Source organism: Lactuca saligna, chromosome 5 (assembly GCF_052625555.1).
Source record: "Lactuca saligna cultivar CGN05327 chromosome 5, ASM5262555v1, whole genome shotgun sequence".
Lineage (NCBI taxonomy): Eukaryota > Viridiplantae > Streptophyta > Magnoliopsida > Asterales > Asteraceae > Lactuca > Lactuca saligna.
In genome coordinates, this window is record NC_136421.1 from 166,201,044 (window position 1) to 166,273,132 (window position 72,089).

Here is a 72,089-nt window from a genome sequence, read left to right on the forward strand (position 1 = left end):
GTCAAAGTCGTCGAAGGATGGGCAGTCCCGACGACACCCACAGAAATTCGCCAATTCTTAGGCCTAGCAAGCTACTATAGGAGGTTCATTCAAAACTTCTCTAAGATCTCCAAGCCACTTACATCGCTTACACAAAAGGGCGTACCATTCAAATGGACGGACAAACAAGAAATTGCATTCCGAACCCTGAAGCAAGCCCTCTGCAGTGCCCCGGTACTATCTCTACCAGAGGGAACGGAAGATTTCGTGGTCTACTAGGACGCGTCAAATCATGGTTTAGGTTGCGTTCTCATGCAGTGTGGAAGAGTGATAGCTTACGCATCCCGCCAACTAAAGACACACGAAGTAAATTATACAACTCACGATCTGGAATTGGGAGCAGTGGTCTTTGCTCTGAAGATTTGGAGGCATTACCTTTATGGTACGAAGTGCACCATCTTCACGGACCACAAAAGTCTCCAACACATCTTGAATCAGAAAGAGCTGAATATGAGGCAACGAATATGGGTTGAACTATTAAACGATTACGAGTGTGAAATCAAATACCACCCAAGCAAGGCCAACGTGGTAGCTGATGCCTTGAGTCGGAAGGAGTACTCTAATCATCGTGTGAAAACTCTCTCAATAACCATCAAATCTCACCTAACCACTCATATCGGGGTATCCCAATCAGATTCCATGAAAACGGAAAACAGAGCAAGCGAAACATTACGCGGAATGGAGAAGAATCTAGAGGTAAAGGAGAACGGAGTATACTATTTCATGAAACATATTTGGGTCCCTAAACTCGGAGGATTTAGGGAGGTAGTCATGAATGAAGCTCAAAAGACGCGATACTCCATCCATCCAGGTTCGGACAAGATGTACTTGGATATTAAACAACATTATTGGTGGCCTAACATGAAGGCAGAAATTGCCACCTATGTCAGCAAATGTCTCACTTGCGCCAAAGTAAAGGTGGAGTACCAGAAGCCCTCGGGGTTATTACAACAACCGGTGATCCCCGAGTGGAAATGGGAAAGGATTTCCATGGACTTTGTGACCAAGCTACCCAAGACATCGGATGGATTAGACACTATATGGGTAATAGTTGACCGACTGACGAAATCCGCCCATTTCCTGCCAATAAAAGAATCCTACAAGATGGAGAGACTAACACGATTATACATTCGAGAAATTGTGAGACTTCATGGAGTACCAGTGTCTATCATCTTAGATAGAGACAGTAGATTTACTTCACATTTTTGGCAATCACTTAAGAAAGCACTTGGAACCCATCTCGACATGAGCACCGCTTATCACCCACAAACGGAAGGTCAAAGCGAGCGAACCATCCAGACACTCGAAGACGTGCTTCGCGCATGTGTGATAGACTTTGGGAAGTCTTGGGATACCCACTTACCCTTAGTTGAATTCTCGTATAACAACAGTTATCATTCGAGAATCAAAGTCGCTCATTTCAAAGCACTATATGGACGTAAGTGTAGATCACCGTTGTGTTGGGCTGAGGTGGGCGACACCCAGCTAGCAAAGAAACTGGCATCGGACAAGGCGTTAACGAGGCTGGAGATCATTCGTGAAACCACGGAAAAGATAGTTCAAATCAGAGCTCGACTACAAGCATCGCGCGACCAACAAAAGAGCTATGCTGATAAACAGCGAAAGCCCTTAGAGTTTCAGGTCGGGGATCGAGTACTGTTAAAAGTTTCACCCTGGAAAGGGGTCATTCATTTCGGAAAATGGGGAAAACTGAACCAACGATACATTGGAGCTTTCGAGATCGTTGCCCGAATAGGTCCAGTGGCGTACAAACTGCAACTACCCGCTGAGCTTAGCAGTGTACACCCCGTGTTCCATGTTTCCAATCTAAAGAAGTGCCTATCAGATGAAAATCTCGTCATTCCCCTTGATGAGATTGAGATCAACGAGAATCTCCTGTTCGTTGAGGAACCAGTCGAAATCATGGACAGGGAGGTGAAGCGTACTAAACAAAGTCGCATCCCGATCATGAAAGTACGGTGGAACGCGAAGCGTGGACCAGAATTCATGTGGGAGCACGAAGACCAAATGAAGCAAAAGTACCCTCACCTGTTCTAGCATTCTCAAATCTAGCTTTCAAAAGAATTTCGGGACGAAATTCCCTCTAACGGGGGGATGATGTCAGAACTAGAAATTTTTGTGCCTTGTAACTACAACACTTAAGTCAAATTGTGAATCAAAGACATAAGAGCATGTATGATGCATACTCTATGACAACAAAATTTCAAACAAACATCCCATGCAAGCATTTCAAGTAGTCAACAAGCAATTGGAAACCCTAGGAGTTCTTGTTTAAGTCCATTTTGGACTAGGACTTCCTTTTTGGGCCCAATGGACCAATAATCTTCCAATTTGACTATCTTGGGTTTAGAACTCTTAAATGGGCTCTAATTGGACCCACTTCCATGTATTTCAATATTTTGGGCCATATTGGGCCTAGAATGAAATAAATTAATTATATGAATCATTTTGGGCCATGATTAACCTAATTTAGCCCTAATAGGTCATAAGACTCACATTTATGATTATTTGGACCAAACATCACTTAACATAACTATAATATAGGCTTAGGGGCAAAAAGCCCAAAAATCTTCTCTTTCCCTCTCCATTCTCTGCCCAAGCCCACAAAGAGGAAGAGTTGACTTTGTATGTGTGCCACCTCACAATTGCCTAAAGGATTTCCATGCATTTCCCATACTTCCATGCAAGCACTCTCTTCTTCTCCTTCTCTCTCCTGCTCTCGGCCGAATCCAAGCACACACACATACATTTCACTCACAATTCTCTCAAGAAACTCTCTCATTTCTCCTCCATATTTTCGAGATCTAAGAAGTGTTCAAGGGACTTCTTCCAGAAAAATCATCATCTAAGGTAAGATATTGCTTAGATCCATAAGCTAGCTACTTTATTTCATTCGAAAATCACCTCTTAATTCATTCAAACTTATGATCTAGCACCTAAGAAGCATCCAAGTTCGAGATCTTCCAAGAAAGGTTGCTAGGATCGAATTCTTCTCATCTTTTCCTTCCAAAAACCGAAACCACACCTAAGGTGAGCTTCATACCCCCGCTTTTTCGGTTTTTATGAGTTTTTATGGGGGAGAATACAAGCAAATGTGTAGATCTATGAGTAAATGTATGCCTTGTGTGATTTTTATGCTTGTATGTATGATTTTATGTGTTTTGTGATGAATATGTTAGCCACAAAGTACCTAAAAACCGAGATCTACAACATGAGGAACGAAATAAACATAACTTATACCATTTTTCACTAATCAAGTCAAGAAAAATAATTTATTTGGTTAGGATGAACATTTTTGGACATAAAACCCATTTTTGGGCTCAAATTGTCAAAAATACAAAAACTAAGGGCCCAAAACGACAAATGAAAATTTCTGGAGGTTGAAAATGGTCCAAACAGTTTCTAATATAATTTTTTTGAATATCAACACTTTTGAGGGGCTTAAAATGTAAAACTTGAACATAATGGGCCAAAAATGGGCTTTTCGGCCCAATAAGCCCCAAATTGCGAGATTTTTGAAATAGAGGGGCTGAAAATGAAAGTTTGTATAAAAAAGGGGATTACAAGTGTATTAAAACTATTTTAAAGGTCAAAAATGCTTTTCAAATTCAAAAGGGATCAAAAATGCAAAAAAAATCCATTTTGGGCTAAAACTGTAAAGATTGCGAAAAATGGGGGTTCCAACCGAGAAAACTTCATTTTTGAAGGACTTAAGCTGTTTATAAAGTAAATCTGGGCTGAAAATGTCTTTCCAATAAGTTTTGATACTAAAGTGTCAAGAAAAATGGTTTAAGGACTAAAGTGGAAATTCTTTTATATAAAGGATTAAAAGTGTAAATTTTATCCAAGGAGGGTCATAAAAAGGTAAACTCTTACTTATAAACAAATAAATCCCATAAGATAAAATACGAGCACTACGACTACCGGCGAAACGTAATAACAAATACACCTTCAACACCAATATCGCTACCAAACGATTTGATTCGGTGTCGGATCAATTACAAAACAAAAATCAATAAACGTTAGTACTTCAATAAGCACGCGAAATTTACGAGAAGTCAATATTCAATCTTTAGGCTTGAAAGTTTCAAATCGTGCTTGTTAGGCCTAGCTAGCCCAATAACATGATCTTTAGGCCCGAAGGGAACGCGCTTACATGTTATTGGGCCTTCTATGACCTAATTCCATGTAAAAGGACTTTCAATAGCTTTATTGTGTTGTTGGGCCCAAGGGTCCATTGGTACTGCTAGCAAAGTCGAGAAGTCAAATGCGAGTCGGGCCAAGTGCCTTTCGCATTCACGATAGCCTTAAACGACTTATGGAAATAACGGGGGGCTTCGTACCCTCCTTTCTCCTCAGTTGTGGGGCTATGAGAAGTCAGGATGGTTGGATTAAGTGAGTAGTATGGACGACGCCCAAGGGATCGTCTGTATTTGGTAGTTATAAACTATTCATTTTCATTGATGCGTGATTATAACGACTCACACCCCATAATTAATCCAATGTCACCTGGGTAATCATAAACAATCGTCGTATCGGTATAACAATAAATAAGACATGTAATTCTATGTATTGGGAAAACATCAGGTTTTCCCGGGAAGTCAACACTCTTACCTATGAAATGTATACAAGGTTTAACAATTATACACGATTACAAAAAAATGGACAAGCAAACTACGGATCTCCACACTATTTCTTATATACAATACTTGTTTCAAAAAATATCGGACTTTCTGGGTTTTCAAACTTCACAAAAATCATTATTTTTCAAACATGACTTATGAACTCACCAACATTTCATATGTTGACGTTTTCCAAAATACTTGTATTCTCAGGTAACAGGTAAATCGAAGAATAGGTATCCAGTGATGTCATGGTGTTTTGTTTAAATTAGTATCGAACGGTTTAAGTTATGGAAATGTAATGTTCAAAACAATGTACTGAATGTAAACAATATATGTTGTAATATTTCAATGCATGGTGATGAATGATGTTATGATTCATGTATAATCATTGTGATGGTATTCAATTGAGTCAAAATAGCCCTCGGATGTTTCCGCCGTCTGGTTCGGGGGTGTGACACAAAAACCTCTCTAACTACGGTATTTATTTATTCTGTCTTCACATGATTAAGAATATGAGGTTTCACTTACCTTCTTGGTGATTGAAGAACTCGTTATTTACCAAAAAAAATACCGAACACCAAAAATAAACGCTCTCTAACCGAAAACACCAATAGTCAACACCCTGTAGACCGAGAACCTTGAAGGTCAAATTGCTTGACTGAAATCCTTGAAAGTCAAAAGATTGACCGAAACCAATTGACCAAGAACTATATGTTTTGGCCGAGAACTCTTCCAAACCGAAAATCCCATGTCTTTTCACCAAAAATGTTACTTAGCTGCCAAAAACGTTGGGACCAAACCAAAATCGTGGTTTCTTATTGAGTTTCCTTACCCAATGAATCCCAAAATTTGGTAAATTACTAAAAACGTTTTCTAATGCAATGTCCTTCAAAATTAGTGAAGAAGACTAAGAAAAATGATGAACACGAAGAACAACAAATCCTTTTTCAATACAACCCAAAAACACCACAAACTAATTAATGTTTCGAAAAGCAATTGATACCAAAACAACCTTAAGTCGGTTTTTAATGCTATGATACCACTGGGAAGTCCCTAAACTTAGATCTTTTCAAGGTGTCAATGCAATTCTTTGAGTTAATGTTGAATCTTAATCAAACAAACATGTGAAACAAAAAATTAGATGAATCAATGAACACGTTTCAGTGAATGCACACAATTCTATTGAACAATTGTCAAGTACATTAAATCTCCTTTCAGCCGTGAGTCACTTGAATACTCCCAAAACGCATTGACATAGAACAGCTAAACACAGACCATATTTATACTAAACCAATAACCTAAATCCCAAACATAACAAGCCCATCGAGAACAGACTAAGCTCACTAGTGATTTCGGTCCAAAACCAAGAACACGTAATAAAAAGCATAAACCACAAAATATAGTCCAACAATTGTATCGCATCCATTGGAGATTTTCACACTTTATTAATTTTATGTTTATACTCTGTTTATTGTTTTGAAACAAATGGGCGTATTTAGATCTTTGGAATCGGAATTGGATCAAAAGCTTATAATATTAAATGAAAAAATTATTGTGAAATTTGGGATGTTACACTATAAAATGCAAATTCTTTCTCCCATTAATATTAACATGTACTAACATATCTAACAACTAGTACACATACATAGGATATTACATCAATATAAACACCATATTTCATATATTTTTTCAATTTTTGGACCAAAATACTCTTTACACCTACAGAGGTCTTATCACATTATATTATACATAATTTCAAGTCGTTACAAATTTGGTATCTTAAGATATTTCAAGATACATGATTTTGTGTTTTACTTATATTTGATGTATGAAGTTTTACACCCCACGTTCATATTATCAAAGCATCTTAAAAAAAGATAAAGAGGTTTTCGAAGCGTCTTCTTCGGTTAGAGGGATAATGGATGTATTGAAGTCTTTAAGAGACATGGGGTTTGATAAAACTTAATCGAATGTATTCTCTTTTTATCAAAAAAAAACATATTATTCATGTTGCAGATATGACCACAAATTATATCACTTCGACAGGTCGTAGGACCAAAGTTACTAATCAATTGCATTTTAAAGTTGAAACTTTTAACATGATTGTCAATATGCAAATTATAGAATTTGGGGACTGATTTAGTGAAACTGTCACCCAATTACTAGAATACATGGGGGATTTGAGTCATTATGATTCATTTGCTAAATTTGACAAAACAAAGTTTTTAAAGTCGAGTGAGTTATAAAAAAAAATTTGATGATTCCGTGTGGATGCAACTTAATGGTGAACTTGATATATACTGTTACTCTGTACATAAAGATGACTGATTCACTAGTTTGAATAGAATTCCCGATCTTTCTCGTTTTATGGTGGAAGTGAGGAAAATCATTATTATTTTATGGTTTTTAGGTGGTTACATTTGGTTTTGGTTTTACCTGTCGCAACTGCAACAGTCGAAAGATGTTTTTTCTGCGGTGAAGCTTTTGAACACTAACTTGCGTAACAGAATAGGTGATGATTTTTTGAACGACATCATGATTTGTATTGTTAAAAAAATAAGCCTTAATGAAAGTGAAGACTGAAGATATAACAGATCTTTTTTTTTAAAATATGTACACTTAGATGTCAAATTTAAAATGTTAGTTCTAGGATTACTAGTTTGTTATTTTGATGTACTCGTACTCTTAAATTTTTTTAAGTTATTATATTTGATCGGAAAAAGAATTGATGTCATTATAGCTGTCGGTTCTAACGTATGTCTCTGATTTTAGACGTTCCGTTTGCAACCTTAAACATGGGCTAATTTCTTTCTTGATTAGTTTTTTTAATGTATTTTGACTATTTTCTATCTATGGTATATGGTGTTCTAGTGGATATATGTATATAACTATTATTTGAGATTTTTTTCAACATTAGGACATGTTTCGATTGAGTTAGGTATGATTTGATTTTACTTTCTTGGTGACAAATATGGGATTTAATTTCACTTGGATATCAGTTAAAGAGGATTAAGTTTTAACTTGAAAAGCGTCATCATTAAGTTGTAGCTAGGACTGTAAACCAACCAAACGAACACGAACAGAGCTTGTTCATGTTTGTTCGTTTAAGTTTGTCGAACAAATAAATGAACAAGAACGGATAAACAAACAAGTTTTTTTGTTCATGTTCGTTCGTTTAACAAATTGCATTGTTTGTGTTCGTTCATTTATATTCATGAAAATACTAAACGAACATAAATGAATAAAGATGGAAAAAAACCGTAATTGAACATATGATATATTAATATAATCAAACACAATTAAGCATATATGAACATAAAAGGAAGTTAGGTAAACGAACATAAACGAAGGTAAACAAAAAACATAAATGAACATTCACGAACATAATTGAACGAATGAGACCATTGTTCATGTTTGTTCGTTTAACTAAACAAACGAGAATTTGTGTTCATGTTCGTTCATTTATTTAATAAACAAATATAAATGAACTTCACGTCGAACGGTTCACGAACAATTTATTAAATGTCCAGTTCATTTACAACCCTAATTGTAGCGAGGATTTTATTAAGAGGATAGAATCCAAGCAAGATTGTTTAAAGGAAAGAGTATATATATATATATATATATATATATATATATATATATATTATCTTATAAAAGAAATCCTACTATTTCTAAAAATAGATTGAATATAATAATATTATTTTTTTTAAAACGTTCAAATCATTAAACTAATAGTACAAGTAGTCATCAATAAAATAATATTAAATTTTAACCTGTGTTTTGAATCCTTATATTTCTCAACAAATTTTATCTCCTTCCGTGAATTTTGGTTAATTCAAAATTTGAAACCATCAGAAATACATGTTAATTTAAATATCCCTCCTGCAGATGACTCTTTCTTAACAAATTTTTATTTTAATCCTTACTTGTAATTGATTTCATCATTTTTAACTTTTTTTATTTTTATCTTATAAATATATTGGGTGAAGGCTTTATTATATCAGATATGTTCCTAAAAAGGTTTTTACTATGTTTATTTAATGTGTTGGCTTTGCAGGCTCAAAGAACTCAACCAAGAGGGCCAGTTAGAGCATTGTATTATCATTAGTTTGTATATTTTGGCATTTTACTTTTGCAATAAAGAACGGTTAAACACAAGATTTGACATGATTAAGGTAGTTTGTATATTTTTCATTTGGTTTAGTCTAAAAATGAAACATTTTTCATCATTGGTCCTTATAATATCAAGTTTCATCACATGGACTTCCTGATTACGGTGATTATTGTCCTTATTATAAGGTTCTATATAGATTTTGTTCAATATTTTAAAATTTCGAGAACTTAAATCAATATGAATCCTTGAATTACATACCATCGTTGAAAATGTTTTAATTTGTGACCAAACTTGGTTTAAAACCACAATAAACAAGTTGACACCTGAGTATTTTGGCCTTCTCAAAGGCCTATTTATCGACTTTTGAATCACAACACCTGATATTCTAAAGGTTTATTTTTATAAACTATTATTTATATACTTTAATATTTTAGAATATTTCACGTATTTTTCAAAAAAAATAGGATTTTTTTTATTTTTTTTAGTTAATTCAAATTCCGAAAATAATATTTAAAAAACGAATTTTTAGATTTTTCCATTTATTTTACATTTTAAAATTATTTTTCAGAATATGTTAGTGTAATATTCTATTTAGAATATTTCACGTATTTTTCAAAAAAAAAAAAAAAAAACGGGACTATTTTTTTGTTTTTTTAATTTTTTTAAAATTTTTTTAGTTAATTCAAGTTCCGAAAATAATATTTAAAAAAAAAAAATTTGGATTTTTCCATTTATTTTGCATTTTAAAATTATTTTTAGATTTGGTCTCACGGTCTCACAAAATTAGCATGGTCTCAAATGAACCTGAACATATATATATATATATATATATATATATATATATATATATATATATATATATATATATATATATATATATATATATATATATATATATATATATATATATATAATGAATTGTTTTAGCCGAGAGACGGTTTTAAGCAAAACTGTATGTACGGATTATGATTATGTTGAATGTTAAATGGTTGGCGGTTTAATATTATATAATTGTATTAAATCTTTATATAGCTTGCATACTCTTCAATATGTTTAGTGGAATTTTAGTTGACGTTACTTGTTATTTTCTTTTAGTATTATGATATGTATTTTTAATAAATTTATAGATATTTCTCTTTAGCCATAAGAATAAATGCATTGTGGTTGTACCAACATCCGGTACAATCATAGGGTATCATAAAACACTTTCATCGTGGACATCAAATACCTTTAGCCCGACGTGATTATGTGTAATGTAGAAAGTGATTATGTGTTATGTAGAAAGTAGTATCTTAGTAGAGCCATAGGTAAACGATTTTAAATACACATACTATAATTTTTATTCAAACAAAGTTATTGAAGGTAAATAATACGAACGAATTTATTCAACACAAGAAACAAAAATCAAACTCTTCGAATATAACTTACAAAGCGTCATTGGAAAACCACCTCATAAGCATCATTAAACATTCATTTGGTTTATAATCCGGAGCAATGTGACCTCCTCCCTTTAAGAACAGAAATATATCAAACATCATGGTCATCATAACATGAAATGGTTCTTTTGCCTCATAAAAATGGCAAACTTTCTTTCTATTTCAAAAAGTTTACAAACATGTCATCAAGATGAAATGGCAAACTTTCTTTCTATTTCAAAAGGTTTACAAACATGTCATCAAGCTGAAATTAAAGTTTAAGTTCACAAGTATTGCTACATTGAAAAAAAAATAGTAAACCTTTTAAAAAATCCAAACATTACCATTTTCACGAGACAATAACACAATGTGGTGGAGAAGTTATAATGGGAGGAAGATTCTGTACCTTTATAGTAGCAAATGTTAAGTTGTAGTCATTATGTAAATATTTCATAGTGTAGCTGCAAGAAAATAAAATAGAAAATTAGATTGAAACTTTAGAAAAATTTATAGAATTTAATTAATCTGACGATAGTAAATCATGTCTCTCCTAATGGAAAACCAACTAACCCAGCTACTTGTCCATCGACAAACCAAGGTCCCCAATCATTATTGACTAATAAATTTAGCGATTCAATCCACTTCAATGTACTCAAATAGGAAACAGACATGTCTAGATCTCCACTGCTCAAACAAAGAAGGAAAAAAAATCCATAATGTAAAGGATGTTAGTTTGATTTCAAGTTCTATAAGTACTAAGTGCATGCATGAATAATTCGAGCAATATTAGTGACTATAGTTCCGTAAGCAATTAGTAACTAAATCAAGATATGTGACAAACACTTGGATAAAAATTAAGAAAGGTAACGAATAAAGGTAATACCTATATACAAGAGATCGGCAGTTTTTATTAGCAAGGTATCGATGATAGGCAACATTACTCAATATATTATGTGTGTATGATATGGGTTCCTTGTCATAATAAAATCTCAAGGTTTCATTGCATCCCACCCACTCAATGTCATTAAATACCTGGTGAATATAAGCTCATCGGATTATTATCTTAAATTAGAATATAAAAAGAAAGATAAGTGAAAATAGTGGTGGAAAGAAAGAGTTATTACAAACAACAAACACTTAATTATATTGAAAAAAAAAAATTGATGGTCGACGTGTCTCTCAACAATTGTTGGATAATCGTGTCAATATTATTAGTAAGCTTCGTGACTTGGAACAAAAAAAAATGTTAGAATTTAAGTCAAAAAGCTAAGGTTAAATAGACAATAAAAGGAGATGAAAACTTAAAATATTATCACATGGGATTATAAATAATAACTTAAAAAAAAAAAAAAAGACTACATCTTGCTATACGTGGAATAAAAAAAAAATATGGAGTTTGGATTCACGAACGTTAAAGATGCGTTTTTTGAGTATTTTAAAGAAAAATTCAAGAAATTTGATGGGGTGTTACACTTCAATACCGAAGCCAAAGGTTTAAAAGCCTGACTTCGGCTCAAGCGTATGCCGTCGAGTTGCCTTTCTCGGTTGAGGAGGTTTGTGAAGCCGTTTGGTCTTGTGGTGGTAATAAGTCACCAGGTCCTAGATAGTTTTTCGTTTCAGTTTGTGAAAAAAATTGGGATATATAGTTTGAAGATTGAAATTATGGATTTTGTAATCGAATTTTATTTGAAGCAAAGATCTCATTTGGATGTAACATTGTAACGTGTCCTTCATCACGTTAATTCCGAAGATTTCAAGCCCGATGGTAATTTCTGATTAACGTCCAATTACTTTAATTGGTTTGCAGTACAAAATAATTGTCAAACTATTAGCAAATCGGATTGCTATGGTGGTGAATAATATTGTTAGTTTGGAGCAATTTACATTGGTTAAAAATAGACAAATCATATGGGAGTGTGGATGGAACGGTTTGGTTCGGTTATTGGTCAAAACCAAAACATAACCATTACAATTGATTAATGTATGTCAATAACCATTGGGTAACGGTTAATATTGGTTTTGGATAATGATTTTAATAGATTAATGGTTATAGTTAACGGTTAATATCGGTTAACCATAATGCTCGGAAAATGACATAAAATAAAAATATGTTTCTATAAAATTGAAAAACATAAATCCATTGTTATAAAAAATGAGTGATTGTGTATATATAACTACATTGATAGTAAGTCTGATAATCGTGTCGTGTTCGGGTTTGCGGGTTTATGTGTGAAAAAGGTTGTATTGTAATCGGAAGCTTAAAAGCTTTCAATCATATGCTTCTTCTAAAATGGAAATTGAGGTTTATGTGTGAAAAAGTCGTGTTATAGTTTCATGTTGTTAAAGCAATCTGTGGGAAGAATGCATATATGGTGGGAGGTGTAAAACCTGGTGGGCAAGGTATTTGGCCGAGGATTATGATGGCTTGGCACAAAATGAATCATAAAGGTATTGTTCTGATGTCTTCTTTGCTTAGAAAAGTAGTTAGTGGCGAAGATATTATTTTTTGGGTAGATGTGTGGATTGGTAGTATTCCTGTAAGGATTCGTTTTGCTACTCTTTCGGTCTTGAGAACAATAAAGGATGCATGTTAAAGATCATTGGGTCGATAATCAGTGGAAATGGGATTGGCATAGGGACCTCCATGAGCAGGTAGAAATTGATCAATTAAATGCATTATTATCTTTGCTAAGTAATATCAAACTAGAAGATGGGTTCAATGCTTGGATTTGGGAATTTAGTAGTAATGGAAACTTTAATGTTAAATATACTAGAAAACAAATAGAAGATATTATTTTGCCGGATAGTGAAAGGGAGACTTCTTGGAACAAATTCATTCCTAGGAAAATTAATAATTATTTTTGGCGTTTATCGATAGATAAATTAATGACTCGTATTATTTTGGCTTATAGAGGTGTTGACATTCCTAATACTTTGTGTTCGTTGTGTAGCATGTTTCCGGAGACGATATCTCATGTTTTTTGGAATGCCAAATCGCTAAGAAGACGTGGAAGGCTTTGTCCAGATGGTTATATCTGGACATTCCATTGAAGTTGGGAATTATGAACTTAATTACGTTGATTGAATAGTTGGAAGTTTCTCAGATAAAGAAATAAATTACCGATGTTATAGTTAGATCTACTTGCTGGCTGATTTGGAATTACAAAAATTAGGTCACATTTACGGATTCTATTCGGAGAAGAGATCCTATATTTGATTCGATTGTTGATTTGTCTTTTTTTTTTTTTTTTTTTTTTTTCGGTTTTCAAATAGATACCATAAGAATTTTATGTCTTGGGTTTCTAGGCTCCAAAACCCATTGAACTTAACGTCATTTCCCTAGCTTTTTGCTAGTTTCTGTTCATATTTCATTTAACTTTTCAAAAAGAAAACATTATTATCCTAAATGGTCAGGATGAACATGAGTATAGTTGATAATAAATTGAACATGAGTATAGTTGATAATAAATTGAACTGCATACAAACCTCACGGATGTGAAGAGCCTCTCGCACATCTCTTCTATTAGCCCACACATAGGCGTACATTGGTTTATCCTGTGACAAATATATATATATATGAAAGATAAAAGTCTTAAAAATTATAATCACTACTTCTTGAACATTTGTTATAACTAAGAAAAGTAAATTGGGTAATTGCATGTAATTTTTATTTTTACATTTTAAAGCTATTTTAATAAAGTAAAAACTTATCTATTGAAATAATAAAGTATATTTTCTAATATTAATAAAAGTAAATAGAATAAAAGTATTTAATTTAATGATATATAATTTTAAATTTGCATAACAATTATACTATACGTAAGAACATCTCTTGAATGCTTTGTATATTAGTAATTAAAATATAAAAAATTCATTAAAAAAATATTTTTAACTTACTATTTTTCGAAGTTCAATATATAATTTGTAAGATATTTAATTCCAACGAGACTATAAAAATAAATTATCATGAAAGGATACATTAAAACACACAATTAACTATCATCTTGGTGACCTAGTGGTAGAAAGGCTTGTGAAATCACACTCCAGTAGCGACCAAGTTCAATCCCTACTTGGTTTAACACAATTATTTTAAATTTTATTTAATTTTTTAATTTAAATATCTATAACTTTGGTGGAGTTATTTTTTAGTCTCACATAAGTCTCACGTATTGACGTAAACCATATTTGATACTTATATATGGTAGAAGTTTTATAACTTTCAATTTTATAATTTTTCATGACCATATTAATTTAAATATTTTTGAAGTACATTATATTTGGAAATTTTAGTTACATCAACACAAGAATTAAAAAAGAGGAATATTATTGATAAACCGAAGGTTTAATAGATATATAATTTTATTATTTATTGTATTTAATGTTTTAATTTGTTAATTTAAATATCATAACTTTAGTGGCGGTATTTGTTAGGTGAGCTGGTGTTTGATTTTTTGCAAAATCTTTTCCTGGCATTTTATGACTGCGTTGTGCAGATGGCATGAAAATATTTGGTCTCTGACTGTTTGTTTTTTAAAAAATGTATGTGTTCTCTTGTTGCCGCAGATATGGACCTATGTCTTGAGGCCTCTTCTAATTTTTTTTTTATTTGCCCCATATTGGATAAAAATAAACACCTTTAATTATGCAGCGAAAAATGCATTTAAAATTTGTTTGCCTCTTAAATTTCCTTGTCTATATTTAATTATGTATGATAAGTAGTCAACGAAATCTATAATAATTATCAATAATGTTACATATCTTTTTCTAAGAATTTCCTATAATGAAAATACACCACCCTTTTTATATTATACTATTTAATTTTCAAACATGTTTGGATAGTTTTTTATATATCTCTTTTTTTAAATAATTTTATATTTATATATTAAAAAAACAGTATTCATGTATTTATAGTATAATTGTATCATTTTAAACTTTATCAATATCACTCTATACTATACTTGATAGAAATTTTAAAAAAAATGTCTGCTCTTGATTTAAGAGTATGATTGTTTTATTGGTTGATAGTTTTATTTAGAAAATCTAAAATTATTAAATTATATATAATTAGTTCTTAGGTCTTTATATGCTTATATTCTTTTGACTATCCTTATTAACCAATTAAATCCCCTAAAATATATATTGTTCGAAAGAATGGTAGTACATCACGTCAGGAATACATGGCTCAACTACGAAATGAAATTGTTGAATGCAAAATATGGAATCAATAATTTACAAAAATTGTTATTATTGTTGTATGAATTATATTTTAGTGTTTTAAAACTAAAATTATATAAATTTCAGTATTGTAAAACTATTATACTTAATTTATTGGTTTTAGAATTATCGATTTACTATAATTAATTTGTTAAACTCAAATTGAATATTGTATTTGACTTTGATGTTTACTCTACAAATATAAGTCATTCAGATAATCTAATCTAATTATAATAGATGTATCTTTTATGACATGATCCATACTAGTTAATATGTTTTATATCAAATTTGTATCAAAATTTATTATTATTCATTAATAAGTGAAAATGACATAAGTAATTTATCTCTCTCTCTCTCTCTCTCTACACACACACACACACACACACACACACACATATATATATATATATATATATATATATATATATATATAAAGATTATAATTAAATATTTGTATTATGTGCAATGTATGAACATTCACCTCATATCTATCACCATATATGTCGAGTTCCACAACTATCTTAAGGAATGTGGAATTGTTTCACAATTAATTCCTCCCATAACACCATAACTGAATGGTGTAGCTATGAGGTGTAATCGAACATTCCAAGATATGGTTTGTTCCATGATGAGTCGACCTTCACTTCATATTCATTTATAGGGGTATGCCTTAGAGACAACCGTCCATATCGTGAATCTTGTTCCAACAAAGAAGGTTGGCAAACTACATCATTAGATGTGGAGAGGAAAAGCTCTCTCACTTGCACATATCAAGGTTTGGGGTTGTAAAGCACTCGTAAGAAGAGAGACACACGACAAACTAGAACCCAGAACCAAGAAGTGTTATTTTATTAGCTACCCACATAAGTCCTTTGGATACTTATTCTACAGACCAAGTGAGAACATGGTCTTTGTAGATACAAGAGAAGTCTTTTGCGAGAGAAAGCTCATATTCAAAGAGAACAGTAGGAGTGCTAGTGATCTTGAAGAAATTCAAGAGTCATCCAATGAAGGAACCTCATACAACTATGGCACTCAACATAAGGATAAGGTTCCAATTGAGCTAGTTAACAACTTATTACTCGTTCTTTGTTCGAGTAGGGTTAGCATGCCACCTGATTTCTATGGTTTCCATATTATTGATGATGGTGACATGTTTGTTAATAGTAGTACATTGGTAAATTTGTATGAACCTGCTAACTACAAGGAAGCTATGGTATTCCTCAAGGTTAGTAAATGGATGGAGGCAATGGACAGTGAGATTCAGTCCATGTATGATAACCAAGTGTGGAACCTAGTTGATCTTGTACCTGGTCGAAAGATAGTCGGGTAATAGATCTTCAAAAATAAGACTAACATGTATGAGAAAGTACACACCTATAAAACTAGGATGGTTGCAAATGGCTTAACTCAAACCTAAGGGATTAACTATGATGAGACCTTTTCAGCAGTAGCTAAGATAAAGTATATCAGGATTATGCTTGTTATAGTTGCATTTTATGATTATGAAATTAGACAGATGGATGTTAAAACTGCTTTCCTTAATGGGAAACTATCTGAGGACGTCTACATGAGTCAGCTAAAGGGTTTTGTATATGCCAGGTTTCCTGATATGACATGTAAGCTTGAGAAATCCATTTACGGATTAAAACAACCATCTCGCAGTTAGAATCTTTTCTTTCGTGAGGAAGTTAACGAGTTTGGGTTCTTTATATGTGACGACGAGTCTTGTGTATATGTCAAATCTAGGTGGAGTATAGTGAATTTCCTAGTCTTGTATGTCGATGACATACTACTTAAAGGAAATGACATTCCAACTATGAAATAAGTTAAGTATTAGCTTGGGATGTGTTTCGCTATGAAATATCTAAGGGGAGCGTCATATATTATAGCAATAAGGATTCATCAGGATAGAAAGAATTGTGGTCCAGAGTACATATTTGGATAAAATACTAAAGTGTTTCAGTATGGAGAATCCATAGAAATGGGAGTTGCCTATTCATAGTACTATCAATTTGAGTAAGACTTAAAGTCCAAGTACTGATGAAGAGATAGCTAACATAAGCCAAGTCTCATGTGCTTCAACTATAGGATAGAGCATGTATGTAATGACTTGTACTCGTCCGGAGGTGTATTATGATTTGAGCATGGTTAGTCGATTTCGGGGAAATCCTGGCAAAGCCCATTAGATTGCGGTGAAGAATATTCTTAAGTATCTACGAAGAACGAAAGACATGATCCTAATTCTTGGCAGTAGTGATACGTTAAGAGTAAGTGGTTACAGTAATGCCAGTTTTCAAACAAACCGAGACAACTTTTTCGCAGTGTGGCTGGGTATTCTTACTGAATGGAGGAGTGATTACTTAAAAATGTTCCAAACAAGAGATAGTTGTTGATTCCACGTGTGAGTCTAAGTACATTGCAACAAGTGAAGCACCAAAGGAAGCGGCTTGGCTAAAGAAATTTATCAAAGTTCTCAAATTCGTTCGAATTATTCAGGAACCCATGGAACTATTATGTGATAATGAAGGCACGGTTTCTTTGACAAAAGAACCAACGGATCATGGTAGATCTAAACATATCGACAGAAAGTACCATAACAATCAACATCGGGTAGAACAAGGACACCTTTTAGTGAATAGAGTATCATCAGAAGATAATGTTGCAGATCCTTTCACAAAGTCTCTAAGCAGGTTCAAACACTACTAGCATGCTAGGTGCATAGGCCTAAGAGACAATATTAGTTTTAGTAGTTAGGTGATATGTTTGAAACTTGTAACAAAATAAATGCAATTGATTTGGTCAATGAATAATAGAGAATTATTTATGAGTATCACACTTCCTTATTCAATTATTTATTCTTGTGTTTCTTTTTTGCATGTTTACACTTCCTAAGTAATTTGAATTATTTAAACTTCCACAGTCGTTCATGCTTTTGGAAGTAAGTAGTTAATTAAGGCTATCGTGAATCGATTATATATTGTCGATTGAGCTTAAGACATTGCAATATGAATTGCAACAATACCATGATTACTTTGAAAATAAGGATTTTATAAGTATTGGATAAACCTACGCTTATAGATTACTTCATGGATATTGTCACAAGTAATTCTAGGATGATGTTATATTCTATTCTTAAAACAAAGATATAAAGTTCATAGTTTAAGGATCAGTTATGCATTGGTTTACTCAAATGCATCTTATAACTAGATGTTATAAAGGGTTATTCCATGTGTAATTTGATGTGTGAATTGCATGAGTATATAGTCAAAGTAATTCATTCCTTTTTCCCTAATAGGAAAAGCAATATCATTAGGCCCCTCGATGATTTAATGCTGACTAAATATAGTGTTAGGCCCAATCAGAACTAATTGATGTGTTCAATTTGAAGTCCTATAAAGTTTTTGTAAATCGGGAAATCAGGAAACAGAATCTTCGACAATGAGATTGATTATGATCTATGAATCGTGTCCATTCAATATTTTGAAGAACAAAGGAATAGGTTATTACTTATCTTAGGGCCAATAGTTTATTTGAATCAGAGTTTGGCAGTGACTTTGGAAAGCACACTTTGGAAGTGACTTTTCAATTGTAGTTACAGACTTATCCAAATAGGAGTCTCTTGGACTAAGGTGTCTAAGCCAATAACTAAATTGGTGTATTCTTTAATTAAAAGCAAAGACCTTTTGGGTTGTCCTCATAACCGATAACTAAATAGAATGATTTTTAGAGAGAGAGATTGATTTTTTAATTGATTATATGATTAATAAATTGTAACAAATGATTTGTTAATATATTAAAAGATTAATATATTAATTATAAATGACAATTATTAATTTTGAATTAATTAGAAATTGATTGGAATTAATTTTGTGATTAATTGAAATACTTGGAGGTACAGGGGTGAGCTGTAATCGTTTAATAGTTGAACAAAATAGTGTTTTTAGAACCTTATAAACGTGAACAAATTTTTGGCTTATCTTTTAGGGTTTTAGTATAACCCTATTAGATAATTATGGATTTGGATAATTACCAATTTGAAATATGTTATTATATTGTTCAAATTAGGGTTTTTAAGGGTTCCTTATCATCTATAAATAGGACCCTTATGGATCCCATTTTCATCCAATTCTATAGACTCACAAGAGCTGAAATTTTTCTCTAGCCTCCCATTTCCTCAAGTCTTCTAGTTATTAGGCTTTTGGGTACAAGGCATTAGAGGCATATATTCCTTTGGTGCTAACTTTCCAAGATCTTGAAGAAGGATTCTTCTCTGATTATTTACTATAATAATCAAAAGGTATGTAACCCTAATGTGATATGAATTTTGATATCATAGCCTCTCTCCTTGGGTTTCTTGATATTCATAGTGAATTGCTATCAATATGGAAAACAAAGATCCTTTCTAGGTTACATATGAACTTAAGGGTTTAAGTGTTTTTGAGCCACATGTAATGTAATGCCCTGTTCTAAAATATTTATTTAGGGGTTTTAGAAGCCAAGGCTAGGGGTGTTCTGGTCATTTATGGGCTTTGATTCTTATTTGAGAAGGTGTCGGTCCAGGGTGTGTTGCTAGAAGCGTAGGGCTTCTCACTACCTTTTCATGGATATAAAGTTCGTCGGAAACGGACTTAGGATGAAGGAGTTATAACACTTTGAAGTTGTTGTCATTTATGGCCCCTCAATGGAAAAGTTGGCAAAGAAGGGCCATGCATTGAAAGTAGGAGGCACGTGGGTACACCCAATGTAAGCTAGGTTACGCCTAGCATATGAAAGGTGGTGGATGCGGGAGCTTTTTGGTGTAGGCCCGCGTATGCTCAGTGTCCAGAAACCCTAATTTTAGGGCATGCCACTATATAAAGAATGTTATACCCTCACATTTCAGCCGTCATCCACCCTAAAGAGCTGCTACAAAACCCTAACCCTCCTTTGAGTGTTTTTGGAGCTTTGGAGGCCTTTGGAGAGTATTTTAGTGTTGTAAATCCATTTCCTCAAGCAAGTGAAGAACAACGAAGGTGGTGGACTGAAGAAGGAGATATAGATTTGGGATATTTGCTTCATTTCGGACCTTTTTAAGGTATAAAGTTTTGAACATGATAATTAATCTCTTAGATCTCTCTTAGTACAAGTTTATGGACTCTTTTGGTCCCAAGAATGGATCTTTGAGACTCAAGCACGTTTCTAAGTCCAGGGTTGCCTCCCTTAGACTCACATGAGTCCCATAAGCAGTAAATTCCCAACCTTTAGGACTTATTTGTGTTCATGCTTGAGATCTAGCCCTTGGAATGAAAGTATGTTGTCACATTTTGAGTTTGGGTTTATTTGGTGGATTACAAGTCACCAAGTTAGTGACTTTATGAATTAGGACATAGAAGAGGACTTGGATCTGAGTTTGTAGCCTTTGGATCGGAGTATTAAGCACTTAATGGAAAAGTGTCTTAACAAGGTTGTACGTTGGGCGTACAATGAGGTACGCACGGCGTACAAGCCATCAGTCAATACGCTTAGTGTACTCTGCCAGTTTGGGTTTTGAGTAATTAGGCCTCGGTGTGGGTTGTGCTTTGGACTTTGGGTCTTTGGGCCTTAGTGGGCCATTAGGAGTCAGTTAATATGAGCCAAGTATATGTGTTTGGGCTTAGGGCTATATTGGGCATAAAAAGGGATTGGGCCCAATATAGCAAATTAGGCCATTAATGGGCTATTAGTGGGCTTGGGAAGCTTAATTAGCTTTAGGAATTGGTTGTGGGCATTAAATATGGACCAAGTTGGACTAGGTGTAGAATGGTCATTTTACCCTAAGATAGATTAATGTATTGGACTAAGTGAGATTTGGTGTTGTTAGGTCGGGAAGCCGAAGGAGCAGCAGTTCGGGAATTGTCACATAGCAACCAAAGGGATATCAGCAAGGGTTCAGCAGTGCAAGGTGAGTCTCCTCATTATGTGAATGGGTCTATGGCCACAATGCCGACCCATGTAGTTTATGAGTAGGAAGATCCGGGGGTTAGCCCTAGGCACTGTATGCTAGTATGAGATTTCGGATTAAGGTTCGATGTCGGGCGGGTGCCCGAGGAATGTTTGCATGATAATTTATACTTGTTGTCTGTGTGATACTTATATATTCCTGGTAGGAAGGTGGGTGTGGGCGAGGTCCCGTACCCCACCATTAACGAGGTGTGGATGAGGTTCCATATCTCATTAGTGGTAGAGCAGGGGCGAGGCCCTAGATAAGCGGAAGGTGAGTGTGGGTGGGAACCCGTATCTCACTAACAACAGGAGCTTGGACAGGGTTCCATAGCTCACTAGTAGCAGGACAGGGGCGAGGCCCAAGACAGGCGAGGCCTTGGGACAATAATGCAGTAGGGTATGTTCAATTTATGTGTTATGTGCTATGGTTATATGTTTCATGCGTTTAGCGGGCGGGGCCCAGAGACAGGCGGGGCCTAAAGTAAAAAAGATATGTATACCGAGCGAGGATCGAAGCCAGACGGGGCTTGGGATCGGGTAGGGCCCGATGTGGCGGGCGACACCCAATGTAGCAGGCGAGGCCCGAAATAGTGGGTGTGGCCCAGTGCTTGTAGTATGTGATTATGCGTGCTATGTGGTAGGTTGGGGAACTCACTAAGCTTCGTGTTTACGGTTTTTAGTTTTGGTTTCATGTACTTCCGGTAGCAGAGGAAAGAGCTCGGGGTGATCATGTGGCACACACCATTGTTTATTCAGCCTGGGATATTTACTCTGATAAAATAAAATAATGTTGTGAGACATGATATTCTGACGTGATATGTTTTGTATGAATGGTTGTCCCTTGTGGTTTGTTTATTAAATTAAAAATGAAATTTTTGGTATGGATTTTTCGGTCGTTACATGTAAAAAAAATTATAACCTAGTAAGCCCATCAGTTATATCCCCGGAAAGGTAAGAAGGGGAACTATAAGAATATAATTTTATCAGAATTTAAGAATCGCTTGAAGTTTAAGTAATCAGATACAAAATAGAACACTACAATTAAAGTGAATATAAAGAAGTATAAATATAAGTATTATAAGAGTAATGCAATAAAGCACATGTTGAGTAATGTTATAATTGTTGTGTATGTTCTCGGAAAGAAAAAGATCCATCTAGATCTAGCTAGGTAACTTTTCAAGTTCAAGGAGGTAAGTAACACTAACTCTCCTATTATATAGGTATTAATTGTTTTATTCTTTTTTCCACGGATTCCCTAATCCGGTAGAGTGAGCAAGCAAAGGTAGAATGCGGTTTGTTCTATAGTGAGAAAAGTTGCACTATTATCTCTTATTTCCCTATTAGGGAGTATAGGGAGGGGTAGTTACGGAAGGGGGGAACAAAGTTATGGTTTGTACCGACAACATGTGCTAGGAATGTTTATGTTTAGGTTATGTTTTATGTGAAATGTGTTATGTGTTATGTGTGCTATGTGTAAGTAAGTGATCTATAAAATGGTAGAGTAATGTGTATGCTCACTAAGCATTTTGCTTGCCCGTTGTTATTTAACATTTTTCAGGATCATCATGTATTTCCCAGGGAAAGAGAACGGTATGATTGCAGGCGACATTCTATTAAAGATTTATGAAGTTACTATATATGTTTTAAACCTGTGATTTTTTTTTGCTTCCGCAATGTTTTTAGAAATATTATTTTATAAAAGTAGTTGAATGTTTTTGAAAACATTTATTATATTTTCTTAAAAGGGTAACATCTGTCTTTACTTTGTGTTTATATATTTAAAAAATGGGTCATTACAAGTTGGTATTGGAGCATGGTTTGAGGGATTTAGAGATGCGCTAGTGTGTTTAAAACCAAAACCAAGGCTTGAAGTTTTTCAAAAAGTTTTACAATAAGAATTTAAAAGTCAAAATGAATGTTTGAAAGTTAATGTTTGAGAAAAGAAAGAGAATGTGAAGCGTGCAGTCATATGGAGCTCAATGGGTAGTGAGTCACTTAGTCACAATATGTCATATATAAAAGTGTTAAGATATATGTAATGTTATGATTTGCATGCTAGAATTGACTATTAGGTTACTTATGTGATTATTATGTGTATTTGCTTATGATACTTATGTGTTTATGATGCTTATGTGCTTATGATGCTTATGTGCTTATGTACTTTATATGTACCTTATATGAAGTGTATTTTTTAGTAGTACTCAGTTGATTCTTATAGGCGGCATGCACCTTGAAAGTTATGATTGTATACATCTAGGATCATATAGGTTTAGAGAACTAATTTGGACTTACTTCTTGTTCCTCGTTTTGTTGTGTTCATAGAGTAGTTACAACTTCTTTAAGTCCTATTCTGGTTCGAGGGTATGCATAGCCATGCATCCATGGTGCACGCTTTCCTATAGGAGAAACGTGCGATAACACGAAATGATAGAGTAGGAATGTATCCTCATGATGAGCTAAGAATAATGAAATGATATATAAGTAGATAACTATCTAACCCATCATGTAGATAGGGAAGTTTCGTGTGATCTCTTCGGACAAATATCTATATTTGTGAAAGATTGTAAGGGACCTTACTATGAGAAATGCAAGATAAGCATTTGAGCCAAAAAGAATCAAGAAAAGGCCTAAAGAACTGATGAGTTAATATAAAAATAATGTATAAATGTCACAACTAACATTTTTGCTAGCAAATTCTACTCTCATGCAATCATTCACCTAGTGTAATAACTTGTACTCTAAGTAAATACTATACTTCATTCTCATTCAAATATATCTCATATGTTCAACTATGGGTTGGAAACCCTAGAAATCTCGGCTCAAGTTCATTATGGACTAGGGTTCTCTTATTGGGTCTAATGGACCAATAAATCTCCTACTTCACTATCTTGGGCCTAGGAACCCTAAATGGGCTCTAGTTGGATCCACCTTCATGAAACTATAGCATTTTGGGCTATTTGGGGCTAGAATGATTCATTCTACCAATGGGCCATGATGGGTCATAAATGATTTAATTAACCTTAATGATGCCATAAACCTATTTCTTTTACCATTTTGGGTCGTGAACCTTCTTAAGGGCCTAATAGGACAAAAAATGATTTTTGGGCTTCATAAATTCGATCAAGACCAAAAATGGGCAAGATCACATCCTCCTCATTTACCTTAGCCCAATCTCGGCCCAAGATCATTCCAAAACAAAAAAATAAATAAATAAATAAAATAAAATGGGAATGAAGAAATATCCAACAAATGACACCTAATTTGTATATGATGGATATCCATGCGAGAGTGCATGTATCCATGCACCTATCACACCACCATAAGTCAAACTCTATTGCTCTTACTCCCTTACTCTATCTCTCAGCCACTCTCTCTCATTTCTCCAACATATCTCTTCCAAACTCAACTAAACTTCTCCAACCATTTTCCTCAAGAAAACCGTGAGCATAAGGAAGAACACCAAGAAACCCATTTCAAATCTTCACAAAGTGGTAAGATCTCAAATACCTAAGTAAGATACTTTCTCTTTAAGCTCATTATCTCCTCTTATCACCTCAAATTCGTGACCATGCTCCCTAGAACTCATCAAGATTCGAAGATCACTTCAAGAAGCTAGCTAGAGTCATAACTTACACCACCTTCTTCTTATCTTCATCAAAACCGAAATCCAAACCCCCAAGGAGAGTTCATACCCCATTGTTTTCTGTTTTTACTTGTTTTTAGGGGGAGAATACAAGTCTTATGTGTAGATCTATGTATATATGCATGATTATGTGTGTTTTCTTGAAACATTTGGTGATTATGTGTTGATTTCTTCACTAATCTAAAAATATGTTAAGAAACGTGAAGTGTATCACTAGGATCTTCATATGAAACATGAGAAAAGTATGTTTCATCTCATATAATACATGTAAACTTGTACATCTGGGATTTGTATACTTGATATAGCAAAAATGACTGTTGGGTTCAAAGATCTATAAACTAAACTCACAAAACAGCCCTTGACAGAATTTTTTTGGTCCAATCTCGGACTATTTTGACCCTCTTAATAGAAGTATTTTTCAGAACTGCCTATCAAATTTGAAATAATTTCGGACCAACCTGTGAAGGTGAGCAATTTTACACTAGTTTGAGGCCATCAAAAATTTTAAGAAAAATTGTGCGACGGACCTTGGATACTATTTGTGTGCCATTTGGGCCTGTAAATACTTTACATGTGAAATGGGCCTTAATTGTCCTTTCATATATATTTCGGGCCCATGTTATATAATCTCATTCCAATTTGGGTCTTGAAATGATTTACATGTTAGCGATGCCTTAGTGGTTCACTTACTTGGATCATTAGGCCTGGAAGGAGTTTATACCTTTTTCTTCGCGTAAATTCGATTAAGGATCTAGCGAGTTTTTGTCGGTTGGCACCTATTAAGTGTACGATCGTAGCCTGTAGTTATAACCAGACTCTCTTGGAGGGAGAACGAAGATTTGTGTATAGATCTATACGGGGATGACACCCCACACATCAGCTGTTCGCTACAGTTAGACTAACTCAGTCTAGGGTGACGAAAACCTTATAATCAAAGTCAAAACCGGCGTCTAACGACGCCAAGATAGGTGAGATTGTCATTATTTAGTATGGTTATGACGGCTCGCTTAGAGGAATTAACGTTATGAAGTTTACGGAAGACCATTTTTTTTACAGGCAACATCGGGTGGTCTGGGAACATCCTCTTTACATGATCTTACATTCTCTCTACATTCTCTTTAATTTTGTAGTCAAATAAACAATAACATACATGCATTAATACAAGATCTAACACAAACACACTAGACAGTTTTCAGAAAATATCGGATTTTCTGGTGGTTTTCAAAGTTATACAAATCATTTTCACAAACATGCTTATGAACTCACCAACATTTTTATGTTGACCGTTTTCAAAATAACTTGTATTCTCAGGAAATCGTTGAAGCGGGATGAACAAAACAAACTAATGGATATTGTGTTATATTTTGTTTCATCATACTCTTACTATTTTGGCATGTAATATTCAAATACAATACTCAATGTAAACAATGAATGTTGTAATATTACATGTGTGATGATGATGATGTTATGTTTCAATTATATTCACTGTAATGATATTTCAAGATGAAGTTACGCACAAGCCCCCAGACGTTTCCGCCGTCTGGTTCAGGGGTGTGACAATAAATGATCAAAGTATTAACGTTATAATACCCATGAATCACATTTTAGAAAATATTGAATACTAGAGGCAAACTATCAAACATATATGGGGTTCTGAGACACCTAATCTTAACGAACTAGTGGTGACTGAGGTTCATAAAGCCATCTAGGAACTTTTTCCTGAGTTTTTTGTACAAATCAAAGCTGGAATATAAGACTTAGTGGATGGAAAGATTGCCTCAGTGATGCAAAATCCAAGGGTTTTAGGTTAGGGAAAATTCAGGGGATGGATTTACCAATACTTCTCGGCCGGCAAACCGCTACTTTTTGACAGGAAGAAAGATCCCTTAGTAATTAGTCAGAGGCTAGTTGATATTGAGGATGCATTTTGCACCAACTTTTGTCCTACTAAGGCAAATATATCTTTAGCTACAATCTTGTGGTGAGATGGAGCAAGAAAGATTGGTGGGGATTGATGAAGATGTCTCGTATCGATGTAGACGTGGAATCCATAATATGGAAATATGACAACACATCACTTTAGAATAACTACATAAATAACTTACACAATACATTAAATGTGAATAAAAAAATGAACACATGTCAATTGATTATTAGTTTTAGCATATGTTACCCTAGTTATTCATTTTCCATAGAACTCATTTCTATATATATATATATATATATATATATATATATATATATATATATATATATATATATATATATATATATATATATATTAATGTGGTTTAAAATAATTATAAATTTTTGATGAAATTACACGAATGATCTGTGTGGTTTTGTAACATACACGTTCTGAAAACGTGTATTGTAAATTAAGAAAGAGAATAATATTATGTGAAATTGAGTGTTGAGTTCTAACGGATAGTTTTTACTAGAAATGAAGTAAAAATATGTTTATAATCACTCATAAAATATTGGAAGTCTTAGAAGATTCCAGTTAAAAGCCAAATAGTGAAATATAGCGAAAATATAAAATTTGAAATAAGTAAAATTTGATTATTTAAAGTTGTAGATAATCTCGTTAGAAACACGTAGACGAAAACCTCGTCAAAATCCGAGTTATAACGAAGAACTTATGACCAATCGAAGATCCGCGACAAAACCGGCACGGCGCCGAATGACGTAAAAAGTGAGTTTTTGATAAACTAATTTTTAGCCTTACTAATCTAAATGAAATTCGTAGTATTTGTTAAACCGAGAAGATCAATAAAAAGAACGCCAAAATCTGACTTCGTATGAGGAAGTTATGATTTTTCGAAGTTTTAGCTTAGCAGTAGACAGCTAAAAACTCAAATTTTAGATCGAGTGATTTTTAGCCAACACAACCTAAACAAGAATTGAAGGCCTCGTCATTTGTAGTACAATGGTAAAAAGTCTAACGAAAACGGATGTCGGATGAAGAAGTTATGAAGTTTTAACGGATTTTCCTGTCCCGATCTGTTAAAAATAATAATATTAAAATTAGAGTCAAAATTAGCCGAGGAAGTCTAAACTAAAGTTGTAGAGCATAATTTTAGCTACACGTGCATATAAAGAACGTCAAAAACGGAGCTCGTATGCGAAAGTTATAGATTTTACAAGATTTGGCTCAAAATCCGAGAATATCGGATAAACTCGCATGGATAAGCCTTATCCGGAACCGACCACGTCACCTGATGCGTTGTGCGTCCGAACGTCCGACGCGTGCTGCTTTCCAATTGGACCAAGGCCGAAGCCTATCCCCGTCCGACGCGCCTCGCTCCGTGTTACGTCCGAGCTCCGAACAGATGGCCCTTCGCATGCGCGCCGCGTGTCCCTCCTCCCTCGCTGCCACCTGCCTCGCTGACTCGCGCCAGCTGTTCCGAACCTCGCATCCGAGCCTCGCCTTTGTGTCGCATGGTCTTCGCTGCTGCTGCCACCTGCCTCTCTGGTCCAAACCTCGGCCCTATAAAAGGGAGGGTTGCGAGATCACTTGGGTAATTTTAGAAAATTGCCATTTTGGCCCCTTTTTCCACATTTTCTTCATTTTGACTTTCCCCGAAGCCCCGGTATCCAATTTAGCACCCGAAACACGTCCCGAAGCTCCTGAGAAGCCCGGAAATTTTATCTTTTCGGTTTTGAAGCTATACCTTCGTAGAGCCTGGTTTTTCAATTAAGCTCTCGGTTTTCAATATAGAAAGTCATATTTAAATCCGAAGTGTTGTCCAAATTACTATTTTAACCCCCGGCTAATTTCAGGTGAGTTCAATATATAGGAACAATTGTATGTTATGTGTTATATGTGCTATGTGCTTCTCAGTGTTTTTATTCCAAGTTTTTTTTTTTTTTTTAATTTTGCTATTTTGATAGCAAAAGTAATACATTTGACCATGTGATCAGTGAAAAGACTTAGATTCACATTCGTAATGGTACAAAGCCTCTGGGCATGTAGAGCATGTTCCGTAAGTGAATGACTTATATTTAAATGGCATTGGCAGAAGATTAAACATGGCGTGAAAACCTGAAATCTACTGAAATGTTAAACAGGGTGTGAAAACTTGAAATCTACTGAAATGTTAAACAGGGTGTGAAAACCTGAAATCTACGGAAATGTTAAACAGGGCGTGAAAACCTGAAATCTACCGAAATGCTAAACAGGGCGTGAAAACCTGAAATCTATCATATTTATAATCAGAAATTATAAGTCTACTGTGCCATTTGGGTCAAAACTTTATTGATGCATATCAAGTATCGAAATTGTTGTCTCATTGATCGTAAATCTTTGAATCAAATCTTGAGTTGATAATGAAAGTGTAACATATGATACGCATATGCTATTGTTGTTCTTGTTCCCTTTTGCTTCTGTCATATTGGTATATATAAGGCATAAGATTATATTGTATCTATTTATTGAATTCACTAAGCGTTATCGCTTATCTGTCTCAATATTTAACAATTGCAGATGATAAGTATCCAATATAGTTTTATATTGCTGAAAGATTTAGAATAGTTAATACTATTTCTCTGTATTTTAATGTTCATGTATGTATATGAATAGTAGATTCCTGTGTAGACATGAAATGTAATAAAACTTAGTCGGTTTGTATCCAATCTTTTGTAATCACTTTATCAATATAAAATATTGTTTTATAAATATGCATGTAGCATGTTTTGAGGAAGTAACTTAAGAATTTTTTTTTAAATAGTATGAAATTTTGGGTCTTTCATAAATACGAAAGTTAGATTCTTTCAATCATGGTATCAGAGCATTGGTTTAAGTGAACTAAATATCACATATTGATATTTAGACTTAAACTGTTGGAAGCTCAATATATGAGCTGATTAAGTATATGGATACAAACCATAGGAAATAATTAAGTGGGGGATTGGGTAGTGATAAACCCTAGTATTCTAAGATATTAAGTTACTTCAGAATTTTAAGAAAATTAGTTGAAGTGAACTAGGAGTTTTGAGAATTTCTAAGCTTAAACAAAAACTGTTAAGTGAAGATGATACGATATGTATCTGATATAATTTAGGTTGAATACCTAATGGAGTCAAGCACTAGAATATTTAGAGGAGATATGCCTTATATTCTAATATGTGCTAAATGATAAATGAATATAGCATGCCTTAGGGTGCTTATCTATAATTGTTATTATTTGAGAAAGCTTAAGGTCTGTTGCCGACCTTGGTTTAGAAAATTTTATGTTCAGAATTCTAAGAATTTTCGTAATAGAATTTTTCAAAGTGATAAAGAGACTTATGATAGTTGACATCGATAAGTTTATAAATAAACGATCGTGAGATATCGTAAAATAATAAATATGAATTGTTATCGTAATAAGTGTATTAATACCAATAGAGTGGTAATATACATTTAAAGTATGTTTGATATATAATAGCATCTTTGGAAGAAAGATGTGCTTTTGAAACACGTTTGGGCAAGATAAATGTGTTGGTACAAATCCAAGAAGTTGTTCTACCGCTATTCAGATTGAAGCAGTGATTGTTTAGAGAGTCGGAAGAACCGAAGATGGTGATCAATACTTCGATAGTATCTCAATTGATGTGGTATAAGATTAGAAGAATTAAATGAAGATCAAAGGAAAGGCTAATGAAGTTTTTCAGACTCAATAGGCCAAGACTTTGTGATGTAGTATGTAGTTCCAGTAGTAACCCTATAAAAGATGTTCAGACTTAGTATTTAATAATACTAAGTGATGATTGACTTCTATCCCATCCTTATAGAAGTTCCAATGTGTGTTAAACCGACTTTAACATACAAGATTGGGATGGTGAATTGAGTCATTTAATGGTAAAAGGCTAAGCAACTTACTTGTTTAAGTAAGGTAGAATGCTTAGTTGAAGAAGCAATACACTCATAATATTGTATGAGAAGAGATTTTGTAGTCAGTGATAACAGAGAACCAAGTTGAATCTAGTAAAGCTTGCTGAGATGTAGCTATGATGCAGACTTTTTAGGATAGACTCCTATGAAGTAGACTTAGACTTACTCAGATACAAGAATAACGATTTCAAGGAAGAATAATGAAATGAACAAATATGCATGATGGTTTTCATGAGTTAGAAGATGATGCAAGTAGTAGAAGACGGTTTGTCTCCATGCTGGTAGAGTAAATTTTGGAATAGTGTGTCTTGTAGAGTAGACACTACTCGAGAAAGAATTTAGATGAAGAAATGGAAGTAAAATTTCTATTGACCTATGGAAAAGTATTAGGATATATTAAAGCAAGCATATGCATGAGAATAATCCTAGAAGGAGAGTACAGGTAATCCAATATATGTTTGATAAAAACGTGAAAACCCTAGTTAAGTCTAGGAGAAAGTGTTGTATGTATTTGTTTAAACACATTCATGTGTGATAAGTTGCTTTATGAAAACTTTTGAATGGTGACTCGGGAACTGCGAGACAATACTTGGGACAAGTATGAGTAGGTGTGAATAATAGTAGAGGCCTATACTACTGGAAGCACAGGACTCACACTTGGATCAGGAAAAGTCACAAGGTTACCAAGAAGCTAGTAAATGATTCCATTTTATTCATGTGTGTTGTTACCTTCGATTCGGTAATAACTAAGAAGATAAGTATTGTTCAACTCTTAATGTCATAAAGAATCGAGTCCGATTAGTATAAATCCGGGAAAGGAGTTGATTGGTTCAGAGAACCATGTCTTATATAGTGATAAAACTTCAGTAGGAATACTGAAGAAGTAAATGGTTGAGGTAGTCGATAGAAATATAATGATCTTCATTAAAGAATTGAGCAATCATTAGCCAGAGATGTGACTTGCTAGGTGGTGTTATTGGCCACATAAAATGTTTCTGCCCTACTCTTACTAGTCAAATGGCGGTGAGTCAAGTTTCCATTCAACAATCAAAGAGTACTCCAACTAAAAAGGAGGAGGTGCCAAAAGCTAAAAGATATGTAGGTCCGAAAGCATGAATTAGAGATACATGGTGGTATTCTTTCTGTTCCAAAGCATCTGCGTGTTGATCAAACTCTTTTCATTTTCTTTATTCCATCAGCTTGATTTATTTGATCTGCTTCTAATACAAGAGTTTGGTTCGTTATGTGTCTTGTGTGTTATAAACACAAATGTCATTGGAATAAAACCATTCGAGTTGTTGTTATAGAAAAAGTAAAGACCTTATCGTGGGTTTAGTCTATAAACCAAGAAGGAGCAGGAGTCTGCAATGAGAATTGAGTTTTAACTCAAAGATTAGGATCGAAAGCCCAATAGAGAATGATGAGCAAGTGCAGGTTTGAGCACCGCTAGTAATTAATAAGTTTGAAGAGTTTGACAATCGTTTGGCAAACTAAAAGTTAAATATCGTACATTTTAGATTACCACAAAGGAAATAAGTTAAAACTCGAATGTTGTGACTAGTAATTTTCTCGTAAACTCTAGATCTACTCACATCTTATTTGATTTCAATGCCTCACATTCTTTCGTGCCTTATAAATTCACACATTCTTTTCAGATTATTTGTTACGCAATTGTCCAATCATTTCATATAAATGACATAGGAAGTATATCATTACTTGCTGATAAAATCTATAGAGATAGTACCATAGGAATTGAAAGTTATAATCTTCTTGCTAACCAAATTCCTATCTCCTTGCCCAAATTTGATATTATTCTCGGAATAGATTGGTTATCAAAGAACCATACATAACTCTTGTGCTATGAAAAGATATTCCAATAGAGAAATATGTGCAAGTATACTTGGACGGAATTGTGGCGAGACATGGTGCGCCACTAAAGATTATTTCCGATCGTGATACTCGCTTCACCTCTCACTTTTGGGCGAGTATAAAGAGTGAATTGGGATCTCGAGTTACTCCCAACACAACTTATCATCCTCAGACAAATGATCAGAAGAAGAGAGCAATCCAAATAGTAGAAAATATATTGAAGGTATATAAAGTACTGTATGAGCGTAAATTTCATACTCAAATATGTTGGCGTGACGTCAGACGGAAGATATTTGGAGGATCTGAAATGATTCAAGACATCACTGACAAGATACAAATTATCCGAGAAAGAATAAAAGCGGCTCAGGATCGACAAATGTCCTATGCATAAAATAGGAGATGACACGTAGAATTCCGAGTGGATGATTTAGTAATACTGAAGATATTTCATGAAAAGGTGTTATACTACTTTGGAAGAAAGAACAGTTGGTAAGCAAGCATACTACTTGGAATTGCCTGACGATTTGACAGATATTCATGAAGTGTTTCATGTGAGTTATTTGTGCAAATGCTAAAGCGTATATGATGAAACGATTTCGTTATCATAAGAGATATTGGATAATAAGTTAAGATATGTAGAAAAACCTGAAAAAACTGTAAACGAATGAACGACTAATCTACGTAATAAAGAAATGAAGTTGGTGCTTGTCAAGTGGAAGCACCATCGAGGCCCAAATTATACTTGGGAAAATAAGAATGAAATAAGAGTGAAGTATCCCTAATTGTTTTAATTGTTATGATTTTAGGGACGAAATCTTCAAAAGGAGGAGGTATTTCTAACATACACATTCTGAAATTGTGTATTGTCAATTATAAAAGAGAATAATATTATATGAAATTGAGTGTTGAGTTCTAACGGATAGTTTTTACTAGAAATGAAGTAAAACTATGTTTAGAATCACTCATAAAATATTGGAAGTCTTATGAGATTCCAATTAAAAGCCAAATAGTGAAATATAGAGAATATATAAAATTTCAAATAAGTAAAATTTTATTATTCAAAGTTTTATATAATCTCGTTAGAAACACGTAGGCGAAAACCTCATCAAAATCCGAGTTATAACGAAGAAGTTATGACCAATCGAAGATCCGCAACAAAACCGGCACGGCACCGAATGACATAAAAAGTGAATTTTTGATAAACTACTTTTTAGCCTTATTAATCTAAATGAAAGTCATAGTATTCGTTAAACCGAGAAGTTCGATAAAAAGAACGCCAAAATCTGACTTCGTATGCGGAAGTTATGATTTTTCGAAGTTTCAGCTTAGCAGTAGACAACTAAAAACTCGAATTTTAGATCGAGTATTTTTAGCCAACACAACCTAAACGAGAATTGAAGGTCTCGTCATTTGTAGTACAACGGTAAAAAGTCTGACGAAAACGGATGTCGGATGAAGAAGTTATGAATTTTTAACGGATTTTCCTGTCCCGGTCTATTAAAAATAATAATATTAAAATTAAAGTCAAAATTAGCTGATGAAGTCTAAACGAAAGTTGTAGAGCATAATTTTAGCTATGCGTGCATATAAAGAACATCAAAAACGGAGCTCGTATACGAAAGTTATGGATTTTACAAGATTTGGCTCAAAATCCGAGAATTTCGGATAAACTCGCATGGATAAGCCTTATCCGGAACCGGGCACGTCATGTGATGCATTGTGCGTCTGAAGGTCCGACGCGTGCTGCCTTCTAATTGGACCGAGGCTGAAGCCTAACCCCGTCTGACGCGCCTCGCTCCATGTTATGTCCGAGCTCCGCACAGATGGCCCTTCGCATGCGCGTCGCGTGTCCCTCCTCCCTCGCTGCCACCTGCCTCGCTGACTCGCGCCAGCTGTTCCGAACCTCGCATCCGAGCCTCACCTTTACGCCGCGTGGTCTTCGCTGCTGCTGCCACATGCCTCTCCGGTCCGAACCTCGGCCCTATAAAAGAGAGGGCTACGAGATCTCGCGGGTAATTTTAGAAAATTACCATTTTTGGCCCCCTTTTCCATATTTTCTTCATTTTGACTTTCTCTGAAGCCCCAGTATCAATTTTAGCACCCGAAACACGATTCGAAGCTCCCGAGAAGACCGAAAATTTTATCTTTTCAATTTTGAAGCTCTACCTTCGCAGAGCCTGGTTTTCAATTAAGCTCTCGGTTTTCAACATAGAAAGTCATATTTAAAGCCGAAGTGTTGTCCAAATTACTATTTTAACCCCCGGTTAACTTAAGGTGAGTTCAATATATAGGAATAATTGTATGTTATGTGTTATATGTGCTATGTGCTTCTCAGTGTTTTTATTCCGAGGTTTTTTTTTTTTTGTTTTTGTTTTTATTTTGCTATTTTGATAGCAAAAGTAATACATTTGACCATGTGATCAGTGAAAAGACTTAGATTCACATTGGTAATGGTACAAAGCCTCTGGGCATGTAGAGCATGTAGAGCGTGTGAAATTGAGTGTTAAGTTCTAACGGATAGTTTTTACTAGAAATGAAGTAAAAATATGTTTAGAATCACTCATAAAATATTGGAAGTCTTAGAAGATTCCAATTAAAAGCCAAATAGTGAAATATAGCGAAAATATAAAATTTGAAATAAGTAAAATTTGATTATTCAAAGTTGTAGATAATCTCGTTAGAAACACGTAGACGAAAACCTCGTCAAAATCCGAGTTATAACGAAGAACTTGAATATAATGTTAATTTTACTTATAACATACCATAGTCTATACCATAGTCTAGTGTAACTCCGTGTGGAAAGAAAGTTTTGTACGACTTACATCTTAATTGATTAGTTATATATATATATATATATATATATATATATATATATATATATATATATATATATATATATATATATATATATATATATACTGATATTGGTTGATAAATATATATATTTTTAATTTTAATAAATTAATAGGAAAATGATTTGTCAAGATAATTATTTTTTTTGGATTTGTAACATGTTAAATATACCATTATCACCTGCTATAGCAAATGAACACATTTAACAATTTAAATTATCAAGTGTATAAAAAAAATGTCTAAACGTGAACAATTTTTTGCTTATAAAATTTTTAGGACTTTTTATAATTCGTTACAACATTTATATGATACTTTTTCATATATGTTTTTCTAATATAATATTTTAATCTTTGCTTATCATTCTTTTTTTCTTACACTTTCATGTAATTTTAAGGCAAGAGGTTTCAAACCAAATATTTTATAAATGTTTTAAATTTTTGGTACAAGTTTTTAATTTTGTTTACATTTTCATGCAATTATTTTATAACTTTCATAAAATTATTTACAAACTTTCATTTAAAACATTTTTAATGTGTTTTATAAATTTTGTATGTCAATGACATTTTAAAATATTTTCGTTAAATACTAGTTTAAAACATGGTATTAATAAAATTAAAAGTTTATAAACTTCTAATTAGAAAGTATTAAAAAGTTGTAATAATTTAAAAACATACATTTTATAGATTTTTTTTATTTGCTATGTAATATTTTTATTTTATCTTTTTAAAAGATCTTCCATACCTATTATCATATATTTAATTTATTTAATTTTATTGCTAGATACTATTTATTTTAAAAATATTGTATGTGCTTAAAAACAAAAGAAAAACTAATACAAGTGGCTATATAAAATATTTAACCAAATTTAGTAATTAAAAAATAAAGTTTAGAATAATCATATTTAATTAATATTTAGGACATTATTAATATTTAAAAGATAACGTTTGAAATAAATAATACAAACAAATATGAAAATAAAATCACTATTAAAATTAGGGAAAATTACTTATCAGAGTAATTAGCTTTCCGTTTTATTCGAATTTAGATAATTTTTTTTTTACATATTTGACTATTTAACTTGTTAAATATGTTAACATATTAGATTTGTCACCTATTATATCCGGTGACATTGGTAATATATGAACACATACATATAACAAATTAAATGGTTAAATGTATATAAAAAACATTTCCTAAACATGAACAAAACGAAAAAGTAATTACCCTGACAAGTCATTTTCCATGAATTAGTTTACTCTATAAATAGTTTTAGCGTGTGTTCGACACAAAGCGTTTGAGAGCTTATAGCTTCTAACGTTTGACAGAACACTCCATTTTGAACAGAAAACATTGTTTAACATTAGAAGCTTCTAACGTTTAGTTTAAACAAAACGCTCTAAATCCAAACGTTACTTCATGTAGCCTTTAAAAAAAATGTTATAAGGTACCCGCTACAAGTTACCCACTACCAGCTATTTTTGCTGAACACACCCTTAATGTGTTTTGAATAAATAAATAAATTAAAATATTATCTATATTATTTTATTATTATTATTATTATTATTATTATTATTATTATTATTATTATTTTGTGATCATAATGCCCTTAATGTGTTTTGAATAAATGAATAAATTAAAATATTATCTATATTATTATTTTATTATTATTATTATTATTATTATTATTATTATTATTATTATTATTTTGTGATCATAGCTTAATTAATGCATTGGTATAATAAGAACGCTTTCATTGAAAATTTAAGAATAATCCATACTAATCAAGGTTCTAAATAACGTAAACCATGACTTGGCGACAATATCAAGCTTCAAGCTTTTCCGAGCCTTGGCGAGTCATGATATTTGTAAAACGTGACTTAATACGGCAATTTTCTATATAATAAAATATTTTTATATGTATTTTCAACTATTATTCATTTTTATACACATATATTAGTTAAGGCGGCGATTTGACAAAGTTTCGCGGCAAGTGCAAGCCTTGGAGTCGTGGCGCGTCATGGCGGAGCCATGACGAGCTTTTTAGAACCTTGATACTAATTATAAGATATTGATATTAGAAATGTCAAACATAGTCAAGAAATATGGATACGAGTTATTAAAGTTTTTTAATTTATTGTAACAACTAATATTTATTTTTTGTAGTATTGTCTTATTGAATTAAAGAATTTTAACAACGTATAGCTATCAATATTTTTTCACATTCAGTTTTATTCTTTGATTTTTAATATATTAAAAAAAAACTTATTATTTTACTTTTAATGCTAAGTTTTTAACTTTGAATCTAATATACTTAGTAATTTAAATAAGTTTGATGTAAAACACGGTTATTTTAATGATACAACCTTTCAACTTTTAATCTTTTAATTTGTACACTTAATTTCTTAATATAAACATAACACTAAATGCAAAACACAAATTAAAATCTCAATTGGACTTAAATATATTTAAAACTATTTATTTAATAGGTAATAAAACAAAATATAATGGTAAGGTAAAATCTAAATTGAAATGATAGATTAATTTAATAATCATCCAAGGACTATTTTTATAAGATTGAAAGTTTTCCAAAGAAGTAATTTCTAATTTAGAAAACAAAAATAATCGTTAGAATTAATCTTAAATTAAAATTATTTTATATTACCTTGAAAACATCAGTTTATTTGAAATAATCATTATGGCCGAAATTCAAAAATCAAGTTAGGTTTAAAATAACTAACCACGAAAAATGTTAAAACTATTACTAAACAAAAAAAAAATACAATTATATATATATATATATATATATATATATATATATATATATATATATATATATATATATATATATATATATATATATATATATATATATATATATATATATATATATATATATATATATATATATATATATATATATATATATTCAATACAAAACCATTATTATCCATGAAACCAATGAACCAATATTTTTTTTTCAATTTTTAGAACTTAAACTTTATTAAAAAAATAAATAAATAAAAAATAAAAAAATATGAAAAGTCATGATTTTTTATCCTTTTTCGGATAATATCAAATTCAATAAAAATTTTTTTTTTTTTTGCCAAATTCACATTGTGAATCTGTATAGATTCATAATATGAATCTAAACTTACACGGTGAATCCAAAAAATGTATTTAGCATTTAGAATGTGAAGTTATGACCTAAGATATTTTTAGTGTTTTTTTTTTTTCCGATAACGAATAAACTTTAAAACTTGAAAAAATAATTGATTCCTTGGAGTACAATTGATAATGGTTCTGTATTGAACTTTTATATATATATATATATATATATATATATATATATATATATATATATATATATATATATATATATATATATATATATAAGTTTAGGTTCTTTGGAAAACAAAAAAATTTAAAAATCATAAAAATGCATTAAAAATACTTAGAGATCACAAATCTTTTTTTTTTATTTTATAATTTTAAAAATCGCAACTTTTTATATAATTTGGTGAAATTTTTTTTTGAAAAAAAAACAAAAAAATAAATAATAAATAATAAAAAATCATTTTTAAATTTTTTTTTCAACAAATTTATATAAAAAAAAAAAGATGCGATTTTTAAGAATATAAAGTGAAAAAAAAAAGATTTGTGATCTTTAAGTATTTTTATTATTTTTAGTGTTTTCCGATAATCATATAATATTTCCTATATATATATATATATATATATATATATATATATATATATATATATATATATATATATATATATATATATATATATATATATATATATGAGAAGGAGAGAGTGAATAAGAGAAAAAGAGAAAGAGAAAGAGAAAGGAGCAATACATTACAGTCTTCCATTTCAGAATGACGTGGCATCCAAATATCCATGGAGGTCTTCTCAATAGATCTTAAATCACTCTCGGATCGAGAAGATTTCAGGGTAATTAACGGGTCACAATATGGTTCTAAAATGTTTTCCTGTTTGATTCTTTTGAGACACTATATTTCAAAAATAAGAAACCATTAAACGAAATAGAGATTCAAGATATGATGTCACTAATTAGGAAGTTATTTAAGTTGAAGTCGAGATGACGTACCTTATCTACTACATTAAGATCATGTACACACAGACTATTGTTGGAATCCACATTCAAGTACTCTCCTCGACAATTTCTTTTTGTTGACTACATAAAGATAGGACTTAATTTGGCTACATATTTTAATGTTATTGGGTGCAAGATGTGCCTCGAATTTTGTTAGAAATCGATATCGGCATACTAAGTGCATTATAAAACAGCTAATAATTCTAATTTACCTTGTAGATGGTATCCGATAAGAGTGCCATACGATGAGCAAATGGAATCCTTAAATTATATTCTGCACTTGTGTCTGTAACAGGATTACCAATAACATACCCCTAAGCAGTAAAACATATATCAAATAACATACCCCTAAGCAATAAAACATATATAAAATATAGTGATACGTGTAAAGATTACATAATATTATTTACAAGTATTATGGTGATCAAATCCAATGCAATCAAGCTTAAGAAGCATACATTTTTCATTTTATAATTTAATGGAACTAATATAATCTATACACTAATAAATAAATATTAAATTACATTGATCAAATAGATTAATCCATACGTACATTGATGTTGATATGTGGCTCTTCTCCAATTTCATTGCCTACAATTTTAGTACAAGCCAAAACATTATGTATCTCGACATGATCTCTCTCAATAAATACCTTTATTTAGTCGGATATTAAGAAACACCTTTATATATTTCTTCAACAACCATTGGAACCAATAAGCCACCATAGGAATCAGCACCAACATATACTGGATTCTTGAAAAACTTAGGATGATCATCAAGCCACTATTCGGATAAAATTGATATTAGTTTGTATTTATTTTCAAAGAAATAGATAGAACCTATGTGTAAGCATTGAAAATTCTACATGGAGGTATCTATCGGTGTAATGTAAATCTTTTTCAATGGTAAAGTACATTACCTTTCTTAAAAATTGGTAAGCTTGCATTGCTGATAATGTATCGTTTGTTATATAAGACTCTGGATTTTTTGCATATGAGAATCCAGTGCCAGCAGGTTGATCAAGAGAAATTATGTTTGCCACCTATAATTTTAACACTGATTTTATTATATCACTAAAATTACACTCATTGGCTTGCTAATATAATAAAACAATAAAATGGTATATTGAGAACATATCACCCTTGAGTGTATACACACGCATATATATATATATATATATATATATATATATATATATATATATATATATATATATATATATATATATATTCATGTAACATTCAAGAGATTTTCCTAAATGAGTGATTCTCAATGTATTTCCATTAAAGTGAATTTTTATTTTCAAGTCAAATGGTAGAGAACTGTATATATACAAGGAGTAAAAGTACATTGTAAAACTAGATGTACCTTTGTCCAACTATAAGGATTTATCTCGAGTGTGGGGTTCTCTAAAGTGGAATTTGCGTAGTTGAAATTGAACGGACCTATGAGCATTAACATGTTAAATGGAAGGAAATTTTACAAACTAAACACTTTTTATGTAAATACATTAATATCAAGGAAATAGATACTAATTAATAACAAGAAGTTATAAAAGTTACTATAAAAATAATCAATGGAATCTACTGATCCAAATGAAAATAGTTTCCAATCGATAACTTTAGTCAACCAAATGATTATAATCTCATTCATAAATTAAGGGTTTTTGTAATATCCATTAGGCTAAGAGCCTAAGAGGTAAGTAGATAAATAGAAAACAACACAAAACTATTTTAAGGTACAAACATTTTCATGAAAAAAACACCAAGAAGTAGAGGATATATTATTAATCGAATAAGGAGGGGAGGGTAGGTTTTAAGAAAATCGATGGAGGGATATGATTTTGTATGCCTAGGTTAAAAGTAATAGTCTATTCAAAGACTAGTAACTAGAATCATACACTAATGCCAACATTATACTTACCAAATCTAAACAAATTAATAATAAGATAACTTCAACCCCATTAAAAATTTAAACTAGTGGGAATTCGGATCACCAAATAAATAACATTAACTTTGAGACAAATTCCCTCCTTTAAGCAACAATTATTATTTTAAATCCATGAGTAACTCATACTTGACATGTTATATAGCCTCAGGGACTACACTTGAACAACAACCAAATATTAAGTAAAGATCAACCTTTGATAACAAGAATTGTGTTTTTCAGCATTGAAATACGGTTATTATAAGTAACCCTAGGCAAATCCACACAAATAGACAAACTAGTCGCTTGCAAATTTCTTGAAACAACCTTAGATATCGTATGTTTTATCTTCTCCTTTATGTCCAAGGCTTCATAAACCTCATCAAGATTGAGGGTATTGTGACTATAAAGAATGACATCTCTTAAACTAGAATAACAAATTGACAATGATCATAATAGGAAAAACCCAAATCTTCCTCTTCACGGTTAACTTCCATCAATTCTAGTTCAACTAAAATTTATTTGTAATAAAACATGTTTTTGCAGTTTCTTCTATCTTATAGCTTATTTAGAAATAGTTTACTCTTGCTTGAGATGAAATTTACCAGTGAAATTTTCTTTTCATGCATCTCTTTCACTTTTAGCTAAAGTGCATTTATATTCTTTTCACTAAGAACCTCATACATAATTTTGTTATGAAGATGGAGATGAATATGAGATAAGGATTTATATTATTTCTTCTATTGTTTAGTAGTCAAGTCAGCTTGTCGTTTACTTCGTAATCTATATACATTATATACTTATAATACATTTAGACTAATAAAACTCTCATCATGACTTTTCATAATGACAACTAAAAGTCTCGATTTAGCATAAAAATATTATACTTCATTGATACCATACTATCTAGTAAAACCTTTTTGATGTTTAAATACAGCCAACTAAAACCTTTATAGATTTAAGGAAAACCGATTATAACATTTCCAAGTTTAAAGAAATCATATTTAATACCACTAGGCTAAGAAAGAAGTAGATAAAGAGGAAAACAAACACAATTTTAACCCTTTTGAAGAAAACCCAAAAACACAAGACTATATAATTAATAGATAAAGGTGGAAGGAAGGGTTATAAGAAAATCAATACGGATATAACTTTTGGATGTATGGGATTAATGACATCCTACATGAAGACTAACAACTAGAATCCTATAGTAATTCCAAACGATACCTAACAAAACAAATAATGAGAAAACTACCATAAAATCAAGATGAACTTAGAGAATCTCGAATCACCAAACCAAAAAGGGCTACAAATATTTCAACAATTACTATTTTGGAAATATATTTGTCTATTGGTTGGATCCAAGAGAGTTGTCTTTATTAGTTGATGTTTTACAATTTTTGTACGCAATGAAGTTAAAAAATTTGTCGTTCTAGCTCCATTTTTATAATGAAAAATTATATATATTTACAATGGATTTTTTTAGAAGTAATTAAAGGTACACAATCTTAAATATACATGTATTAGACAGAATACCAATTTGTAAACCAACATAAAAAAATAAACTAAAAACTACAAAGTTTAGCAATACCTGAATTAGACACAATCTTACTCAGACCAGAACAACCAGGCCCACCTGAGAGCATAAACATTATAGGGTCATTGCTCGGAATCCCTTCAGACTCGACGAAGTAGTAAAATAACTGCACATCATCAGATTCTCCCACTCCAATGTACCTAAAAGTAAATTAATTAGAATATTAAAATAATTTTAAATCATCATATTGAAAAAATCTATATAGAAATAGGTTTTATCCTTAATTAAATCTGGTAGCTATTAACTACTCTATGATAATTTATTCTTTCAAAACACCACTACAAAATCATTCTTACATTACTCTCATGATATTTATCATTATTATATGATCTTAGCTATATGATCCTAACTCTTTATATATAGGGTTAGGATTAAATATAAATTACAATTATTGTGTGAATATATGACCATTTCTTGTCCATTTGATTTAAAAAAAGGAATGATTGTGATTTGAGTGTACATATGATTAACATAGGATAGCATGTACTATATAATTACACTTATTTAATTATAATTGTATTTTAGTCTATTAACTTATATTTAAAAAAGAAAGATTACTAATTAAGTGCATAATTTAATGAGCTTTTTATTAAATACTTAGTTATATTATTTTACAAAAGTAAACATGGATAATTAAACATCATTAAAAAAACATAAGTCGATAAAACTATTTTCATACATGGAATAGATTTCATTCTTTAAGAATGATTCATGAATATTGTATATCATATTCTTGAAGAAACTACAACATTCTTTTACACAACCAATGTAATAACATCAAATGAGAATTCTTGAGGAATATAAAATAACTTGGATACACACAAAATAATCGTGGTAAAACAAAATATATTCTTAAAAAACGTGTTCAGTTTTACATAAAATTAATTAAACATACAGTGTGTAGTAAAAATAAATATGTTCTTAAAGAATGTGTTTGGTCAGACACAAAATCAATTAAACCTACTTATAAGTAGTGATAATAAATAAATTCTTTAAGAATTGTGACAACCCAAGTTGCCCCGTTACATTTCCCCGTTACCGTTAACGGAATATTCCACTGTTCAAAAGTTCCGTTAATGAGAAGTCGTCAAGTTTAATAAACATGTCAATGGTGTATGTTTATATGCCGTTAAGTCGTGATAAAAGGAAATAAAATACATAACACATATTTCCATTTAATTGGAAATGTTAAGTTTTATTATTACGACCACTAAATCGGATGCGACCAAAAAGCCCCGTTTAACGGCAGTATCGGGTAGAATTCCACTGAATCCCGACTCAAAACCCTATATAAGGGTGAGTGGAGTCTATTGGAGACTCTTTACACTCTCTCTATATACTCTCTCTAGACCCGTTTTCGCCCCGAATTCGCAACCAAACGCTTCCAAATTGTAAGTCCGCTTACCCTAGCTTGTTCTAAACATTACTAGCTGTAGTTATAGCCCAAAAACCATCCAAGAAGGCATGGGATAAGGAGTTTACGGCCCAGGAACACTCTAGGGCCGCAAACCCCTAAAATGGTGCCAAACATGCCTCTAAACTTGTCCTTAAGCTTGGAAACTAATTAGGGATCTAGCCTAGGAGTGTTTAAACATCAAAACACAAAGATTGAGGGCATAAAAGAGAGTTTACGGCCCAAGCACATGCTTAGGCCGTAAACACCTCTAAACCATGTCAAAATGCCCCAAAAACACTCCCAAACCACCCTTAGACTTCATACATAATTTAGGTACTTAGCATTTGGGGTTTGGATCAATTAAACACATCAAAATGAAGGACAACAATGAGTTTACGGCCCAAGCACATGCTTAGGCCGTAAACTCCCCAAACATGCCCAAAATGTTGGTTTTTATTCCCCAAATGGCCTTAGACTATTTCTATAAAATGCTAGGAAGGATTTAAGGACTTAAACACAATGAAATGAGGCTTGATTTGGAGTTTACGGCCCAAGCATTTAACTAGGCCGTAAACTCCCCAAAACCCACTCAAATGATGGTTTTAATCCTCCAAAATAGCATCATACTTCATTAGAAATCACTAGAAAGGCATTAGGGACTTTAAACTTCACAAAATCCAAGGTATGAGAGTTTACGGCCGTAAACTCCCATGGGAGTGTTCATAGGCCGTAAACTCCAATATAATGCCCTTAGAAGCCTCAAATCCACTCATGCCTTTTATGAAAAGTCCTTAGAAAAATCCCATGAACAAGCTAGAAGCCTTAAAACACCCTAGAACCCATCACCATGAGTTTACGGCCATAAACTCATGGTGAGTAGTCCCTGGGCCGTAAACTATGTATTAAGGGGGTATTCTTGGATAGCAAACTCCATTCCTTAGCCATTCACACCCTTAAACGCTAACCGGGACACCCAAACACTTAGCCAAAGTGTTTTCCGCTCCTGTGAGCGCATATATCTGTTTAATTAGTATTAAATGTGCTAATCACATGTAAACATATGTTATCATATGTTAAATAGGTCATTGTGTGTGTTCGAGTCCTTACGTAGCACCGAACGCCCAAACAGCACTCTCGTCGGACCTACTTACACCAGGTGAGTTCATACCCCTGAATGAACCTTTTAAATGCTTTTAAATGTTTTATAGCGGGGGAATACAAGTTAAACATGCCAGTTATCATGTCAATCACATATGATTGATAACCCGCATGCACAAGATTTTACCACTTTACACTGTTTTACCGAGTGGGACACTAAAATGACTTTTACCTGTTTCATAACTTTTACTTATACTGATTTATTCAAATTCATTCTAAACTGGTTTATGAAAGATCCTCTAAGGTTTTAAACGTATTTTACGAAGGAATACAATTTGTGATTTTCTCTGTACATAAAGATTTTTCATTAAAGATTTCCCTTTTCGACGTATACTTTTACTTATAAAATACTGTTGCTTCACTTATACTTATTTTATACTCTGACTCGGTAACATTTTCACTTATACCTATAGTCGCTTATACTTGATGACGCTTATACTTATTCACGCTCTTACTTAGTGATACAATTTCTCCTTCACTTATACTGGATAACGACTTTACTCCACTTATACTTGATAGACGTTCTTACATCACTTATTGTCGTCTCTGCTTCGTGATACACTTATACTTGGTACGCTTATACTTCATGGTTCGATTATCCCACACTGTACACGTATACTTCATGACTCGGATGTTCCACTGTACACTTATACTTCACGACTCAGATGTTCCACTGTACACTTATACTTCACCGTATGATACACACTCAAGCGTAGTTAGATGTATGTTTATGCTTGTATAGATGCATATAAATAATGATTGAAGGACTTAGGAAGGCTTGTCCGCCCTATTTCTTTTTCTTCGTTGAGATGTGGTCTGGTGGGATCGGATGTCCATCTGAAGGTCGTTCGATTCATTAGTTATATATTACGTATACGAGCATAGACATACGAGTTTTCTTCAGTCAATTCAGTTAAGAGTCTATACCTCTAGTCTACACTTACATAAGAAACCCACTCCATCCTAGTAACACACTATCCTCTATTTGGGATGCATCTTCGGGATGCGGCCTTCTCCGTCGTCTAGTTGGTAACCAGAGTCTCCTGTAGGGAGAGCGGACATTGTGTGTATAGGCCTATACGGGATTGACAACCCCGCACCCTGACTGCTAGCTACAGTCCACGGCCTACCAAGCCAAGGGGTGACAAATGTCACATTATATAGATGCTTGTAGGGCGTCTAGTACTCTAGTCAGTATGGTTACGAGTATCCTGGGTTGCCTTATAATTCATGGCTTTAAGGTAACAGTATTTCGTCAGCGATTTACACTGTATGCTGATGTCACCTTTTTCAGAGTCGCACTGTTTTGACCTTGCTAGATGTATCTTTCATTTGATACCGTCTAGGGTCTGTTATCTCTGTTTGACCTTACAAGATGTATCTTTCATTTGATACGGTCTGGGGTCTGTTATCTCTGTTTGACCTTTCAAGATGTACCTTTCATTTGGTATCGTCTGTGGTCTGTCTTCACTGTTTTGACCTTGCGAGATGTACCTTTCATTTGGTATCGTCTGCGGTCTGTCTTCATTGTTATGACCTTGCAAGATGTACCTTCCATTTGGTATCGTCCTCGGTCTGCGTTCACTGTTTTAGACCTTAGCAGTTGTACCTTTCATTTGGTACCTTCGGGGGTCTGTTTCTCCATTTGTTAGACTGAACCAGGCGTGTCGTTAGTTCGATACTTTCCTGGAGTCTATGACTCTTTTGCCTTAGTCAACAGTCCTCACTGCTGAGGCATATGTTATTCCCTGATGCCTCTGCTTTCTTTAATAATCAAATTCAGTGTTTTGATATTATTAGCAATTAAGGGAAACTTCTTCTTACCATATTACACTGACCAGTCTTGGTAGAAGGCTGCTTTTATTAAAGAAAATATAGGGTTTTCTGGAAAGATCACTAATACACTGAAATCACTTAAACTACTGCTTTATAAAGTTATTTGACTAAATGACACTAAATACTTATGAACTCACCAGCATTGTAAAAATGCTGATACTCGCTTTTCAAATAACTTGTATTCTCAGGTTAGCATTAGACAGGTACATCCCCGGAGCTGTTGATGAAGATAGCTTAGTACCACGCTGTATTTATTCTATTACTTTAAATTGTTATAATGTAACCTTGTAAAACTATTACTATTAATGCAATGTTTTGTTGTACTTTGATTACTATAATGCATGTGTTGTGATACTTGATATGATGTCATTCACCCCAGAACGTTTCCGCCGTTCCGGTTTTGGGGTGTGACAAGAATCATCTAATCCACTACAATTAACCTACAACATCGGAACCATAGTCATGTATGATTAACCTCCCAAATCGAAACCTTAATTCATATTATAATGATTTTTTTATTAAATCAACATTCATCTTTTAAAGAATCAACATTAATTGTAAACATAAAAAAAACATTGATTCCTCTAATTTTTGAAACAATCATCGTCAAAATCCATGGAGGTTGAAAATTTCTTTTTCCATTCTATAGTTGATTATCTCATTTTTTTTTTTTTTTTTTTTTTTTAAATTGTTATGGTGAGGTTGTTATATAAGAATGAATGCGATGAATATTTGGAAACAATTGTTCAAACGGTAATTTTATTAATTCCATATATATTGCTTAGTAATTAATGAAAAATAAATAAACTAATTCTAAGATTCCATAATTACCCTAGACTATTGATTGGACCAAAATTGGTCATAAATTCACACGATATATATATATATATATATATATATATATATATATATATATATATATATATATATATATATATATATATATATATATATATATATATATATATATATATATATATATATATATATATATATATATATATATATATATGGAAAAGTGAATATACCCTTAAGGGTATATAAACTTACATACCCAAAATCACTATAATTAGTTGTTGTGTTTGATATATTCATTATAATGTTATTGTACTTCAACATTAACTTGATTTACTTTGAAGATTTTCGAAATTTCACTATTGTTTTCCTCTTATATCACTTCTTTTTGCCGAACACCTATTAGGCTATATATATTAGAGTTGAAAATGAAAATTATGTAGGAGGACGATATATGTGAAATTTATAAAAATCTTAGAAGTAAATCAAGTTAGAAGTTGAATTATAAGAACATTGGGCAATTACAATGTACACATATGATACAAAACAACATAGTATGGTGAGTTTGGGTACCTAAGCTTATATACCCTTAAGGGTATATTCACTTTTCCCATATATATATATATATATATATATATATATATATATATATATATATATATATATATATATATATATATATATATATATATATATATATATAACTGTCATAGATTTAATAATATTTAATAATAAGTATAGAAAAATTTAAAACAATATTGTTTTGATAACAAACTAATGTGTTATCATTTTTAATATAAATATTATATTTCTGTGAATATTTTTCATCGTATTTTTACTTTCCCAAGATCCTTACGTTACTAAATATTATATTGATATGAAGATTAATACTTCAAAACTTGCATATGTCAACAAAAACGAATATAAAGTTCCTTTGCTTTAATAAAAAGACAACATAAGGTTATTATATCGATTCAATTTGCAATTATAAAATCTTAGTTTTATATTCAATTACACTTAGTTGGATTAATATTTTTCAACGTGCACAAATATTAACTTTGATAGAAAAAAAAACATGAGATATTGAAGAGCCTGAAATAAAAAACGATAGGTTTTAAAATCTATTAATTTGAATCCAAAGCCAGTTACTTAATTTAAAGCAAAACTAGATTTGGATAGTTCTATATTTAAGATTAGATACTTAAAAAAGATTAGATACATCACAACCATATATATATATATATATATATATATATATATATATATATATATATATATATATATATATATATATATATATATATATAATATTGAAAAGTAAATATACCCTACAAGGTATATACGCTTAGGTATCTAAACCTACCATGTTATATCATTTTGTATCATATATGTTGTACATTGTTTTTAAGGTTCAACTCTTAACTTCATTACATCACATTTTTCTGTTGAACATATATTAGACTATATTTATTATACTTGCAAAAGGATTATGTAAAAAAAAATAATTGTGAAATTTCTAAAAATCTTGAAATTAAATAAAATTAGGAATTGATTTTTAAAAATTTTGTACGATTATGATGCATACATGTTAGAAAACCATGTAGGGTCAGCCTTATATATATATATATATATATATATATATATATATATATATATATATATATATATATATATATATATATATATATAAAACAATAATAATAATAATAATTTTCCGACCCTAAAGTTTCCAATGCTCTGTGTGACGGAACATTTTGAACACCCTTAGGGCCGATCATATATATATATATATATATATATATATATATATATATATATATATATATATATATATATATATATATATATATATATATATATATATATATATATATATAATATCAAAGAAAAGCTTTACCCTGTTTCGAAAGATACATTAAGATGACCGGATAAACCCGGTAATGTTTTAACCAGGAACTTGGACCCTGTAACCTCTGAGGGAACTACCAAAAGGAATAGACCAAGCAATACGAGACTCATGAGCTTGTTAAAGAGCTTATAAGGATGACACTGAGATTTCGACCATGCTTTCATGGTTATTCTCTATAAGAAAGGGTTTAGTGACAAGGATAGATCAATAGAAGGTAATATTCTATACTCAAGATTCCTATTGGTCATTACCCTTTTAAATAGAGAATAAAATTCTAAATAAGTTTTTTATTCACATAGTGTATAAGACGACTAACACGATTTTTTGCAAAAAATGTTAATTTGAAATGGAAATGTGTTGGTTGAATTTTGGGTCCCAATGAAGCTCAATCTTCCTCTTTTTTTTTTTTTTTTTTTTTTTTTTTTTTTTTTTTTTTTTTTTTGAAAGTGAAATAATTTCATCTGCATATTTATATTTGATTGTAATAACACTTGCCAAAATAAAGTAAAAACGAAAAGAAAACATACTAAAAGTGAAAATTTTCGATGTTATAAATACAATTTATTAATTTGATTTGATCCCATTTATGTAATCCACATTTTCCTCATTTAATCTCAATGGAGCATGTAATCCACACTTTTCTTATTTATCCTAATAGAGGTCTAAAAAACAAATATAAGGGTTTCCCTTCTCGCTTATTCAATATTTCTCTAAGTTTTATAAGATTTTCGCTTGAATAATATAAGATTTGATAATTTATCACACATGTATAATATATTTATTTCATTGTATGTTACAATGATATGTATAAAATACATAAATTATACACAAATATCAACTTTGGTAGTTTGTTGCATACACAATATTTGTAGGATCGCCGCTCCAAATGCTCTTTTGCTATCGTGGGGCGCATACACAATATTTGTAGGATCGCCGCTCCAAATGCTCTTTTGTTATCGTGGGGCGTGCGGAGGTAAATGTAAAGTGGACAACTAAATAACACACACACACACACACACACATATATATATATATATATATATATATATATATATATATATATATATATATATATTAAACAATAACCCCTAAACACTAAACGCTAAATCCTTTATAAACATCTAAAATTAGAGGTTCTTACGGTTCTTAACCTTTTTTGGTTCTCATTTAAACCACTCCCTATATATATATATATATATATATATATATATATATATATATATATATATATATATATATATATATATATATATATAGGTTTAGGTTCATTTGAGACCACCTATATTTTGTGAGACCGTGAGACGCATTTTTTTTTTTTTTTTTTTAGTTAATTCATGTTCCAAAAATAATATTTAAAAAAAGAATTTTTTGATTTTTCCATTTATTTTGCATTTTAAAATTATTTTTAGAATATGTACAGTGTAATATTCTACTTAGAATATTTCACGTATTTTTCAAAAAAAATAGAATTATTTTTTATTTTTTATTTTTATTTTTTTTAGTTAATTCAAGTTTCGAAAATAATATTTAAAAAAAGAATTTTTAGATTTTTCCATTTATTTTGCATTTTAAAATTATTTTTTAGAATATGTCAGTGTAATATTCTATTTAGAATATTTCACGTATTTTTCAAAAAAAAAAAACGGAATTTTTTTTGTTTTTTTTTTATATTTTTTTATACTTTTTTAGTTAATTTAAGTTCCGAAAATAATATTTAAAAAAAGAATTTTTGGATTTTTCAATTTATTTTGCATTTTAAAATTATTTTTAGATTTGGTCTCACGGTCTCACAAAATTAGAATGGTCTCAAATGAACCTGAACCTATATATATTTATATTTATATTTATATTTATATATATATTTATATTTATATATATATATATATATATATATATATATATATTTATATTTATATTTATAAATATATATATATATATATATATATATATATATATATATATATATATATATATATATTGTAACACCCCGTTTATTAAATAAATAAATAGATAAAGTTGAAAATATATTATGAAGGCAGGGGCTAAACTGTAAGTGTTGGATTCAATTTGAGAATAAATTATGGAAACGGGGGCTAAGGAGTAAATTCCGGACATCATTGGACGAGCTTTTAGATGGTTGGGATTAAAAGAGTAATTTATGAACTTATATTGAAAAGACTTTTGGAGTCAGGGTCTAACGTGGTAAATTCTGGTTTTGAATTGAAAAAGGTTTTAAGAGGAGGGACTAATGTTAATATATTGGACACATGTTTAGATGGAACCGGGTGTACCCTTCCCCCCCCCCCCCCCCCCCTCTCATTTTAATGATACAACAACCCTAACCCTATCCTTATGAAGCCGCCGCCATGCATGCCCCTTCCAGCCGCCACCATCTTCGTTGCTCCGATCGGACCAAGCCGCGTAGCGACCATCATGCCATTGAAGCGCTACCAACGAAACCTGCTGCTGGAGACGTTGTGTACCATTGGAAGATCACCGAGACCGATGGAAGGGAACCGAGAAAGATGAAGCTCAAGCTGTGAACATCGGGAAGGCCCTCGGTAAGCTTAAACCGTGACCTATCTCTTCCATCCTTCGTTTTTTTGGTGATTTGACATTGTGTGTGACGGTTGTGGGTATCGTCAGCCCTTGGATCGCCGTTGCTGGTGCTGTTGACGATGTCATGACGGTATGTTGCCCCCTAGCCGCCGCTGTTAGAGCCTTACGACCACCGAGGATCGACGTCATCGTCCCACTGCTACGTTGTCGCTGCTGTGGTGAAACGCTAGCAGCCGCCGCCAATGCCGATAGGGTTGCTGCTCTGCCGATGCCGCCTCTCCATGGTTAAGTCGTTGCCAACCGCCACCGAGAGGGTAGCTGGATCTGTTGGCAAGCAAGAAAGTGTATGTGTGTTTGTCTGTTGTAAGGTGTGTGGTGTTTGGTGTGTTTATGTTGGCCGGAAAGCCACTGCCGCCACGAGCCACCGCCAGCCACTGCTAGAGTGGCTGTGTGTGTGTGTGTGATTAGTTTAGTTTAGTGTGTGTATGTGAGGTTAATCGGGTTTTGGCTTGTAAAATGTAATAAGCTTTGAATAATGAAAATAATAATAACCACCACCGTAAGCTGGTGGCCGCTGCCGTAAGCCGCCATAGACCACCACTACCCGAAGTGGTAGTGGGTGGTGTCCCACAAGCAAAACCCTAATGGGCTTAGAGATTTATTTTGGGCCTATTGGGCCACGTTTGGTTGAGGAACCCTAATTAGGGTTTAGAAAACCCTAATTATGAGTATTGGTGTGACAACCTCAAATTTCCCATTCTAATCAAAACCATTTCAATACAATAGAAGTAGAGCAGTTACAATGAAAATTCAGACTTAGAATATAAGTTTGGCAGTTTCAGGGTTTTACACCAAAAAGGGGTATTAGGAGAGTGGTTGCACTAGGATTTTGTGCAACACTGTAAATTCCATTAACCTAGAATCATTAGAATCCATTCCGAGATTTGAAATATTTTCTGCCAAAAATCTGAGGACTATAAATAGAATTCTGAACCAAATTGGTTCATTAGTTGAATTCCATTTAGAGAAAAGCCCATTTCTCTCTCACGGATCTTCGGGTTTTCATCCCAGATTGTGAGTCTACTTCCCTAGATGTGTTTTAATACTTGTTATATGCTTTATAACATTGTTACATGTCCAAAATCATCCAAGATCACAAGGCTTTTGGAGTTTACGGCCAAGGGTTTCTTGGGCCGTAAACCCCATTTCCAAGGGACAAATGTGCCCTAACTCACCCCCTTAAGCCTAAGGACTTTAACCCTCATATGGTTGTGACTATTTTAGACATCAAAACACTTCAAAATCATAAGTTTATAGGAGTTTACGGCCAAGAACATTTCTTGGGCCGTAAACCCCTTTTCCAAGGGCTAAAAGTAACCTAATCACCCCCAAAGGCTTGGACTTCATGTTAGACAAATACCTTAAAGTGTTTAGGACCTAGAAAACTCATGAAAAGCTCAAGTGTTGAAGAGTTTACGGCCAAGAGTATTTCTTGGGCCGTAAACTCCCATAAAGGGGTCAAATGACACCCTAAACACTTCCTAAGGACAAGGGACAATTTTGACAAGTACCTAGATGAGTTATGGACTAGCTAAAACATTTAGAACCCCATGTTTGAGGGAGTTTACGGCCCAAGATGTTCTATGGCCGTAAACTCCAAGAAATGGTACCAAATGGTGCCATAAACTCTTCCAAAGCCAAGTACAAAAGCCTAGAATTGTTCCTAGTTATTATAGGGACTTGATAGCACCATAATCACCCTCCCAAGGGAGTTTACGGCTGTAAACTCCAAGGGAAAAGGGTCTTTGGGCCGTAAACTCCCCAAAGGAGTCAATATGGTGCCCAAACACTTGTATATGCCTTGAAACAATTCCCACTAAGGTTGTAGTAATTGAAAGTACCATCCCAAGCCTTGGTTGGGAGTTTACGGCCAGGAACTTACTTCCTTGGGCCGTAAACTCTAATGAATATGGTCTTTTGACCTTAAACTCACATTAGGGGCATTGCACTCCTTTGTTGCAACCCTTTAGCCTCCTAGCACTTGACCAAAAGTGTTATCCTCGCGCTTAAATGTTATTACTTGTATAATTAGTGTTATAATCACTAATTATTTATATACATATGTTTTCATATGTAATTAGGATCATTGTGTGTGTCTAAGTCTCCACTTGACACCAAGCACTTGTCCGATCCTTCCGTACGATAACAATCCGTTCAATTCCAGTCACTTACCGCAGGTGAGTTCATACCCCTTAACTAATGTTTTAAACTCTTTTTAAATGTTTTATGGGGGGGGGGGGGGATACAAGTAGAATCATGCTACTTATTATGTCAATCACATGTGATTAGCAAGTAGGATTATATTACTTATTACATTAATCACATGTGATTAATATACAGCAATCAAATGATTTGGCTACTCATTAGCTGTTTTACCAAACAGTTTCCTTCAAATGACTTTTTATAACATTTTATATGTTTTAAAATCCTTTTTACACTGTACAGCTTACTCCGTACATTTCCTTTCAAACTTATTTACAACCGTGTTTCAAACAAATGTTTCCTTATACTTAAACTGTTTTATTAAACTTATGCCTTCAAATTGTTTTATAGATTGACACCGTCGATCTTTTCTTAAAATAATACTTATATTTCAAATGTCTTACAAATCTTATTTATGCTTTTATATTATAAATTGCATGCCTCTATATGTATACTTATATAAGAAATGTTTAAAAGACTTAGGAAGGCTATCCACCCTATTTCCTTTTCGCGCCTTGAGATGTGGTCTGGTGGGATTTTGGGTATTCGTCCGAAGGTCGTTTAAATATTAGTTATATATCATGTACACATATATAGTCATAAAAGGTCCTTCCAGTTCATCCTATGCCCTTGGGTAGCAAGGGTATACATCCATGTCCATACGTACACTTAGATTACTAGAAAGCTACCATATGGATAGTTCAGGAAGATACTAGAATCATTGCTAGAACGCGATATCATTCAATGAGTCATTTCATTCATGAGTCAATACTTTCTATAACTTTTCAGTACATTACATATACAGCTATACTAGGACGAGAACATATACAACTATACTAGAATGATTACATTACTATACTTGCTAGATAGAGAGAACACACATTACAGCTAGCACACGTAGAACATTACAGTACACTACTGTACTATTACATGATCGCTCTTACTTGAGTACAATTACATGATCACACTTACATATACATAGAACAAAAGTCATTAGGTGCTATAGCACGGAACCAGTTCAGGATCTAACTATACTGATGAATCACACCACAATTGTGATAGTTATATCGAGTAGACATGATCATTCGGTAATGTGGATGCTCACAGCTTGCGTTCATGCAGGGGTCGTGGGTAGGTCCCAAAATCCCTTTGATAGGGGAGCATATAGTCTGGGATCTAGACATCACATTATACCTTATCCCTCAAATAAGGCAGTTGAGTACCGATGTAGTTATTTTTATTAAATACTACAGTACTTGGAAGTATTACCCTAGAGTTAAGGTAATAAGTATGGTTGTAGTTGGACACTACACCATAGTACTACATTGATTTTCCATTACATATTTTTAGTGATAACCTCACTTAAACATTATTGTACAAACTATATTTTTGAATAATGATAGTTATACTTTGGAAAATGCATCCTCTTACAAGAGACACACACATTCAGAACAGTTAGGTCTTGGTAGAAGACTACATTCAGAACAGTTAGGTCTTGGTAGAAGACTCCTTTTATTATTAATAGGAATCATAGGGATTCTAGGGTTTTTCAAACACTTACAGTTCATATACACTTTCAATACTTTTAAGTACATATACTTACATTTTCTCACATACAAATTAAGACACTAAATACTTATGATCTCACCAGCTTTAAAGCTGATACTCGCTTTCAAAATTACTTGTATCCTCAGGTCATCATAGACAGGTACCGATGCAAGGAGAAAGGAAGATGGAGCTTGTTCAAGGCTTATCTTTCATTTTGATTTATGCTTTAGTGTTTATCAAAATTTGACAGAACACATTTGTATAATAATTATATTATTAATGCAATGGATGATGTTGTTGCTTGTTTACTACTTTACATTGTTGTTGATATTATACATGACGTCCTCCGCCCCATTACGTTTCCACCGTTCCTGGTTTTGGGGTGTGACAGATTGGTATCAGAGCATTGTTTATAGTGAATTAAGTATATCAACCCATAAAAGATATACTAACTATAAATACATAAGGGATTAAAAATACTCTGACCAAGAGTTTATACTTTAAATAGTAAAATATTTAAGTAGGTATACGTGCTGCATTCATACTAAAATCAGTGTCACTAGGACAGTACAAAAGAATTACGATTGTTGGACAACACAAGTGGGCTTAGAGACATATGGTCAAAACTAGGAAGATATAGCCTGATCGCCTATATTATCCGAGGGTTGACTAGCATGTGCCTAAGTTTAAGTGTGTGGTTGCAACAATGCTAAAATCTTACCAACCCTACCACAATGAGAACAATAGAACATAACATTAAAATTTAAATACTATAGGTGTATTTGGTGTTACTATAAGTACTTTATACTTGAGAATTAAAACGGGATCTTCATTACTAAGTTGATAGTTGCTAAGTGGATACACTAAGGCTACATGTAATTAGGATGTTATAGACTTAGAATCAGTGATAATTTTGCCTTACCCCTATTCTGTGTGAATTTGGAATTAAGGTCACTTATTTGAAGGTCTATCCTGTTTAGATTACACCTAGCTGGTATGCACTTCACAAATAGCGATGTAACTAATGAAGATTTTCTAAATAATTATCTAGATAGTTTGTCTAATAATTATTCTCTTACCCTAAATTCTCGCATAGAAATCATAACTGGACTCCATCCTCTTGACAACCAGTATCTTCCGAATGAAGTCATAGCTGGTTGGTTATGATGAAGACCTTTCGTCTGATGCTAACTCCGAACCAGAGTTTGAAAACCTACCCCGAGCAGCTCCCTTTCCAATTCCTAACCCTCGTCAGGCTTTTCATGGCCCGACCCTAAGAGAGTGGAATGCTTGGAAATATGGAGCCAAGGACAAGATCAGCCTATGCTATTTGATGGCGACCGAAGTTTTTACGACTTGAGCAATGAGGGCTTAGTAGATATAGTCTTGCCAATCTTGGTCCGCAGAGTGGCCCGAAATGAGATTCAAGGCATGACAGCCCTACATCAGATTACAGAAGTTGTCGCCTATGCTAGAATGTATACCCTCCACACCATTCGTCTAGAAGATGCACACGAGAGATCAGAGAGAAACCAGGAAACCCTGCTGCAAGCACTGGCCGAATCACGAGCCGCAGTTATAGAGCTCCGGGTACGCCAGATGATGCGTGAAAGACACCTACTTGACATGGAACGTCAATTAGTTGAACTACGAGTTCACTAGAGGGATGACCGTCGCCAGTAGTAGACCCATTACTTTAATTTTTCCTTATAAAAAGGAATCGTGTTTTCTGTCTATGTCCGATGTGGCATTTTCTATGAAATTATCCTGTACCGTAAGTACTTTAGTTAGGTCTTTATGCTGTCAAGACTATCTTCTCTGGATATGATGTAAGACCTTCATAAGGTCATTTTCCAGAATCTTTACATCGTGAATATCACAGATATTGACAGCCAGCTAACTTCTGTGTCATTCTTCATTCGAGTACTCTTGTCATTCATTCATAAGAGTCTATCTGAATCATGCTTTAGTCAAATCATTGGACTATAGCGACTTATCTCCGGAGACACTTTCAAGTCTCTTTCAGTGGTTGGATCTTGTTATTCACTAACCCACTATACCTCAGCTCGAACGACAAATGTCTTGAGACCATTCTACGAACATACTTCTACTCTTTACATGAACAATCTAAGTACATCAGGGTCAACCAGAATCGCTCACAAAATCTTTATTCTTTCATGTTAACAGAATCATGTCGTCATCCGGAAACAACCAGCCAAGCAACGAGACCTCTACTTTTTCGATGGACGCCGCTACCTTTCAAACGACATTAACAGCTGCTGTAGTGGCTGTCGTAACCGTGGTCATTTCGCACCGTAGCGCTAACAACACAGTCGATACTACTGATGGGAATGAAGTTCCCAATCGTGATATCCATCCAGGAAGTCACCAAACAGTAACAGTCACAGGCTCGCAAAGCCAGAAAGCAGAGAACAAGAAACGAAAGCGTCAAGCCCGGAAGGAGCGCAAGAGAGCCTAAAAGCTGGCTATACAACAACAGCAAGTGGAAACCCCTGCCATTCCCGTACCGAGCGGGCCATATGAGGGAAAACTCCCTAAGTGTGATAAATGTAGTTTCCATCATCATGGGACTTGCCATGAGATGCAATGTTGCAATTGCCTAAACATAGGGCATCATGCTCGCGACTGTGGAGCACCGAAACGACCCATCACTCAAGTCCCTTTCATCGAGACTAACCCTGCGCGCAAGACGAGTTATAGTGCAGAACGATTTAAGAAACAATTTCCAAGGTGGAGTAACGAGGAAGGCACTCGTGTCCACATAACTTTGGCTAAACACCGCAATCCTGTCGCCAAAGCTAGTACTACCCAGGCATGCCACCAATGCGGGGAAATAGGGCACTTCAAGAAAGATTGCCCGATAGCAAAGAACTCTGGCGAAGATGGGAGAATTCTCAGGATCACAGCTGCAGGAGAGCTTGCTCCGAAACCACGTTATATATAAATTAGGCGTTTCGTTGTAACAGACTTATAAACTATCTAGAACTAGTGCAACTAGAGTCTTACCTTTTGCAAGATCCTATCTGTATAAGGACTCTCGTGCTGCGTATACTTGTCTTTTGTAGTATACCTTATTCGCAGCAATAGTCTTGTGGTAAACCTAAAGTACTGTAACTCTGTTCATGGTTGCACGGTTGTGTTTTGTCTGTAAACGTCTTATGTTCAAATATAATGTCTTTAAGTTTCCGTATGATTTCGACATTATCATACGACTCGATTCAATTTGATCCTCACGAAAACAACTTCATACGTACACCTCTTTCTTCTAGATCACTTTTCCAGCGAAACCGTCACATTAGAACGCCGAGGTACTCATGCTAGGAGTACCTATTAGTTATTTTCTTTCCGAAGAAATCCCCGAAGTACCACTCGTGCAGTACGTCAAGTTTAATCCAGGGATTCATGCGGTTGATCTATCACTGAAGAATGTATGCATAAGAGTGATATATAATCAAGGTTTTACAGGTTTAGAATTGATGATTCCACTTTAAATTCTTTTTCCCCGATGGGATGTGAACTTAAAGAAGAACCAGTTATTCGACTACCTTTTCAACCTTAATTATATATGACTCGTATACACGAAAGGGTGACTGTGAAACTAGGTATGAATTCTAATATGAACTTCAGGACGGAGAACTGCCTAAGTACGAGTAATCACATCGTCATGAGAACAAGCATAGAACCCAGTACGACTCCCGAAAACAGGTCGCCCTATAGTTTAAACACCCACAGAGATACAAGAATAGTTTGGACAACTTAGCAATCTACACATAAATAGAATTAGAAGACTAGGTTTCTCACCCTAGAGAACCTCGGTCATATTCTTCCAGAGATCGACGGATCGCATTGCATGTACCTCGGTTATCGAGGACTCCGTCGAGATTTTTCATTAGAAATCGTTATCTCTGCCGCGCATCGACAAAATGGTTGAACAAATGCAAAGAAAGAAACTACTTCCAGGAATGAATCCGGGATTCGAATATCACCAGTTCGAGTGTTAGGGAAAGATGTCCGGAAGACTATCTCCTGAACTCGATACAAACACTTCAAGTCCGTAGTGATACCCTTCGGATAGGACCAATGCGCCCATAGCTTTTATAAGCTAAACGAGTAGGGTACGTCTTTCTTACCTGGATCGGTTCGTCATTTCTCCTTGTAATGACTTACTTATCTACCCCTGTAGTAAGAAGGAACCCATGGGAAAACATCTCCTCCAGAGAAACTTTAAACGATGTTCTCAAAGCACGAGTTTTGAAATTGAAGAGTCAAATTTCTAAGACCCACTATTAGTAGTGTGGGAAATTTTGAGTACTCTTTCGATTTTTCAAAACCGCTGAGTATTTATCGACATCAGAGACGCCGACATTCCTTCGCCAAACTCTAGGTCTTACCGACCTACCGCCTTAGTTCATTCAGAACTCCTCGCGAACTACAGAAACTCGTACGACTTTGACCCAGCAAGGGGTGGCCTTTGACTGGGAAGTTACGCAAGAAAGGGAACCTTTGAGATTCCAAGTGAGTAACCAAGTTCTTTAGAATAACTCACTCTGGGAATGGCTTTATACGCTTCATAAAGCGTGGAAAGCTAAATCCAAGTTAGACAGGACCTCCGAGATTCTTATCAGAATCGGTCCTGTGCCTCGCACAAACTAGATCTACTCCGCGAACTCAGTAACATACTTTCTACTCTTCGCATCTCGATCGTGAAACTATACCTTTCCGTTAGGACTCTTGCAAGTCCACTCGTCGAGATCCTCGCCTTCGTATTAGAACCGTGGTGACCCTCGACCGAGAGGTCAAGCGGACGAAGCAACGTCATCGCCAGTTAGTGAAGGTTCGTTGGAATGCCAACCGAGAGCCCGATTTCAGTTAAGTGTGCTAGAACCCATCAATTAGGAAGTTTTCTCCTCACGTCTCGATCATTCGCACATACTTCCTTGCCTAAATTCTAATTTCGGGACGAAATTCCCTTTAACAGGGGGATGATGTGACAACCTGAAATTTCCCATTCTAATCAAAACCATTTCAATCCAATAGAAGTAGAGCAGTTACAATGAAAATTCAGACTTAGAATATAAGTTTGGTAGTTTCAGGGTTTTACACCAAAAAGGGGTATTAGGAGAGTGATTGCACTAGGATTTTGTGCAACACTGTAAATTCCATTAACCTAGAATCATTAGAATCCATTCCGAGATTTGAAATATTTTCTGCCAAAAATCTCAGGACTATAAATAGAATTCTGAACCAAATTGGTTCATTAGTTGAATTCCATTTAGAGAAAAGCCCATTTCTCTCTCACGGATCTTCGGGTTTTCATCCCAGATTGTGAGTCTACTTCCCTAGATGTGTTTTAATACTTGTTATATGCTTTATAACATTGTTACATGTCCAAAATTATCCAAGATCACAAGGCTTTTGGAGTTTACGGCCAAGGGTTTCTTGGGCCGTAAACCCCATTTCCAAGGAACAAATGTGCCCTAACTCACCCCCTTAAGCCTAAGGACTTTAACCCTCATATGGTTGTGACTATTTTAGACATCAAAACACTTCAAAATCATAAGTTTATAGGAGTTTACGGCCAAGAACATTTCTTGGGCCGTAAACCCCTTTTCCAAGGGCTAAAAGTAACCTAATCACCCCAAAGGCTTGGACTTCATGTTAGACAAATACCTTAAAGTGTTTAGGACCTAGAAAACTCATGAAAAGATCAAGTGTTGAAGAGTTTACGGCCAAGAGTATTTCTTGGGCCGTAAACTCCCATAAAGGGGTCAAATGACACCCTAAACACTTCCTAAGGCCAAGGGACAATTTTGACAAGTACATAGATGAGTTATGGACTAGCTAAAACATTTAGAACCCCATGTTTGAGGGAGTTTACGGCCCAAGATGTTCTATGGCCGTAAACTCCAAGAAATGGTACCAAATGGTGCCATAAACTCTTCCAAAGCCAAGTATAAAAGCCTAGAATTGTTCCTAGTTATTATAGGGACTTGATAGCACCATAATCACCCTCCCAAGGGATTTTACGGCGGTAAACTCCAAGGGAAAAGGGTCTTTGGGCCGTAAACTCCCCAAAGGAGTCAATATGGTGCCCAAACACTTGTATATGCCTTGAAACAATTCCCACTAAGGTTGTAGTAATTGAAAGTACCATCCCAAGCCTTGGTTGGGAGTTTACGGCTAGGAACTTACTTCCTTGGGCCGTAAACTTTAATAAATATGGTCTTTTGACTTTAAACTCACATTAGGGGCATTGCACTCCTTTGTTGCAACCCTTTAGCCTCCTAGCACTTGACCAAAAGTGTTATCCTCGCGCTTAAATGTTATTACTTGTATAATTAGTGTTATAATCACTAATTATTTATATACATATGTTTTCATATGTAATTAGGATCATTGTGTGTGTCTAAGTCTCCACTTGACACCAAGCACTTGTCCGATCCTTCCGTACAATAACAGTCCGTTCAATTCCAGTCACTAACTGCAGGTGAGTTCATACCCCTTAACTAATGTTTTAAACTCTTTTTAAATGTTTTATGGGGGGGGGGGGGATACAAGTAGAATCATGCTACTTATTATGTCAATCACATGTGATTAGCAAGTAGGATTATATTACTTATTACATCAATCACATGTGATTAATATACAGCAATCAAATGATTTGGCTACTCATTAGCGGTCTTACCAAACAGTTTCCTTCAAATGACTTTTTATAACATTTTATATGTTTTAAAATCCTTTTTACACTGTACAGCTTACTCCGTACATTTCCTTTCAAACTTATTTACAACCGTGTTTCAAACAAATGTTTCCTTATACTTAAACTGTTTTATTAAACTTATGCCTTCAAATTGTTTCCTTTTCGCGCCTTGAGATGTGGTCTGGTGGGATTTTGGGTATTCGTCCGAAGGTCATTTAAATATTAGTTATATATCATGTACACATATATAGTCATAAAAGGTCCTTCCAGTTCATCCTATGCCCTTGGGTAGCAAGGGTATACATCCTTGTCCATACGTACACTTAGATTACTAGAAAGCTACCATGTGGGTAGTTCAGGAAGATACTAGAACCATTGCTAGAACACGATATCATTCAATGAGTCAGTTCATTCATGAGTCAATACTTTCTAGAACTTTTCAGTACATTACATATACAGCTATACTAGGACGAGAACATATACAACTATACTAGAATGATTACATTACTATACTTGCTAGATAGAGAGAACACACATTACAGCTAGCACACGTAGAACATTACAGTACACTACTGTACTATTACATGATCGCTCTTACTTGAGTACAATTACATGATCACACTTACATATACATAGAACAGACGTCATTCGGTGCTATAGCACGGAACCAGTTCAGGATCTAACTATACTGATGAATCACACCACAATTGTGATAGTTATATCGAGTATACATGATCATTCGGTAATGTGGATGCTCACGGCTTGCGTTCATGCAGGGGTCGTGGGTAGGTCCCAAAATCCCTTTGATAGGGGAGCGTATAGTCTGGGATCTAGACATCACATTATACCTTATCCCTCAAATAAGGCAGTTGAGTACCGATGTAGTTATTTTTATTAAATACTACAGTACTTGGAAGTATTACCCTAGAGTTAAGGTAATAAGTACGGTTGTAGTTGGACACTACACCATAGTACTACATTGATTTTCCATTACATATTTTTAGTGATAACCTCACTTAAACATTATTGTACAAATTATATTTTTGAATAATGATAGTTATACTTTGGAAAATACATCCTCTTACAAGAGACACACACATTCAGAATAGTTAGGTCTTGGTAGAAGACTACATTCAGAACAGTTAGGTCTTGGTAGAAGACTCCTTTTATTATTAATAGGAATCATAGGGATTCTAGGGTTTTTCAAACACTTACAGTTCATATACACTTTCAATACTTTTAAGTACATATACTTACATTTTCTCACATACAAATTAAGACACTAAATACTTATGATCTCACCAGCTTTAAAGCTGATACTCGCTTTCAAAATTACTTGTATCCTCAGGTCATCATAGAGAGGTACCGATGCAAGGAGAAAGGAAGATGGAGCTTGTTCAAGGCTTATCTTTCATTTTGATTTATGCTTTAGTGTTTATCAAAATTTGACAGAACACATTTGTATAATAATTATATTATTAATGCAATGGATGATGTTGTTGCTTGTTTACTACTTTACATTGTTGTTGATATTATACATGACGTCCTCCGCCCCAGAACGTTTCCGCCGTTCCTGGTTTTGGGGTGTGACAATTGGGCCTTAGACCTATTGGACCCACTTTTGGGCCATTGGGATTGGATTGTGAATTAAGCCCAAACTATTCCATGCCATTTATCTAGTAGAGTAAATAACTTAATGGACTAAGTCCTTAATGAGCTAATTGAGAAAAATATTAATATTTGAGAATTTATCAGCACACACACGAGAATTATTTAATAAGTGAATATTAAATAATAATCATTGGCAGAAATGAATCTAAGCAATAATGGACTTAATGGATTAAGTCCTTAATGGATTAAGTCCCTAGTGTGTTAAGTCCTTAATGGGTTAAGTAAGAAACACTTAACCCTAGTTATCATTTTATATGAAACCCTAATTTTACTTGGGCTTTGTGTTGGGCCATCCAAGAACAAGCAAATGGACTAGAATAATTTATTGGGCTTTAGGGTAAGGTCCATATGAAGGATTGGGCCCAATTTGGAAAATTGGGCCGTAGTTGTGGCTTAGATGGTTGTATGATGTTGGGCCCCTAGAATGAGACATGTTAGACTGGACTAGATAATTGGGCCTTAAGGGAAGTCCATGTAGAGGTTTGGGCCCAATTTGGAAAATTGGGCCATATGTTGGGCTTTGATCCCTAGTTGACCTTGGGCCTATGGATTGGGCCTTGGGCTTAGGTAAGACAAGCTAGGGGTAATGTAGTAATTGTCCAAAGCATGTATTTATAGTTATGTGTTAGAACCTAATTATTAATTGGGTGTTATTTTGGTGTTGACAGTTCGGGAATCTGTCATCCAGCAGTTGGGGTTAAGTCTGCGGGACTTCAGCAGTGTGGGATTGTGTCTACGGGACTTCAACAGTGTGAGGTGAGTTTCCTTCCAGTAGGAATGGGTCTAAGGCCACAATGCCGGCCCATTTAGTAGCAGTAGTTTTCGGACTTTGGTCCGATGCAGTTGTTAGTTTGTTTGATGCCTTCGTGGTTCAGACATGATTTATGTGTTAAGTGTTATGGGCTACGGCCTGACGTAGTATGCAGTATATGAGTTTATGATCATGTGTGTTATGCTATTTGATATATGATTTTCTATGCTATGCTATGCCCAGTCAGTTCCGGACTTCGGTCCGATGCAGTTAGTTCCGGACTTCGGTCCGATGCAGGGGACAAGGTCCCAGTCAGTTCCGGACTTCGGTCCGATGCAGTTAGTTCTGGACTTCGGTCCGATGCAGGGGACAAGGTTCCAGTCAGTTCCGGACTTCGGTCCGATGCAGTTTCCGGGCTTTGGCCAGATGCAGTGGGCAAGGCCCAATATGTGTTTATATGTTATTGTATGGTATGAGGTAGTTTGGGGGAGCTCACTAAGCTTCGTGTTTACAGTTTCAGTTTTGGTTTCAGGTACTCAGTTTTCAAAAGAGGAGCTCGGGAAGATTGCAGTGCACACACCATTTGTTCAGCCTGGGATATTTATACTCTGATATGTTTGACAGTTGTTATGATATTTTGACATACATTGTTTATGATTCTTATATGACATTGATGAATATGGTTTTAATACTGATTTAAAACGAAATTTTCAGACTGTGTTTTTAGGATGCTACATATATATATATATATATATATATATATATATATATATATATATATATATATATAGTTAGGATCATGTGAGACGACCTAATTTTGTGAAACCGTGAGACGCATTTTTTTATTTATTTTTATTTGTTTATAATTTTTTTTAGTTAATTCAAGTTCCGAAAATAATATTTAAAAAAAGAATTTTTGGATTTTTCCATTTATTTTGAATTTTAAAATTATTTTTTAGAATATATCAGTGTAATATTCTACTAGAATATTTAACGTATTTTTCAAAACAAATGGAATTTATTTATTTATTTTATTTTTTTATATTTATTTTAGTTAATTCAAGTTCCGAAAATAATATTTAAAAAAAGAATTTTAGATTTTTCCATTTATTCTGAATTTTAAAATTATTTTTTAGAATATATCAGTGTAATATTCTATTAGAATATTTCACTTATTTAAAAAAAAACGGAATTTTTTTTTTACTTTTTTTAATTTTTTTTAATTAATTCAAGTTCCGAAAATAATATTTAAAAAAAGAATTTTTGAATTTTTCCATTTATTTTGCATTTTAAAATTATTTTTAGATTTGGTCTCACGTTCTTACAAAATTAGAATGATTTCAAATGAACCTGTATATATATATATATATATATATATATATATATATATATATATATATATATATATATATATATGTATAAAACTTTTTTTTTTTTTTTTTTTTTTTTTTTTTTTTTTTTTTTTTTTGTTTTTTTCTGCCCGTCCTTGACACTTCAGGATATTTAAATTCTCAAACTTGTCCTACTTACCTTACGAATAATTTTGGGGAACAAAGATTCATCGAAATTTCCTATAAACTTCGAAGACAATTATGAAGAAGAGTGACAAACGTGTTTTTAATTTATTAAATTATATTTCCTCAAAAATCTGTCTGAAGTTCCTATGCATTTGAAGGGATATAAACAAAAAAAGAAGAAAAAAATCATACAACACCAAAGATTCAAGCACGAGTTTGGAATTTTATCCAAGAGTTCTAATGTTGGATTTTATAATTAGGGTTTTATCATTATTTCTTTGAAAATCTCTAGAATATTATTATTATTATTATTATTATTATTATTATTATTATTATTATTATTATTATTATTATTATTATTATTACACATACATAAATAATAATAATGACTAGTGAAAATTCATCGGATTTGCAGGGGTTGGAAATCATTGAATGTTTTGCAATTGGATGTTATGTTAAGACAAATAATATATATATATATATATATATATATATATATATATATATATATATATATATATATATATATATATATATATATATATATATATATATATATATATATATATATATATGGACAATAAAACTGGTCCTTTGTTTTTGGATATTCTGGCTTTGTTACTGTCGCTTTTTATGTGGGCATTTTATATCATTTTGTAAATTCTTTATGTGTATGGGTCTACGACGTTTCCCAGACACGTATCTTCCATTGTCTTTTCTCTCCAATGGCTTTAATCCACATACGTAACAGTTGCCTGCTCTAGGTCTCACTGCTCTACTTCTATGAGAAAATCGCCGCCGCCTGTGCGTCCATGTTATGCCCACCGCCCCTCTCTCTCAATCAGCTAATCCACTGCTTTTGTTACCCACCCGGGTGTTCATTGGGTTATTGTCTACCATGGTCACCGCCTCCACCGCTTACTTCCTATGTACGATCCATCTTCTTTCTTCTATTCTCACTCTACCCGTTACCATCTCTAAATGGGTACAACAATAACAGATTGGAGAGGAAAACTAAGGAATCACCAAGGTAGTCGGTGTCCGGTCGTGTCAAAGACTGGTTCTGTCACTGCCGACGTAAAGGCTTTTGGGTATCGGCTATTTCAAGTACAAATTTTCTTCAACTTCTGCTTCTATATCACTTCTTCTCCCGTCGTTTCTCCCATATGCGAAAGATTTTTTGAATCTATTTGTTAACGTGATTTTTAATTTTCCCAGCAATTCCCTACTACTAAGAAGCTGGTCGTTCTCTATTACCACAACATTCTTATAAACAGTACTCACCTGAGGTACTGTTCGTCAGTTTGGGTTAGATGGTCAATGTATCGGCTTCTACTTTCCAGTTTCTTCTACACTCCCTACGCTCTTCAAAACAATTGCCTTTAGCGACTCAGATTCTCTTCTTCTAACTTACCAATGTTTTCATTCTAAATCACCGTCATCATCGATAGAGAACAAATTATCCGCCGGCTCTTCCTCGGCTTCATCGGTGAACCCTTGATTTTCCATCAAAGACATACTCAGGTTTCAATAAATTACACCGACTTTAGTTATCTAGATCCCTTCAATGATTTCATGGCCTAAATTGACTATCCATTTTGGTTTTTTAAAGATAGGAATTGTGTGCTTTGTAGGTGGTGATTGTTGTATGTGGGTTTCCAGCGACTGTGAGGTTGGTGAACCAGACACCTGATGAAATTGTTTCCGTTATTGCTTGCTACTGCTATGCTCATTGCTATTCTTCTTGAATTTCCTGCCCATTTTGGGTTAGACCATTGCCAATTTGCGGTTTGAAGGTAAGCAACCTTTGATTTCAGATTTTGAACTAAGCTACAGTTCGATTTTGATGTGATTTAGTTTGTGTTTTTTTTCACAGCTTCAATATTATTTAAGATGACTTCTATACCAGATGTATGTTTTGTAAAGTTCGATTTTCTGATGTCTAAATTGGAAGACTTTCACTTTGTTTCTTCGGATTATTGACATATATAGGCTTCAACACCAACTCTGTTGACTGGATGGAGAGGATATGTGATCTTAGTATGTAACTTTGTAGAAAATTCCAAAAGTTGAGACTAATAGCGATCTGCAACATGTTATTGAGGTAATGTATTTCTTTGATTCATATTAAAGAACTTTTTGGTTTAGTTATGGTGATCAAAAGGTGTTTTCAACTATTTTTTGTTTTTTGAACATAAAAGATATAGGTTATTAATATTATTTAGTGTTTCACAGATAGCAAGACAAGTTTTTAGATGTAGGCGGTTGGGTTGTGATTTGGGGATTCATTAACATGGTGATCAAATATCAAAAACAAACCATGGCATTGATGGAAGAAGAAAGAAGACAGATTATGATGATGTATTTATAAATTGTAAGAAAAAAAGCTAGGATGCACAACTTTTGATGATTTCTTATGTTCACCCTATGTAGGCAAAATGAATGTTACAGACCATAGGCTTTCTTATCACATTGTTATATCTTGATATAACCCAATATTATCTCTAATACTGCCACTATTTATCTTCAAAAAGGTATTAATTGTACTTTTAATAGTTGATGAAAAAAATATCTATGAGAGCAATGTATTTTTTTTTCTCGGTAGTTATAATAAATTTCTGACTGTTAAACTTCCTGCCTGTAGGCTGCCTATCAAATTTGCTGCAAAGTATTTCCTTATCCACCTAGGAAGTTGCAAGTTCACCCATGGATGGACAACCAAATATTTGGATTCCTAGCCTAGAGAAGGATTCAACCATGGTTTTCTTTACATATACAAGCAAGGAAATTAAGAAACCTTATTCATAAAAACGTTTCAAGGAAACAGGTAAATACAAAAGTTCTAGAAACAAAAAAAAAACACTTTTATCGATAACATCTATTTTTACCTTTGGAATGCACTAGCAGGTAGATAAATAGACATTGTTTATGAAAAAAGGAGTACACTTTGTTGGCATGCTTAAATACCTTTGATGTTGCATAAAATTTGTTCTTAAAATGGTTGAATGCAAGAAGTAGTAGTTTACTTTTATTTCTTGATTAAGGCATTGTAGTATAAAAGCTCTATCGGGCTATAACATTGTTCTTTCTTTTATTTTCTTATTACAACATTATACTTTGAAAAAACTACCTGATCATAGCAGTATATTTTTTTCGGATGACATTGCTATAGTTGGTAAAATTTTTAAATAAAATGAGAAAGAAATGAAAGTAGGATGTTATAATAAACAAATCAATGAAAGTACTTTCCTATTTTTTTTGCATTTTACTCTTTCTAGATGGCGTGTGTACAAAGGGTATCTCTTATGAATATTAAAACAATATGTTATCATCATGATTATTATGTTTACTTTTTACATCAATAGGCAGATGGATCTCCAACAATAGACAGGGAGGGAATGGCCGATATTGGAGAACGAAACAGTGAACGAGAAGGTAACTAAGAGGTATAATTTCCTTCATTGTGATAGGTGAGAAAAGAAACTACTTTTGTCCTTCAATTTTTTGAAGTTAAAATTCTGGAAGTACCAAACATCAGATGATAACCACGCCAAGTTTACAGTACCTGATGGTATGATCTTCCTACATTTTTATTATGGGTTGGAGAAGAAAGAAAATAAAATAAGAACACATTGTGAGATACGATTTTAGAAATTGGAAATGATCAGACGCTGGATGAGTTATTATTGTTATTATTGCCTTATTGAGTCAACTGACTACTTTTTCATACTAATGTATTGTACTTTAAATTAAGTTATTATATCTGCAACGTCCCAAAATTCAAGGCAAAAAATTCTTTTAAAAACATTACTAAATCATAGTGTAAAGTTATTCAAACATACAAAAAGGGTTTATATGACAAATCATAGTTTCATTTCCAAATTGTTTGTTTAATTGTCAGAGTAAAACATACCAGGTTAACTTGTCATGGTGCGTGCACTGCAACCCTCCCGCGCTCCTTTTCTGAAAACCGGATACCTGAAACCAAAACTGAAAACTGCAAACACGAAGCTTAGTGAGTTCCCCAAATACCACATACCATACAACCAATTGATCCAAACATGCCATACTTAGCCAAGAGCCATACATAATCAACATACCATAATCAAGTAAGGTGCTATGTGCCAAACATAGTATTGCTAAGATGCTATGTGCCAAACATAGTCTGGTGGTTGTGCCACGGGCCGCATGTGGTCTTCCTGGTCCAGCCTGGGGCCATTCCCTGGGTCTTACAGATAGGTGCCAAGGGTCACCCCCTGGTCTTTCATGCAAGTATCACAAAGACAACTATACATACTACTCTAGTAGGCTACTCCGCATATAGTGTGCCAGGAGCTACCTCCTGGTCTTTCATACACAATGGCATACAGTGCGCCAGAAGCCACCTCTTGGTCTTTCATACGTATTGCCTAGGGCTAACCCCCGAGTCTTCCTATCATACATAATAACATACTATGTGACAGGAGCCGCCTCCTGGTCTTTCATGCATAATGCCTAGGGCTAACCCCAGGGTCTTCCTAGCATACATAAACTAAATGGGCCGACATTGGTGCCTTAGACCCATACAAACAGTGAGGAGACTCACCTCGCACTGCTGAACTTTGCTGATAATCCTCTGGCTGTTGCCTGACCACTTTCTGAACCGCTGCTCCCCTAGCTCTCTGCGCTACAAATACCAATAAAACACT

The 72,089-nt window shown here is 33.3% G+C and overlaps 1 protein-coding gene across 2 annotated transcripts; it reads right to left on the reverse strand.

Annotated features, from left to right (window-relative positions):
- Positions 1-10,106: 10,106 nt before the first annotated feature.
- Positions 10,107-50,608, reverse strand: LOC144997165 (serine carboxypeptidase-like 13). 2 transcript variants are annotated; one of them, XM_078957001.1, is made up of 14 exons: positions 50,361-50,607; positions 43,273-43,418; positions 41,124-41,200; positions 40,675-40,797; positions 40,436-40,538; positions 40,309-40,346; positions 39,968-40,069; positions 39,750-39,836; positions 39,496-39,651; positions 13,704-13,772; positions 11,101-11,249; positions 10,788-10,901; positions 10,624-10,678; positions 10,107-10,310 (listed from the first exon to the last, which is right to left on the reverse strand). In XM_078957001.1, exons 1-14 carry the CDS (start codon positions 50,534-50,536, stop codon positions 10,227-10,229), a joined length of 1,479 nt encoding a protein of 492 aa, XP_078813127.1. In that variant the 5' UTR covers positions 50,537-50,607; the 3' UTR covers positions 10,107-10,226. The 2 variants fall into 2 exon arrangements, 1 of the variants encoding a protein (XP_078813127.1); XR_013659716.1 differs by lacking the exon at positions 11,101-11,249 and having other exon boundaries at positions 10,227-10,310; positions 50,361-50,608.
- Positions 50,609-72,089: the final 21,481 nt, after the last annotated feature.

What these genes read in the sequence shown, in the direction of transcription:
- LOC144997165 (XM_078957001.1), bottom strand. Translation starts at nt 50,536, where the DNA reads ATGAAAGCATGGTCGAAATCTCAGTGTCATCCTTATAAGCTCTTTAAC. An exon ending in AGCCACATATCAACATCAAT is followed by an intron (nt 40,070 to 40,308) that starts GTACGTATGGAT and finishes TTTACTGCTTAG; the next exon opens with GGGTATGTTATTGGTAATCC. An exon ending in TAACATTTGCTACTATAAAG is followed by an intron (nt 10,311 to 10,623) that starts GTACAGAATCTT and finishes CTGTTCTTAAAG; the next exon opens with GGAGGAGGTCACATTGCTCC.